This window comes from Heterocephalus glaber, unplaced genomic scaffold (genome assembly GCF_053883595.1).
Source record: "Heterocephalus glaber isolate CG9 unplaced genomic scaffold, H.glaber_assembly_v1.0 deba00000594, whole genome shotgun sequence".
In the NCBI taxonomy this organism is placed as follows: Eukaryota; Metazoa; Chordata; class Mammalia; order Rodentia; family Bathyergidae; genus Heterocephalus; species Heterocephalus glaber.
The window spans coordinates 26,235,076-26,307,164 of record NW_028258151.1 but is presented as its reverse complement, the minus strand read 5'-3'; the positions used below and the strand labels follow the sequence as shown (position 1 = coordinate 26,307,164).

At 34.5% G+C, this 72,089-nt stretch overlaps 1 pseudogene; it reads right to left on the bottom strand.

Moving 5' to 3' along the window:
• Positions 1-55,652: 55,652 nt before the first annotated feature.
• LOC101701143 (ADP-ribosylation factor 6-like) lies at positions 55,653-57,370 on the bottom strand (annotated as a pseudogene).
• Positions 57,371-72,089: the final 14,719 nt, after the last annotated feature.

The window sequence follows — 72,089 nt, the reverse complement described above, 5'->3', positions numbered from 1 at the left end:
GTAATTTATCTAGAAAGACTATTTCCAAGAAAAGTCATATTCGCAATTACAGGGCTTAGTTGTTAAGGACTTGCCTGCATTTTTTTCTGGAACACCATTCAACCTATAATATGATTCCTCCATATGTGGTTGTATGCTGGAATTTCCACAGGATTCATACTGTTACCAAGAATTGAGCCTGTGAAATTGCAACTAGATTTGGTTATTCTAGGAGACTAGTTTATGAGAATTCTAAAAGCTTTCTGCTAGTGGAACAGATTTTTTCCTTGATGCATGAACATCTGCCCATGTCTCATAAAATAATTTGTACTCTTACAAATGGAAAATGAACATGAACTCAGACAGGTGGCTTTTCCTGTGAGAAAATATTCAGCACTTTTAAAATTTCACTTTGAGACCCTAGTGATGTTGAAGGATATCACAGACTGTGATTAAATTGACATATTGTCTTAGAACAGCACTCTATATGCCACTTATGAGTTGTAAGGCGATCCATTATTACGTGTTTTCCTTTCTTTTATATTTCAGGTTATCAGTCTTCTACATCCAGGAGTCATCTATTTCCATTACAGCACAACTCAATTTCTCTTGATCTTATAATTGTATCCCACTATTCCATATACCTGAGTAAATGAGTTTATCAATGACTAACCATTAACACTTTTCCATTCTCTATGTTTCTTGGTAGCATTAATTGTTTTAAATGATATTTACTCCTCACTTCTCTTCAGTGAAGGCAAGAAGGTGATAGATATGGGATTGACTTACAAATCTCCATCTCTTAGAAGCACAAAATCATTCTTAAAAATATTTTTCAATGGGGGCCGGGGATTTAGCTCAGTAGTTCCGCCGCCTGCCTCGCAAGCAGAAGGACCGCCAGAGTTCTAGCCCCTGTACCAAAAAAAAAAAAAAATACTTTCAATGGGCCAGGATAGCTCAGTGGCACCGCACCTGACTGGCAAGCACAAAGTCCTAAGTTCAATGTCTGGTACCAGAAGAAAAAAAGTGAGAAAAATTCTTTTTTCAGTGAATAAGTGATTGGATGAGACAAAAAATGAATATAAAAAACACAAAATAAAACAAAATTTAATTGACAAATATTTATTGTTTGCCAAGTGTATACAGTACTTGTGGGAAATGTAATAAAGTTTAGTATTTGTGGAAAATAAAACATGCGATGATCTCAGAGTCAGAAGAACTAGAGTTTCATATGAATCATCATCATGATATTTAAGTGTTCTTAATTGTAAAATAATGGATTTGTAGCAGATCTTCTAGAATTACTATTAGCTTTTTTCATATTATGGTCAGATATTTACAAAAATGTTGGAAATAGAATCACATAGAATATATTCATTTTACTAGAATCAGAGTATGTGTTTGGTTATGATTTTCAAAATGGTATTCTGTTCTCATTGATATTTAAGTTCATTTGACTCTCTCTTATCTCTTCAAAAACATTTTTGGAGAGGCCAAATTTGGTCCTTCTGTTGTTAAAGGATAAATGCTGGATCCTCTGGAAAGTCTATTGTACCTGGCAACCCAGGAGAGTTGTATCAGATATCTTTACCTTGTTCTGAATTATGAACACCAGATGTCTTTACATACACAATACGATACTCAGTATATTTTGCATATTTGTACACATTATCCCCACTTAATTGAGTTGCAATTTACATATATAGTAATTTTTGTTTATTTTGGAATTAGCTTTAATTACTGATTATACTTTTGAATAAAACTAAGGATCCATTTCTAAGATTTGCTTGTAAGAAGCTGTTCAGGATTAACTGATTATGCTACTGAAAGAAATCAAGGGAGAAACAAAAACTAAAAATACAGTATATATCAAAATTGAAGCCAGAATCCTTTTCCTGCAGGTCTTTCTGGATGACTATCAGGTACTAATTTGAATTTTAGTAGCTAGAAATATTATTAGTGAATATTATTGTCTTACTTTAGATAATAAACAGGCTCTAGATAATTAAATCTTTCAAATGGAATTTAACAACAACAACAACAAAAGTCAGGGAATGATATTCTTCCTAGATACTAAAAGAAGTATAAATGGAATATATTCTTGTAACCAAAATTTACAAATAGTAGAATGAAGATTGTATTTAGGCAATAATTGTCCAGACCTTACTTCTATGGCATGAGAAAAATACAATGCAGGAAAAAATACAGTATTGAAGGTCTTAGATAAAGAAGAGATGAATATTGACAAAATATCCAGAAATAAAATATACGGGAAAGGTTACCAATGTTCAGAGCCTTGAAAAATGTGAAAAATCAACAGACAAAAATGATAAGTGGTGAAATCCTACTGTGACTATAGTATGATAGATGGGGTATGTATTGAAAAATAAAACAAAAAGGTAGATTGGATGAAAAAATAGATGGCCATGAATGCCCCACTGAGCTTGAGAAAATTACTTTCAGGGCATTTTGGAAGTTAAGTTGGTTATGGCTGCAAAAAACTAATGGTTTGTCATATTTGAAATAGAAAAGAGGACAAATTTAAGAGAAAATTACAGAATTAAAATCAGCAAGAAATAAAATTTGCAGTTGTACATCTTGTCAAACACATTTGCATAATAATACATTGCACTCTATTATTATTTCAAATAATGTTTTTCATCACTAAGTGCTTAATAAGCACTCATTAAGATTAATAAGTTAGACAAAAATGATATGCAAATCACAAGTTTTCAGGTGCAGTGCATAAATATAATTTTCCCTACTGTGTAAGTGTTCTTGATGCTTTCTGAACCTTTTGTACTTAGGTGAAGCTGTAATTTTTTCTCATTGTTACAGTTTTTCTATTGTATGATAGTTTCCAAAGACAACTGCCATTTCTTAAAGAATCTCTTTGAGTTCAAAAACTGAAAGAGTATTTGTGATGATTCTTCTGTTTTTCTATTTGTTGTTCTACCTTTTGGGTCATCATTGCGAATATCAACAGCATCACTACAGTTGACTATTTTCTCTTGACAGTGTGTCAGGGTTGATGAATGGGCCCTTCTTGGTGTGGAAGGAAAATATTTTGAAACTATATATAACTTTATAAAATCATCACCTGGTACAACAATAACTAAAATAGGAAATAAGGATTATTACATCAAAACATTTAAAAACAAATACTTTTAGTTTTTCTTTCTTAGGCCATATTTTATTCATTTTTAATCCTTTGTCATTGCTTAGTGAGAAGTACATAGCATCACGTTAACCCTAGAAATTTCTTGTTGTTGATATATTGAAAATAGCTCACGAAGAATTATTAATATATTATTAGTTATGTATTATTAGTTATATAATACATTATGTATTAGTTATTCTGAGACAGAAGATATTTACTCCTCCCCTTTCTCCCTTCCCATTTCTGTTGATTAAACACTTCCCCACAAATGACAAGAAGAAAAACAATACCTAAAATAAGCCCATGTCAAAGCAGTTGATAATGTAGTTTATAATGCATGTTTTGGTAAAAAATGATTTATAAAACATAGTTTAAGGTTAAGATTAAAATGAGGTCTCCTACCTATTTCCTTACTCTAGAATTGAAAAGATCCAACAACTCAAAGCTGACCTGACCCATTCAGTTATAGGCATAAGAGCCTGGGGACAGCCAGAACGTAACAAGTTTCCCTCTGTGGGGAAGTCTTATCTTGTCTCTTTAATACAAAGAAACATGAAATTCAAAAGAATTTGAAAGGCAGTGAACAGAACTCCTGCTGTACCAGAACACAGATCAAAGTATTAGAAGCCGAGTTTTTACGCTAACAGAACCACACATCTAGAGTCTAGTAAAAGAGAATACTACACTTGTCCTGCACAAAACAATGATTTACTTTTCCCTGGATCTATAGTGAGGAGTAGCAGCTCCCTTCTCGGGTTTGCTTCCCATATGATGAGATGCTGAAAGCATCACCTTTTATTGGCTAAAACATGAAAAGTATATATTTATCTTCATGTAATTAAATGGCACCTGATGTATTTTCCACAAATTTCTCATACTTCTACACATCTGGGTATTAACAACTGATTTGTGTAATTCTTCAGACAGTGCCATGAAAGTGCTTGGGAAAGGTGAAGAAGGTGGTCTGCTCTGGAGCAAGTTTACCTAAATTCCAGGAAAGTAGAGATGATAGAAAAATATCCCCCATCACTGGAGACATTCCAAGAGTATGATGATAGAGATATCTCCTTTTTCTCTCCATTGCAGATTGACTAAGATTCCACACAAAAGACCATCTCTCTCTGGGAAGATTTGCCAACAACCCTTGCATAAGAGTCGAACTTTTAAGATGAGAGTTCTCCTCCAGTAATGCACCCCACCCACATGTATAAGCAGTATGTCACATTCATTATTTTGTCCTTTAGAAATTTGTTGAGGAAAAGGGGTCAAGATAATACCCTGGTTAGTACACTTGCTCTAACTAATAAACTATCATTTGCCTCTGACCCAGAGACTTCAAATATTTTTGTAGTAACAATGAACGTATGACAGGCTAGCATGTTAGCTTGTGAGTAATTCTACTTACCCTGTGTAGAACTCCTAACATGACAGTGTAACAGATTTCTCTAACAATTTGCAACAATACTTTTCTGGAAAAAAAAAAGGAAACTAATGTCTACCCTTGCTTAATCTTCACAATGACTGAACAAATTACAAACATAAGGTGGGGAAGTTTTCTAGTCTTCTCTGCATTTTCTACAGTTCCAAGCACAATGTCTGAAGCAGACGCCCAATAAATATTTGTTACACGGATTCATATGAACATTTAAATTTATTTTTAGAGATGGTGATTTGTGTTCAGAGAGAAACAAACACTTTTCCTCGAGCCATTAAAAGACCTGGAATTGATATCCAATCCAAAGAGTGCATAGCCCTTGTGGGTTTCCATAGTTAGGTTTTTAATGCTGTGTCATCTGATTCTGATATTCATCCATTTTATGGAAAATTCTTTCACTTCATCAAATCAAATAACTATGTACTGAGCTATAACAAGAACAAATAATAAAATATAAAATAAAATTTTCTCTATTTTTTTCATACCCTGCACACAGAAATTATAGTATCTTTCACATTTCCATTTTGAATTTATTTGTATTTTACTCTAATTACCTGTCAGTATCTGGTTATTCAAAATGTAGAAACATTCCTTTAACCCATGCAGTACATGCAAATCATGTTTTTATTTTACATTAATTAAACACGATCTTCTTATGGCACTAATTTCCTTAGAGCACTAAGTACTTTTTTGAAGAAATACTCAGCACTTATGTGTAGCATAATTTAAATAATTTTCAAATCACAATCAATTATAAAATTCATCCACAATTTTTTCATTAAAAAAGATTCACACTAACCAGTTAGGCTCATATTTTCATGAAAAAGACTAAAAATCTAATTGTTTAAATTGGAAATGAAGTTAAAGCAGCTTGAATTTTATCTATTTCTGGGCCAATTACCAAGGACCCATTAGTGAAAGAAACAAGGTATGAATGGTATTGTCTAATCTCCTTCAGAACTTTATTATAACTGGATCTCTTAGTAATTAAGAGAAGTGATATTTGATAGGAGAATAATACTTCTATATAGAACGCTCTTAGCTGGTGTCACTGATTTAGGATTGTTTATAAAAAACAAACCTGAGAAGCTATACACTTATAGTTTATATATTTTAATAAATGTTATTTCATAGTTTATATTAACAATTTAAAAGCCCTCCACTATGTGAGGGTATGTGTCTGATACTAATAAAAGAAATAAGGTAGAGCTACCTTTAATGTCTGAGACATTTTCCTATTTTTCCTGTGCCTGGAGATTATTTACGTTCTTGAATTTACTAGTAAAGGTTGGTACTGGGTAAAATCTCTGATTTGTGTAATTCTTATTTGGCCATCTGAGCTTTTGTGTTAGTTCATGAGTCTGAATTTATTTTTTTTCATTTACAATTTAGACGATGAAGAATTAAATGATAAATATATCATTTAGTAAAGTATGTTTTCTAATTGCATGTTTTTTTCTAAACTTGAAGGAAATAGCTCATTTACTTAAACTAAATATTAAAGATTATTTCAAATTATAGTCCCCTGCATATACTACTGCTTGATTTCAATATTTGTCCTCTTTTACCATTAATCCATAAATATCTCAAACATTTCTACACCACAGTGACTCTTCAGACCTTCTATTTACAGGCATCCACCAAGCCATTTAGGCTGACAGAGCTACTCAGTGGCAAGAAAGTCCTCTACTGTCACTTCTCCACCCCAACTGTCTCTTTGGAAGTTTTAAAAATTGATTTATTTCTCAATTTAGGTTTCTTTTTCTCAAAACGAGGCCCAGTAATCCCTTCTATTATTAAGATGTAATTTATGCAGTGATGCATAGAAGACAGGCTTTGTAAGTGAATGCGGGTGGTGTCTGCAGTGAAGAAACCCTCAAAAATGTAAATTGTTTCCAAATGAGAAGCGCCATGAAGGCAGGGACTGTTTTGCTTTCACTGGAATAAGCTAACAATATACAATGCCTGGATATATATTCCATCTGATGAATGTGATTGAGGTTTGCATACTATTTAATAAATTTTTAACAAACATATTGATTACTTTATCATTGAGACATATCAAAGATTTAAATAAGATATGGAATTTCCAGATTTTTCAGTGTAATATTCATAGATCTTGCATTTATAGATTGGCTTGGGACAAATTTTTAGTCATCAGAAAAATGCTTGCATATTGAGTGTCTATATTAATTAAAATGAAATGGAAGATCTGTTTTCATTTGTGCATCACTTAAATATAATCATTTCATGTGGCTTTATTCCATATGGGTATCCAGGGAGCTATAATAAATAGAAGAAACTGTGTGGTGTTCAGTCTTTTCGATAGACTAAATAAATAGAAAAGTAAACATCACTAAATAAATGGCTATAATCTGATATGGCAGATAAAATGTTATACAAAAGTCCAAGAAAAACAGGTTTGACTAAATTTAAATCTCACAATATAGTTGGTTGGATAATTCATTTCCAAGAGCCCACTGTAACATAATCCGGCTACAGCCATCTGTATTGTAAGATAAGTTGATATCCCAGTTTATTCTTGAAACACCATGGCAGCGTCAGTAAACTTGTCAGAGTGATTTTCCTGTGGTCACACATTTATTTAGCCAAACAAAAGGCAATGCTTGAGGTAGGTGGCAGATGTTGTCAGTTATAGTATACAACATCATCCAAAGCATCCTTCCTGTGGTTGCAATTGAGAAGGAGTGGCAGTATGGAAAGAAGCTAAGTGACTTAAGTTATACAAGGACAAACTTTTTGTTCCTTACATTCTCTTGCAATTCCCATTATATCACTTGCCCATTTTTTTCCCTCAATATTAGTAATACTCTATTGCTGTCCATTTGGAGTAGTGCTTAGTAGCGTATAATTCCAACAAACGTAATCCTGGGGTTTTACAAAGAACTTACCTGAATATGACTGAATACATGGGAAAGATGGTCTTCACTGTCTCATCAATTATTCCCTCTCCCAATAATAAAAAGAAAATTCTGCTGTTAAATGAGTATCTCTGGGGAATAGCTTTCTAACTTTGTAGCAAGCTCTTGATTACATCTGGTATCATAAGCCACTTACTGTCTTTTCATTTCATTCATTTCTCAACTCACTATTCCTATCTTCAGTTTGGGATATTTTTGCTTCTGAAAACTTGAGGCAAATAATGCCAGTTAATTCATACAATGCCCAAACCATAATGCTTTCTTTTCTTTCTTTCTTTTTTTTTTTTTTTTTGGTCTGAATATTTACACTTAGGAAGCAAAAAAGTTTATTTTACAGCAAGGAGCAGCTAGATGATGAAATTCTGTCTAATAAAACATAATCAGAGATATGATGGGGTTGGATAATTCTACCATATTTTTTGATCTGGAATTCCAAACATAACCATACTACAGCAGCTATTTTGTGGTCATGAAGAAAAGAAAAGCAGAAACTCAAGAGTCCTAGATCCATTGTCAATAGATATCTGCTTCAGGTTCTTTGTATTAAGAGGAAAAACAAAACCCTTATTTTTCAAATGAATGAAACGAATGTACATTTCTGTTATTTTCAATAGCAAGGTTTCCTAAATAATACAAAATTCTAGCTGGGTAGGAGAATCAAATTGGTGGTAAGCTCTTCATGTTTTCAACAAATACCTATTGTGTTTTTATTCATTTTTAATGAGGTTTGGTGAAGGGAAAAGATCCTTTTCTATTAATAAATTTGAAGAAACTATATTTACCTAATATACTCCTGTGCCACAGTGAATATATTCCTCCTTTCTGAGTGCTGCCTTCCAGAGCAGCTGACTTCTTGTCCTTGGCATTCAAACAAACATCAATCTATCTGCCTGTAGTAGAATGATTCTGACAACCTGAAGTACTGACACCATTATATATCAAGTTAACAAGAGCAACTATTATGTGTTATTTCAGGGTGAAAAGGCCTCCATTTATATTAAGTATGTACAAAGTGCTACTTCTGTTCAATGTCAGTTCCTTCCCAATTCCCAAAGAACTATTTCTTATTTTCTCTTCACCATGTTGCTATTTCCCAGGGGTCTAGATTCTGGATCTCTGAGAGATTGAATTTTGCTGCTAATTCCACCATTTTGGTTCCCTGGACCCATTTATTTTTGTATTACAATCCAAGAAATGGGCAGAAAGAAAATATGAATAATAGAACTACAGATTTTAAAATGTAAAAAATAGTTTGAAAATATTTTTGTCAATTTTTCTTACTTTATAAAGACACTAATGGCAAGATTATCAGATATGTTAAATCATGTTATTTATTCAATTTTCTTCTAAGATTTATTTAGAGAACTCGGGATTTTTTTTCCTTAAAAAGAATAAAAATGAAAACTTAAACTTAACTAGACATTTTCGCACTAAATCATCAGTTGTTTGATATTAAAATTTACAATTGCCCTTTTACTTAAACATTAATTAGATGTAATAGTTGACTAAAATTTAGAGAGCTTAGAATATAAAAGGAAAGTTGCATGTATACACATATATATATTTAAAACTTTTTACATTTACATTAATAGAAATACATTGTACTGGTAATAAGTTGGGTGAGCTTGTTTGTTATTTTTTCCATCTTTGGAAAACAAATATTCTCAAAGGAACTGTGTGATATCTATCTACAATAATTTTGTACACCTTTAACCTGTGCCTATCACTGAGTAAATACCCACTAGACAGCTAATGTATAAGAATCATTTTCCTTACTTTGTCTCATTTACAATTTTCATGTTAAGTTTTTTAAATTTCTAGATTCGCTTTTATAACAAAGTTTGAAGTAGCTTGCAAACTTCCATACTCACTTCTAAGAAAGTCATGATCTTACTATTCAGAAATATGTAATATGTTCACTGTAATATGTTATGAACAATTTAGATGTTCCAAACACTTTTCCAAGGAAAGGTAGGTTAAGAGAAATTAAATTTAGAACTCTTGGGACCCAGCTATGAAATGTGAATTTAAGGATTTTTCTGAAACAATATTTCACTTAACCATTTATTAACTTCATTCACTATTATTTTTGTCAAAATAAAGAATTTAAATGTTGCTTCAAAAATTAAACAGAGCATTTGATACATTTTTTCGAAGGCCAATCTGTTAGGAAGAAATTCTGATGATAAAGAATTGATAAGCAATGCACTTCCTATGCTTGCTCCCATCATTATTAAATAAAATCTAGCAACAGCAGGGTTTGATAGCTACAAGGAAATATGAAATGAAGAAAGGAATAATTAGTGAAGATAGAGCAGGTCATACCAGAATAAAAACCTCCCATTTTCATGGGCTGAAATACAACAAATATTTATATTAATGTTTATATTACATATGTGTAATATGTGTTATTTTATATGCAGTATATGCTATATAATATAGAATTATAAGTATCTGATGATTTTATTTGTATAGTTCAAAAGGTAACATGTGTAATTATGATATAGACTATAAATATATATAATTTCACTATATATTGTATATGCAGTAATATCTTGGTTCATAAATACTATTGTTGGTGAACAATTCAGTTATCAAACAAAAGTCTTCAAAAAAAATTTGGTTTCATCTGCAAACTCCACACCAAGTAACATACACCACCATGGTTAACTCCCCTGCACAATCAGGAATGCAGCCAGCTTTCCCAGAATCATAGAATGAATTAAATGGCTCATGAAGAGAGGTACTGGTACCTCAGGTCACGAACTTAAATCTGTTCAGCACCCCAGTACACAAACACAATTCATTCCACCATTCTGAGGAACATGAGTGCATTCATGTTCATGCAGGAAATATGGCCATGGTCATGTTTGTCACCCAATGTGGAGTTCCTAAAGAAAAATTTATGAAATTCATAAAGCAAAATTTTTCCAGGTGCTTCTGTTTGCAAACTGAATTGTTCACAAACAGAAGTGTTCATAAACTGAGGTATTACCGTATTATCATCAGTGGGCACAAAGAGAACCAGGCTGGAAAGCTTAAATTTTTGTGAGCTATATTACACACTATAAAAATTTTGGGAAGGCAATAGTGAAATAGAAGAATAATATAATACCACAAATGTTAAATTGTGTGTGTGGACTGGAGACAGTTTATTTTAGTGGACTCATTCTGGAGGAGTATTTGATGTGGATAAGATGATTATTGTAAGAAAGATGGTGTGGACCAAAGCGGCATGGCTGCAGACAGGTCCAGCTAGAGCCCCACCCTGACCACAGAGACTTGGGACCATGGGCCCCAGTGAAAGAACCACCTGGAAAAGAGCTGTACAGGCCCATGAGTAACAGCCAGATGCCTGCCCCGATACCATTGCTAAGTGTGGACGTAGACCCTAGCTAGAAGCACACCTAAACACCAGGGCATGGGGTACACATTCCTCAGCCAAAGGCCATCCCTGAAAACAGCAGCATAGGGGAAGCCCTAGGCAGAAGCATGCCTAGATACAATCCCAAGTGTGCACAGGCCCAGCCAGAACCCTGGTCTGACAACAGGACAGCCCAGGGAGGGATCTGTAAGGCCACCACTCTAAACCCAGGAATTTGTGTAGTGGTGTGCAGCAGAGAAAAGGCCACTTGGTGGCTTCCTGAGAATTGAAGGCCACTGGGTGAGCAAAATGTTGTCTCAACAAAGGCATAGCAGGCTGCATCTGTTGAAATGAAAAGACACATGAAGAAGTCTCAAAACAAGACTTACAGATCACCTAAGACAAGCCCAAACAGCAATGAGATGGAACAATCTAATACTCAACCATCTGGACTCCCTGAACTGGCAAAGAAAGAAGATCTTGGAAAAAATAATATCAGAAATAATTTCTCAGATAACAACAGAGATTGTGTCCATACTGCAAGACATAATTAATAAATCTAGAGCAGACACAGATAAAAAATAAAGGAGCTGAGGAACATGATGGAATCCCTACATAGGAAACAAATGGAATCCATAAAACAGATACAAACAGATTTCCAGGAGAGTAAAACGTCATTGAAAGTTTATGAAGCACAATGAGCCAATGTGAGGACAGAATTTCAGATATAGAAGACAGGATTGCAATTAGTAATCAGGAAAAGAAAAGAATTCTTTTAAAAAAGGGACCATGAGAAATCAATCCAGCAGCTGCTAGATGATGCAAAGAATAACATAAGACTAACTGGAGTCAATGAAGAAACAAGACACAGTGCAAACACTAAAAACTATTCACAGAAGTAATGGCAAAAACCTCCCCAAGCAGGGGAAGAGAACATGACATACAGATAAACGAGGCACATAGGACTCCAACTAGCCATGATAAAAAAAAAAAAAACTACACATAGGCATATACTAGTTAAGATTTCAGAAACCCAACAGACGAACAAAATTCTACAAGCAGTTAGACAAAAGAAAAAAATCATATACCAAGGAAAGCCCATCAGAATCATAGCAGAGTTCTCAACACAAACCCTTAAGGCAAGAAAAGCTTGGAGTAAAGTATTTCAAGCACTAAAGGAAAACAACCTCCAACCCAGATTGATGTACCCTGTAAAATTACCTTTCAAAATTGATGGAGAAATAAGATATTTTCATTACAAAGAGCACCTGAAGAACCTTATGAATAGCAAACCAGCACTCCAAAATTTTTAAACAGTACCCTAGGAAAAGACAATGAGGATCACAACTACAGGAAGCTCAGCAGAATGAATCCATCAGTATGACAAGAAATTAAATGCAAAGTGGGATAATCCAACAAAAAGAAAAAGTTATGACAAGGATAAATCAGTACATATCAGTTTTAACCATCAATGTTAATGGTCTCAATTCACCAACCAAAATAAATAGACTGGCAAAATAGGTCAAGAAGCAAGATCCAACAATATGCTGCATGTAAGGAACACACTTAATTCAAAAAGAATGTCATAGACTGAAAGTTAAAGTGTGGAAAACACTACTCCATGCAAGAGGAACACCCCCTCCCAAAAGCAGGAACAGCTATCCTATTGGCAGATCAAATGGATTTCAAAGCAACACTGATTAAGAGGGCCAAGAAGGACACTACATCTTTGTAAAGGGAAAAATCCAAGAGGAAGAAATGACAATCTTAAATATATATGCACCACATACTAGTGCACCAAAATTATACAAAACAAGTAATAACAGACATGAAAAATCAAATAAGCACTAAAACAATAGTAGTGGGGGAACCTCAGTACACCACTGTCAAATACAGATAGGTCGATTAGACAAAATAAACAGCAAAATATTAGGCCTCAATCAAACTCTTGAACAAATGAACCTAACAGATGTTTGTAGAGTGTTCCACACCACAAAATGAGAATACATGTGTTTTTCAGCTGCACATGGGTCATTCTTCAAAATAGACCACATACTTACTCAAAGAACATGTTTAAGTAAGGGCAAAGAAACTGAACTTATCCCTGTACATTATGAGACCATATTGTGATGAAATCAGAAATCAACAGCAAAAGAAACCACAAGAATTTCATAAACATATGGAAATTGAACATCATACTTATGAATAACCAAAGGGTCACAGAGGAAATTAAAGAAGAAATCAGTTTCTATAATTAAACGACAATGTCAATACAACATATGAGAATCTATGGGACACAATGAAAGCAGTCTTATGAGGGAAATTCATAACAGTGAATACTCACATTAGGAAAACAGAGCAAGCTCAAATAAAGAACCTGACCCTGAACATCTAACTTCTAGAAAAACAAGAGCAGGACAAACTCAAAGCTCACACAAGGGAGGAAATTATAAAGATCAGAGCAGAAATCAATGCAATGGAGACTAAGAGAAGGATACAAAAAAATCAATGAAGGAAAGAGTTGGTTCTTCAAAAGAATAAACAAAATTGACAAATCCTTAGCCAACCTTATCAAAAAAAAAGGAAAGAAAAGACCCAAGTCCATGCAATTAGGAATGAAAAGAGTGAAATCACAACAGACCCAGCAGAAATCGAGAGGATCATCATACTTACTTCAAGAACCTTTATGCCAATAAGATGGAAAACACAGAAGAAATGGACAGATTCATGGATATGTATGAATTACCAAAGTTGAACGCAAAAGATATAAAAATTCTAAACGACCCAGTATCAATCAATGAAATTGAAAATGTAATTAAAAACTTACCAAGTAAGAAAGGCCTGAGCCCTGGTGGCTTCACTGCTGAATTCTACAAGACATTTAGAGAAGAACTACTGCCACTACAGTGTATACTCTTCAATAAAACTGATAGGGAAGCAATACTCCCAAATTCATTCCTGGAAGCAAGCATCACCTTGATCCCTAAAGCAGAGAAAGACCCATCCAAAAAAAGAGAACAACAGGCCAATCTCACTAATGAACTTAGATGCAAAAATCCTGAACAAGATACTGGCAAATAGAATGCAGAAGATCATCAAGATGATCATACACCCTGACCAAGTAGGATTCATCCCAGACATGAAGGGTTAGTTCAACGTTCAAAAATCAGTAAGTGTAATACACTATATTAATAGAGTCATGGACAAAAACAATATGATCATCTCAATAGATGCAGTAAAAGCTTTCCACAAAATGCAACACGCATTCATGATAAAAACCCTACAAAAACTGGAATAGATGGGTCTCTATCTCAACTTGATGAAAACCATCTATGAAAAACCAACAGCCAATATCATACTAAATGATCAAAAACTGAAATCCCTCACAATAAATTCAGGAAAAAGACAAAGATGTCCACTATACTACTTCTGTTCAATATAATTTTGGAAACATTAGCCACAGCAATTAGACAAGAGAAAGAAATAAAAAGAATAAAGATAGGAAATGAACAAGTCAAATTATCATTATTTGCAGATAACATGATACTTACCCTATATAGAAGACCCCAAGAACTTCACCAAGTTATCTAGGCTTAATAACCAAATTCAGTAGAGTAGCTAGAGACAAGGTCAACTGAAAAAATAAATTGCCTTTCTGTACATGAACAAGAGATTCAATGAAAGAGGAACAATATCATCCCCCCCCAAAAATGAAATACCTAGAAATCAACCTAATGAAAGAAATCAAAGTCTACTCTGAAAACTATAGCACTCTGAAAAAAGAGATCAAGAGGATATCAGAAAATAAAAAGATGTCCCTTGCCTCTGGGTAGGAAGAACCAATACGGTGAAAATGGCCATACTTCCAAAACTGCTATATAGATTCAATGAAATCCCAACTGAAATCTCAGCATCATACTTCACAGACCTGGAGAAAATAATTCAAAAATTGTTTTGGAACAAAAAGGGACCTAGAATAGCAAAAGCAATTTTAGCCAAAAAAGATAAGGTAGGGGGTATCACAATCCTCAACTAGAAACTACACTAAAAAGCTACTGTGATAAAAACAACATGGTACTGGCAAAGAAAAAGACCTGAGGACCAGTGGAACAGATAAGAAGATGCAGAAACAACTCCAGACACACTCAGCAATCTCATCTTTGACAAAGGAAAGACAGCCTCTTTAATAAATGGTGCTGGAGAAACTGAGTTTCACCTTGCCAAAAACTAAAACTACACCTATATCTCTCAACATGCACTAAACTAAAATGGAAATGGATTAAAAACCTAAATATTAAAACAGAAACCATAAGCCAGCTGGAAGAGAGGTTAGGTAGAATTCTTGAAGACAATGGCATAGGAAAAGATTTCATGAACAAAACTTCAGTTGCCCATGAACTAGCACAAACAATCAACAAGTGGGATCTCTTCTTACTAAAAAGCTTTGGCATAGCAAGAGAAACCACCAGCATTGTGAAAAGACAACCTACAATGTGGAAAAAAATTTTCACCTGCTGTTCCTCAGAAAAAGGTCTACCATCTTGAATCTATAAAGAACTTAAAAAAATCAGACCTCCCAAATTTAAAGACCCAATCCAAAAATGGGCATCTGAAATGAACAGACATTTCTCACACAAAGGAGTAGAAATAGCAAATAAATGTATGAAAATATATTCAACATCACTGGTCATTCGAGAGATGTAAATGAAAACAATGCTGACATTCCACCTCACCCCAGAAGGAATGGCTATCAAGAAATCAACCAATAACAAATGTTGGCGGAGGTATGGGAAGAAAGGAAACCTTTTCAATTGTTGGTGGGAGTGCACACTGGTGCAACCACTGTGGAAATCAGTATGGAGATACTTCAAAGAACTGGGACTAGAGGTCCCATAAGACCCCGCTATTCCACTGTTGGGGATCTTCCCTGAAGAATTAAAAGAATCATACCACAGTAATATATGTGCACCCATGTTCATAGCAGCACAATTTGTAATAGCTAAAACTTGGAAGCATACCAAGTGTCCATCAACTGGAGACTGGATAAAGAAAATGTGGGGGTTTTTTATAAAATGGAGTACTACTCAGCCATAAAAATGAGAAATTAGAGACATTTATAGCTAAATGGATGCACATTGAGGCGATACTCTTTAAGTGAAATAAATAGGACACACATTTGTAAATATCAAATAGTTTCTCTAGTGTGAGAAACTGAGAGAGCAAATAAGGACTAAAAGGTACAAGAGATAGTGTGAAATAGGGCGAAAACTGGCCAAGGGTAAGGGGAAGTGGGAGGGATAAGGGAAAGGAAAGAAAGGAATGGAATTAATATGAGAAAATGAAAAAATGGAAACAAAGTGTTTTTAAATAGGGAGGGATGCAGGGGTTGAAGGGAGGCCAGGGGAAGGGGGAAAATGGATAGTTAAATAACTTTATGTTTCAAACAATTTAAAAAATGACTACTGTAGCTGGCACATTGAAAGGCATATCGCTGTTGTATGCTTTCTGTGGTGTGAGGTTCTCAGTCAAACACAAACTGCCTCTTAAGCTAATGACTAAATGGAAGATAGCTAGTATTTCCCCACTTTACAGATGAGTAAAATAAGAGCCAGCAAGTATAAGTAACTTAGCTAAAGCTCTTCATTTATTCAATTATTGAACTTAGTGTTTGATCCCAAATTTTCTTTGCCTGTAAGCTCTAATTTTCAATGCTGGTTTATTTCCTGGAGCTGCTGTGACAAAATACAGCAAAATGAATGTCTTAACACAATTTATTGTCTCACAGTTGTGTGAGTCTGAAGTCCAAAATCAGATTTTGGCAGAGCCATACTGTCCCTGCAGACTTGAGGGTGGTTGTCATGTGATGGTGGTAATCTTTGTTTCTTCATGCTTCTGGTTTTATTTGGAATTCCTTGGCTGAGGATCACACCTCTCTGCTCCACATGCACATTATCTTCTGCTTAGTGTTAACCCCACCACTACCACCTTTCTCTTTTATATGGATGCATGTGACTTTGGTTAGGGTCAACTGGACAATGTGGAAAACCAGATATTCAAGAGCTTTAATTTAATCGTGTTTTTGTGATGTAAAGTAATATTTACTCTTCTGTCATACAGAGCAAAACTTGGAGGTTCTAGAGACTACCATCTTCACACATCTGTGAATCTACCTTTCAGCTCACTAGTCATAGTACCCTGAAAACCTGATAAAACTTGATAAATGGAGGATATAACTAAGGGGTAGAATCCTTGTCTGGGAAGCACAATACAGAGCAATGAGAGAGAAAGAACATTTCTTTGCGATGAAACTCTTTTATCTCACGTCGTATATGAAAAGTAATTCCCAGTAAATTAAACATTTAAATGTGAAAGACAAAATTCTTTTATATAATTATTTATTTTAATATACATATTTATTGGTACACTTTAGGTATAAAATACATTTACATTTATCATTGGGTGTTTGTACCAGAACATGATGCATCTTAGTTTTTATTTTTTCTCCCATTACCTGTGTACCCTTCACCCCCTCCACCCTTCCCTGTTAACACAGTTTGATTCCATTTTTTTCCTCATAACTTTTTCTTTCCCTTCTTCCCTTTCCCCTTTCCCTTCCACCATCCCCAAACCCTTGGACCTTTTCTTATTTCAAATTATCAATTATTCATTTTAATCATTTTCATCCTTATTTACACTTTCAATTTCTCACACTAGAGAAACTATTTGGTATTTATACATGTGTGTCCTATTTATTTCACTTAAGAGTATGGCCTCAATATGCATTCATTTAGCTATAAATGTCTCTAGTTTCTCATTCTTTATGGCTGAGTAGTACTCCATTTTATAAAAAAAACCCACATCTTCTTTATCCAGTTTCCAGTCGATGGGCACTTGGGCTGTTTCCAAGCTTTAGCTATTACAAACTGTGCCGCTATAAACATAGGTGAACATATACCGCTGTGGTATGATACTTTTAATTCTTTGGGGAAGATTCCCAGTAGAGGAATAGCTGGGTCAAATGGGACCTGTAGTCCTAGGTCTTTGAGGTATCTCCATACTGATTTCCACAGTGGTTACACCAATCTACATTCCCACCAACAATGGAGAAGGGTTCCTTTCTCTCCACACCTCCAGCAGCATTTGTTATTGGTTGATTTCTTGATAGCAGCCATTCTTTGTGGGGTGAGGTGGAATCTCAGTGTTGTTTCCATCTGCATCTCTCGAATGACCAGTGATGTTGAACATTTTTTTGTATATTTATTTGCTGTTTTTACTTCTTTGCCTGAGAAATGTCTGTTCATTTTGGATGCCCATTTTTGAACTGGGTCTTTGAATTTGTTAGGTCTGATTTTTTTCAGTTCTTTATATATTCTTGATAGTAGATCTTTGGCTGAGTTTTTTGAGTCTTCTATGTAAAGTATCATATTATCAGCAAATAATGACAGTTTAACTCCTTCCTTTCCTATCTTTATTCCTTTTATTTCTTTCTTTATTCTAATTACTGTGGCTATTTCCAGAGCTATATTTAATGCGACTGGTGATAGTGGGCATCCTTGTCTTGTTCCTGATTTTAGCAAGAATGATTTCAGTTTTTGACAATTTAGTATGATGTTGGCTGTTGCTTTTTCATAGATGGCTTTAATGAGGTTGAGATAAAGCCCTTCTATTACAATTTTCTGTAGGGTTTTTATCATGAATGGGTGTTGGATTTTGTCAAATGCCTTTTCTGCATCTATTGAGATGATCATGTAGTTTTTGTCCTTGACTCTGTTAATATAGTGTATTACACTTATTGATTTACGGATGTGGAACCATCCTTGCATCTCTGGGATAAATCCAACTTGGTCAGGGTGTATGATCTTCTTGATGACCCTCTGTATTCTGTTTGCCAGTATCTCCTTACGGATTTTTGTATCTATGTTCATTAGGGAGATTGGTCTGTAGTTCTCTTTTGGGGTTGGGTCTTTCCCCGGTTTTGGAATCACAGTAACATTTGCTTGCAGAAATGAATGTGGAAGCCTTGCTTCCCTTTCAATTTCCTTGATGAGTTTGAAGAGTAATGGCAATAGTTCTTCCTTAAATGTCTTGTAGAATTCAGCAGTAAAGCCATCAGGACCTGGGCTTTTCTTTGTTGCTAAGTTTTTATTACATTTTCAATTTCACTCCTTGTAATTGGGGTGTTTAGAATTTCTATATCTTCTTCATTTAATTTTGACAATTTGTATGTATCTAGGAATCTCTCCATTTCTTCTGTGTTTTCCATTTTATTAGAGTACAGTTTCTTAAACTAGGTATTGATGATTCTCTGGATTTCTGCTGGGTTTGTTGTGGCTTCACTTTTTTCATTCTTAATTGCATGTATTTGAGCCTTTTCTTTCCTTTTTTTTTGATAAGGTTGGCTAAAGGTTTATCGATTTTATTTATTCTTTCAAAAAAACAAATTTTTGATTCATTGATTTTTTTGGTATCATTCTTAGTCTCCATTGCATTGATTTCTGCGCTGATCTTTATAATTTCCTTTCTTGTATGAGCTTTGAGTTTGTTATGCTCTTCTTTTTCTAGGAGCTTGAGGCTCTGCATTAAGTTATTAAACTGAGTTCTCTCTGTTGTCCTAATATGGGCATTCACTGCTATGAATTTCCCACATAGAACTGCTTTCATTGTGTCCCATAGATTCCTGTATGTTGTACTGGCATTTTTATTTACTTGTAGAAACTGTCTAATTTCTTCTTTAATTTCCTCTGTGACCCATTGGTTGTTCAGGAGGGTGTTGCTCAATTTCCATGTTTGTGGGTGTTTTGTAGTTTCTTATGTTATTGATCTCCAATTGTATTGCACTATGGTCTGATAATATACAGGGAATAACTTCAATTCTTTTACATTTACTTAGATATGTCCTATGAGCTAGCATGTAATTTATTTTGGAAAATGACCCATGTGCAGCTGAAAAGAATGTGCATTCTGATTTTGTGGGGTGGAACACTCTGTAAACATGTATTAAGTCCATTTGTTCAATAGCTTCGTTTAGTTCTAAAATTTCATTGTTAATTTTTTTCTAGTTGATCTGTCTATTTGTGATAGAGGGGTGCTGAGGTCCCCCACTACAATTGTATTAGTGCTTATTTAGATTTTCATATCCATTAATATTTGTTTTGTATAGTTGGGGGCATTTGTATTTGGTGCATATATATTTAGGATTGTCATCTCTTCCTCTTGGATTGGTCCTTTCACAAGGATGTACTGACCATCTTTGTCTCTCTTAATTAGTTTTGGTTTGAAATCTCCTTTGTCTTCAAATAAGATTGCTATGCCTTCTTTTTTCGGGGTTCCTGTTGGGTGGAGAATTGTTTTCCATCCTTTTACTTTCAGTTTATGGATTTCCTTTTGAGTTAGGTGTGTTTCTTGTATAGAGCATATTGCTGGGTTTTGCTTCTTAATCCATTCTGCCAGTCTATTTCTTTTGATTGGTGAATTGAGGCCATGAACATTGATAGTTATAATTGACAGATATTGACTCATCCTTGTCATGATGTTTTACTCTTGTTGGGTCTTTTATTTCTTATTTTCCCCCTTTTGCTTTAGTGTCTTACCTTGCATGGTGCCTTCTCTCTGCTGGGCCTCATGGAGTTGTGACCTTCATTGTTGTTTTCTAGGATATTGCTTAAAATTGTTTGGAGAGCTGGTTTGGTGTTGACGAAATTTCTCAGGTGTTCTTTGTCATGAAAGTATCTAATTTCCCCATTGATTTTGAAAGATAATTTTGCCAGATACAACAGTCTAGGTTGGAATTTATTTTCTTTTAGGACTTGAAATACTTCACTCCAGGCTCTCCTTGATTTGAGGGTTTCTGTTGAGAAGTCAGCTGTGATTCTGATGGGCTTTCCTTTGTAGGTGATTTGTTTCTTTTCTCTAACTGCCTGTAGAATTTTGTTCTTCTGTTGGGTTTCTGGGATCTTGACTATTATATGTCTAGGTGTAGATTTTTTTTTTGGTCGTGGCTGGATGGAGTTCTACATGCCTCACTTATCTGTATGTCCAAATCCCTACCTCTGTCTGGGAAGTTATTTACTATTACTTCTGTGAACAATTTTTTTTTATGTCTGTTGTACTTTTTCCTGTTTTTTCTTGGACTCCTATGAGTCTTATGTTATTCTTCTTTGCATCATCTAGAAGCTGTTAGATTGATTTCTCATGGTCCTTTACTTTCTTTAAGGAATCTCTGTTTTCATGGTCCTTAACCGCAATCCTGTCTTCTATATCTGATATTCTGTCTTCAGATTCTCTTAGCCTGCTCTGCATGCTTTCAATGGAGTTTTTAATCTCCTGAATATCTTTTTTGAATCTGTTTCATGGATTCCATTTTTCTCTTATGTTGAGCAATCATGTTTTCCATTTCTTTCTTATGCTGGGTGTTCGTTGCTTCCAGCATGTTTCTCATCTCATCTATTTTCTTATCTGTTTCTGCTCTAGAGCTTCTAATCATGTCTTTCACTCTGCTCACCATGTCTGTATTTATCTGGGAGATTATTTCTGTTTTGAAATCTTCTAGCGCATCATGCATCTGCTTTGTTACTTCCTGTGCTATCAGTTCAGGGTGTCTAAGTGGTTGCTTGTCAGACTTTTCCACCTCATTTCCCCCAGAATTCCCTTTCTGTGGCTTGGAAGCCTGAGTTTGTTCCTTGCTTAAGTGTCTTCTCATTTTTGATTTTGGTACTGTCCTTGATTTAATTCCTGGGTTGATATTTCAAGATTGCTTAATGTAGGTATCTTTGTTGCTTGTGTTTAAAACCCTAGTGGAATGATTGCTTTACAGAGGTGGAAAGACAAAATTCTTTTAGAAGACAAGAAAATATTTTAATTGCACTAAATAGGAAAACATCTTTAAAATAAGAATGATAGAAGGCATAGATATCTCTGAATTTAATAACACTGTTCACCAAAAGTTTCTATAAAGAGAACCAAAAAAGAGGTCCTAAATATGAAAAAAGATTAATATTCTTCATATATAAAAAAATTCCAACACTTCAGTAGAAAACTACCAAACTATATGGAAAGTGGACATTTTACAGAAAAAAAGGTTTTGTCAATAGTCATAAAAAAATTGATTGACTTTGTTAGTAATCTAGGAAAATCATTTAAAAATCAAAATTTCTTGTTATTCTACTTTTTATCCAACAGGTTGACATAAAGTTTTAAAAACATACAAAAGTATCTATCTTTGACAAATATGTAGAATAAAAGGAACTTGTACACATTCTTCTGACTGAAAAATCTTAATACTATAAGAAACAGCAATTCCATTCCTAAGTGATAAAATCTAGAAAAACTCATAAAACTGCCCACAATAGGCATGTGTAAAAATGTTAACAGTAGCAGTCTTTGTAGTAGCAAAACCATGGATCCAATATCTAATTGAAATAGAAAAGGCCTATAGCTCATGGTCTATTCAAATGATAGCAAATGTAGCATGGCAGGATGAATTATAAGGCACAATACTGAGGGGAAAAAATAAGTATCAGAAATTCCCTGTGTAAATGCATATTACATATTACATAAATACATATAACTGTATTTCCTTTTTTTTTTTTCTTTTTTTTTGGTACTGGGGGATCAAACTCGGGACCTTGCACTTACAAGGCAGGTGATGCAACCACTGAGCTAAAGCCCTGGCCCCTATACTCTATTTCTAAGAGGCCAAAAGCAGTCAACTACATGTCTTTTTAAGGGTACACATGTAGGTATTTTGAAGGCAATAAAGAAAACCATGGGAACAATGAGTGAAGCTTTTTGAATACTGACTACCTCTGACAGGGACACAAGGAGATATGATAAGGTATTTGATTTGACAGGTATCAGCACAAGGTATTTGATTTTTTTATGTTTTATTTAAAGATATTTAACATACAAAGAAGGTACACAAATACAGATTACATTACGATGAGCAAGGCAGTATTCTACATGACAAAAATCAAAACAATTTATAAAGCAAATGTACCACCACTGAACTAGTACAGTACTTGATATTTAATTGAGGCTGCATATACATAAAATGATCTGACCACAGGTTTATGCAAAATAAATTATTTCCCCAAACACCAAAATGACAGCCATTCTGACTATAAACTGCCTTATTCCTCTGGTAAATATTTTGAGAGAATGTCTATATCATATGAAAAGAACTAGCATGACACTGAAAGACTGCAAAAAATGGAACAATATTAAAAACTTCTTTGTAATGTAATTCTGCATAAAATATACAAGTAAATCTCACTATTTAAAAAAATTAAAAACAAAAGACCACCCTGAATAAAGGTTAAAACTTCATAAAAGACAAATGCTCACCATTTTTACATCATTGGTAGAAAGCTGCTAAGACTTTGTTGAGAACAGGGACTATATCTAATGAAGTCATTCATTTGAATGAATGTTCATAAATGAATGTTCAAAAATGTTCATAAGGTTGTAACTGGCTACTTACACCATCTTAAAACATTTTACCATGAACATAGATCTTACTGGTTTTGAAAATGAGATCCAAAGGCCCAAGAGACTTCTAACGTGGGCCCAGCAATATACATTATAAATAACTCCCTACGTGATTCTGAAATGCCATATGGGAAAGAGCAACACTTAAAAGAAACATCACGTATACAAAAATATTTCTGACATGTCAGAATTCTCTACAAGTTTGTGATGTCAATACTGCTTTTTGTTTTAAAGCAAGTTCCAGGCATTAACAGAAATATAAATACCTTTCAAATAAACATCTGAATGTACATAAACATTTTCTTTTGAGGTTTTCATTATTTTCAAATTTAGTTATTTAAAGAAAAGATAATATATGAGCACAAGCTTTGGAAAAGTTACATTTCCAATGAAATGGGGCTATCAAAAAAAGATAGAGATAATTTATTAAATGTCTACAAATTTTAAATCATTCTAAATTTAAAACTTAGATAGCTTACCTAAAATTAAAATTTACTAAGACTGTAACATTGTAACTTATTTAGATGATCACAGTTACTTTAGAAGTCCTTAGCAAAAAAAAAAAAGGTACTAAAATAAACAGAAGAATGCTGCATCTTGAAACAGTTTAAATAAATTGCTAACTACTAATTATAATAGTCAGTAGCACTATGCTTCTAAAATGATGCTCTTAAAATGAATTCTACTATCTATTTCATGTGTTACCCTACTAAAGAAAAAACTTAAAAATTTCAAACTATAATTTACGTGTTTTCTACAGGCATATTTAAAATTGTTATTATATTTTGGATTTCCTTAACAAGTACATAAACTGGGGCCTAAAAGTATAGGTAATGTGCTTTGGAGAAAAACAAGGATAGTTAAGACATTCTACTTAAAAGACAAATTATTTTTCTGTATGGTAAAAAGCAAGAAAAAATATTAGGCATTCTGTCTCCAATCAACAAATGGAATGTGTTTACATGGTTGGTTAACAAGCAATTGCCTCATTTTATTTAAGTCAAATGACAAAAAGCAACTCTATCAACAAAAAAATCTCAATATTCTTTATTATAGATTGTAAGAATCAAGTATTACATCTAAATATAACTTTAAAACAATAAAGTAAAATTAGCCTCTAGACAATTATGAAATGGTTAATTCTATCCAGGCTGGTAACAAGTTTTTCCAAGCATTAAATGGCAACAGAAGGAGTATGCACACTTGAAAAAATGAGGATCAGACCGATTCTTCTTCATACATGGATAGGCGATTGATATACTCAAAATCTGAAAATTCATATCCATCAATCTTCCTCACAGTGTCATTATCAACTGGGGTGGGCCAAACAGGCTCATTAATAAATTGAGGATCAAAGTTGTCCAACCCGAATCCCCCCGAAATAGTTGGTTTAAAGGATGGTATGACATACTTTCGCTCCATCATGTCCCAGTCCACATTTCAAAAGAATGGATGCTTCTGAACATCAGCAAAGCCCCTTTGAGGATGACTCCCCAATCTTTCCTTTGGGTTTTTATTTAGAAAACTCTCCAGGACACTTGCAGCTTTTACAGACAGACAATGAGGTACGAAAATGTCTCTCAGAAAATTACTTGCAAGAGACAATCAACTGAGATTTCATAAGGGTTATCAAGGCTTTCATCAAGATAGAATGAAGACTCTCCAATCATCATCTCATACATCATCACTCCGAGACTCCACCAGTCCACAGTGAAACCATAATCTTCTCCTCTTAATAACTTCTGGAGCCAGGTAATTAGGAGTGCCACAGAAAGTGCTGGTTGTATCTCCTGGTTGTAAGCCTTCCTTACACACACAGTAATTGGTAAGTTTAATGTGCCCTTCTCAGTACAGTAATAAGTTGTCTAATTTCAAATTTCTGTAAAGTATCCCTCACTGATGAAGACAGTTGAATGCTAAACTGAATTCTACAGAGTAAAACCTGGCATGTTCTTCAGGAAGGATTCTTTGTTGTTGCATATGAAACATCAGATCTCCGCCATTTACATAGTCTAGAACAAAGAACAATCTGCTTTCTGTCTGGAAGAAAGAAAGCAGTCCAACAAGAAAAGGACAGTTGGATGCCTGTTCCAAAACGTGCTTCTCTGTCTGTAACCAATCGATGTTGACATGCTCTTTTTTCACTGCTTTCATTGCATACATACGATCTGATTTTTTCAGTTGGACTAACAATACTTTCCCATAACTTCCTCTGCCAATCACAGGAAGCAAATCAAAGTCCTGAAGACCTACACCAGATGAAGCTTTGCTACTTTCCCTGTTGTTCACTATCTCATTCTCTTCATCAACTTGTTCTAAAGCCTCATGAGTTGAAAGGTTATGTTGGATCTCTGTGTGTGCAGGGTCTGATGCCACAGATGACGGATCCACTGGCACAATGTTCTGATGGTAAGGAATGCTGCCCACATTCAATTGTGACAAGTTTGTGGCACTTCTTGTGAACCAAGAGTTTACAGTTGGTGCACTTATATACCTGGCAGCCCAGTCCCCCTGCATGGTCTGTGCAGACAGCACAGTGAGCTCACCTGCTGAAGCATTTGGCCTGAAAAGCATGGCCATTCACATAATACAGCTTTCTCGAGCACCCTGCAGCTCTGTGGTGGATGGATTTCTCTCCTCCTGGACAAGGCACTTTAGGATGTTCTGGTATATGAGGCAATGAATGAATTAAGAGCTCAGAATCTTTCTTTAGCTCAGAAAGCCTAATGGCTTCTTCTAAGTACAGCTGAGGTGACACAGAATGTGGGTCTCCTTCCTCCTCTACCCAGGGTGTGGTGAAAAGCTGTTTATTGTCCAAACACCACACATCTGGATCTTTATCACAGGGGCCCTCAGAGGGAATGGAATTCTCAAGAGACCTTGTCATGATGTCTCTTCCCAAAGTCTGGGCAGATCGGGTAGTGGTGTGGGTGGTGGAGGTGCCTTGGAAGAAGGGACCATAGATGGGTTGGCTGCCCAGGGAAACAGGCAGGCAGGGCTTAGAAAACAAGAGTGGCCTGACTGACTGCAGGGACCACACTGACTGGAATTCTGCAAGGCTCTCTGTGAAGGTGTCTCCAGTAGTGGCGGCCAGGCCTGGGTGGATGTACACCAGCCTTCTCAGTGTCTCTTGGGGGCTGCTGGCTGTGTGTTTGGTCTCCCTCCCTGGACTTTGACTCTCTAGGTTTTTTGTGCCCGAGTCTGGGGAGACCTGCCGAGAGCTACTGGGTGTTTCTAGGCATGGTTGATACTTGCCCTGGGCTCTTCCCAGTTTCTGTGCCATTGGTGTTTGGGCTTAGGGAGGCTTCACTGGGGTACATTGATTTTGGTAGGTCACTAGTGCTCACTCCCAGGGAGACCGTCCCTGGGGTGTCTGTGACAGTCATGTGGCTGCTGCAGTGTGGCCTGCAGTGTCTGGATGGTGTCAGCTGTCTTCTTAATCTTTCACAGATACTTTCTCTGCTGGGGTCCTGAGGCTGCAGCCTCTCAAAGAGGAGAAGCAGCTCAGCATGTTCGCTGTTGACCGTCTCTGGACAAGTGAGCTCAGGAGATGGCTGTTAGTAGATTGTGATGCCCTTTCACGAGGGTTCCAAGTTCTGTTTGGAGATGTTGCCAAGGAAGTAAGGTCATGTCACCAAGTAAGTGAGGTCATGTCTTGGGGTTCCACAACTGGAGTCTCTTCTTTAAGAAGACTCTATGGCCCATCTTTTTCTTTATACTAAATAAAGTAGTGGCCACTTATTCGTATCTATCTAAATATCTATGTACCTTTTTTATCTAATATATCATCTATTCAACTGCTGAGTTTACTTTTGCAATATTTGGCCTTGATCCTTGGGTCTTCACGTGGAACTATGTCCTCCCATATTTTTTTTCAGATACCCACTAGGTCATGGTGATTATAATGATTGATAATATATTTGGGAAAATTTCTGAATGAGAAAATTTTATGTTCCTACCATGAAAAAATGAGAATGAGGTTATATATATTTTAATTAAGTCGACTTAACCAATCCACAATGTATACATATTCTAAAATATGTTGTATATGGTAAACATATATATATATAATTTGTATTTTTCAAATAAATAAATCAATAAACAGGAAAACAAGAATCAAAATTAGAAGATGTTATTCCACACCAGATGTGCAACAGGTGCTGTTTCTTTACCTGTATTAGCTTTATCCAAGAGTATCATCAAATTTTTTACATTATGTTTCTAAGACTATCACTGTAAATTTGGAGGAAATTTCAAGCTTTCTAACACACAAATTAGAAGTTTATAAAGACAGGAGTTGGGCTGGTTCATTTCCAAATTATCTATTTATTAGCTATTAAACATCAGGTAATTTATTTAACCTCTCTGTTCCTCAGTTTCTTTACCTTCAAACTACAGATGGAAAAAATACCTTTCTCATAGTTATACTATAAAATACTGATCAGTACAGCAATGCCTCAGTTCATGAATGCATCTGTTCATGAACAATTCAGTTTGCAAACAGCAGGATTCATTCTGCAAAATTTTGCTTCCATCCACAAACTCTGCCTTGATTGAGGAACATGACTGTTACCATCTTCCCTGCACTAACATGAATGTGGCCATCTTCTCCAGAATCATGGAACAAATTAAGTTCGTGAACTGAGGTACCACTCTTATTATTATCATTTAATAATTAAATGTATCTTAAAGATCCTAATTTTACTCTTGAAAGATTTGTTCAAATACTCCATCCTACCAGGCATTACACAAATCATGTTCAAGTTTTATAAACATCTAAGAGCCCACCGAGATCTTCTGCCTCTTGCCCATGAGTCCATAATTTATTTCTAGTTTCATGCTTTTCTTTTTTACAGCTCTTATCTAGATCAGAAGCTAGCAAATTATAATCAGTGGTCAAAAACTAACCCAATGGCTGTTTGAGGAAATAAACTTTTGTTAAAATATAAAATAAAATTTATAAAAGCATTGGGAATTATTCTTAATTTTTTAAAATTTGTCAACCATATCTTTAGTAACATAATTGTATTTCCTCTTTACTTCTCTTGATATGGTGAAAATAAGTACTGATTTCAAATTTGAATTCAATTCCCCCAAGGCACCGACTTAGGAGTTATAATCTGAATCAAGACAATATTCTGCTAACTGGTCTGTCAGTTTCCAAGCTATTTCTAAACTCTGTAAAATGTTGCAGAGTGATCTTTTGGAAATAAAAATGTATCTCATTGATCCTCTGTTTAAAATTCCTCATTACCTTTTCATGTCTCTAGTAAAGATTTAGTCTTTATAGCCCAGAGTTGAAGATCCCAAATTATATGACTTTTGCTTTTTGTTTTCTCCATTATCCAAACCCAAATTCCTTAAATGCTCTTAGTGGTAGATTGCTAGACTGATATACCCAGTTTTCCCTACTTTTGTTTGCCAATATGGTTGTTAATGCAGTCCCACACTGACTTTGTATTTAGTCATCCAACTTTCTTCAGCCCATGGACAATATCTTCTTCCTGGGAAGGAAGAACCAATATAGTGAAAATGGCCATACTTCCAAAACTACTATATAGATTTAATACAATGCCAATTGAAATTCCAACAGTATACTTCACAGAACTAGAGAAAACAATCCAAAAATTTATTTGGAAACAGGAGAGACTTAGAATAGCAGAAGCAATTCTAGGGAACAGAGACATGGCTGGGGGGGGGGGTATCACAATCCCCAACTTGAAACTATACTACAAAGCTATTGTGATTAAAAACAGCATGGTACTGGCAAAGAAAGAAATCTGATCATCACTGGAAGTGATTAGAAGACTCAGAAACATCTTCAGACACACCCAGCCACCTCATCTTCAATAAAGGAGCCAAATATCCTCAGTGAAGGAAAGATAGTCTTTTAAATAAATGGTACTGGAAAAATTGGGTTTCAACTTGCCAAAAATTAAAAGTAGATCTATACCTCTCAATAAACTAAAATGGAAATGGATTAAAGATCTAAATATTAAAACAGAAACCCTAAGCCAGCTGGAAGAGAGGTTAGGTAGAACTCTTGAAGACATTGGCATAGGAAAAGATTTCATGAACAAAACCTCAGTTGCCCATGAAGTAGCACAAACAATCAACAAGTGGGATCTCTTCTCATTACAAAGCTTCTGCACAGCAAGAGAAATCACCAACACTGTGAAGAGACAACCTACAGTGTGGGAAAAAAATCTTTACCAGCTGTTCCTTGGACAAAGATCTACTCTCTAGACTAAATAATTTAAAAAATCAGACATACCAAATTTAAAGACTCAATCCAAAAATGGGCAGCTGAATTGAACAGACATTTGTCAAAGAAGTAGAAACAGTAAATAAACATGAAAAAATGTTCAACATCACTGGTCATTCAAGAGATTCATTCATTCAAATGAAAACAATGCTCAGATTCCACCTCACCCCAGAAAGAATTGCAGCTATCATGAAATCATCCAATAACAAATGGTGGTGGAGCTGTGGGGAAAAAGGAACCCTGTTCTACTGCTGGTGGGAGTGCAGACTGGTGCAATCGCTGCAGAAATCAGCGTGGAGATACCTCAAAGATCCAGGATTGGAAGTCCCATTTGATCCAGCTATTCCCCTGCTGGGTATCTTCCCAAAAGAATTAAAAGAATCATACCACAGCAATCCATATATGAGCACTTATCTTCATAGAGGCACAGTATGTAATACCTAAAACTTGGAAACAGCCCAATTGCCCATCAACTGGAGACTAGATAAAGAAAACGTGGGTTTTTTTTTTTTTTTTAAGAAAATCAAGTACTACTCAGGCATAAAGAATGAGAAATTAGAGACATTCATAGCTAAATGAATGCAGATCGAGGCAATACTCTTAAGTGAAATAAATAGGACACACATGTAAATACTGAATAGTTTCTCTGGTGTGAGAAACTAAAAGTGTAAATAAGGATCAAAATGTATAACAGACAATGTGAAATAGGAAGAAAAGGGGCAAAGGGGAAGGGGAAGTGAGAGGGGTAGGAAAAAGGAAAGAAGGGGATGGAATTAACATGAGAAAAGGAAAAATGGAAAGAAAACCTTTGTGAATAGGGGTGGAGCTGTTGAAAGGAGGGCAGGGGAATGGGAAAAAATAAGAATCAAGATGTATTATGTAAAGGTACAAATCTCCAATGATGAATGTCATACCTAACATGTACCAATAAAATTAATTTTTTAAAAAGATCATTGTAAGAAAATGAATAATAATCTGCATTTTTTGCTGTGTATTCACATTATTTTTCTTCCAAGTAGTCATTACAGTGCTATAGATTTTACTCCAGATTCATTAATCATAAGAAGACATTAAAATATTTAATTTGTGTATTTTTTGTAATTCTTTATAGGTCAGTGTGTTATGTAGTCCATCTCATTGTGAAATAGCTGCTGAAAAAGAAATACATAATTTACACTCCTGCACCTGTAGATGAAATTGATCATTTCAGCACAAATTCTATCTTACTTAAAACCCAAAATATTTTTTTCCTTTATCAACATACTTATTACTTTATTTCCTGCAAAGTAGCTCCATTTTATGTAGTGATTAAAATACTAGATTAGGAGGCAGTTCAGTTCATCTTTGGCTAATGTATATTGTCTCTAGATCTGTTCTGCAAGTAACCAGTAATTATCTCTCATTAGTCTTACACTGTACTTTATTTTATCATTGATATGGTTCTGACCCTATTACTTATTTCCTTCCATATAAATGTTTATAGATTGGATAGGAATATGAACATATTCTTTTTAGAGGAATAATTTGGCATTATCATTCTACAAACAACACTAAGTAATACTTACTATCTCCGGAGACAAAAAAGAGTAAAAGATAGCAGAGTCGGGCATTTAGCTCAGTGGCACTGTACCTGACTCACAAGCACAAGGTCCTGAGTTTATTGACCGGTACCAAAAACTAACAACAAAATGAAAAAGATAGGAATACTCCAGATCTACTACCCAGCACCATGTAGTCTATTCTAAGAATTCTCATACTGTGATTTCTTCCACGTTTGCCAATTATAATAAGTATGATAAATAGTGAGTGTTTTAAAAAGCACAATAGTAGTAGTGGTGGTGGTGGTGGTGGTGGTGATAGTGGTAGTAGTAGTAATGATACACAAAAGCTGTAGTTGTAAAATGTATTAGAGAAAAGCTGTAGTGGTAAAATGTACTATGTAGAACCAGAGAGGTATCTAGCCTAGGTCTGAATTGACTGCCAATTATCAGCTATGTAACCATGGACACATTCAATGATTTTCTCATGACTGAGTTTTTCCATTTGTAAAATGATTATAAAAATGGACTCAACCTCGCTGCATTGTCATGAGGGTCAACGAAATCAAGGTAAAGTGCTTAAGAACACACCTAGTGTATACTAATGCTATGCATTGGAAGCTGTCATTATAGCTCACATTTATTGTGTGCTTAATATGTTCCTAAGATCTTCACATGGTTATGTCATTGCACTCTGAGTATAGCTATGAAATGTATTCTGATTTTACTTTCACTGTACAGAAAGAGAAACAGGAGACAGAGTGACCAAATTATTTCTTCATGGTGGTACAGGTAATGATTGTTGGAACCCAGGTTTTCATACAGATGATGATTTGGAGACCACTCACTTAACTGCCATAGTTTGTGCTCCCGATGCAGGATGTCAGGGACAAGTGGAGCCATAAAACTGAATTGGCTTTTACATGAGAAAAGAACCTACTCGTAGGAACTCAGTACATATCTGGTAGAATTTTATATTCAATGCTCTATTGAACATTAAACTATGAGTGCAGAAACACTACAAGTTCTGGAAGTTGATTATGATAACTCAGTAAAACAAGTGAAGATTCTGGAGATGTTAACCACATTTGTTAGCTAGCAAAATGTTTAAAATACAATTTATGTGTTCATAGTTTTTAGAGTCAAGGACCCAGACACTGTTTAGTCAAAGAATCTTGAACAATCTGAGCAAAGTTATAGACATTCAGAAGACATACATATATGTACAGTTATGAATACAATTTTAGGTATTTGTGAGCTCATCCATATGCCGCAGTTGAAGAAATCCTGACTAATCCAGACATGGTGGCACACGCTGTCATCCCAGCCCTCTGGGGGGCTGTGACAGGCATTTTGCAAATATAACCCTAGCCTGAATAACTTAGGGACTTAGTGAGACCATGTCATAAAAAAAGAAGGCAGGAGGCTGAAAATGTAGTTCAGCGGCAAGGACCTGGGTTCAATCCTTGGTGCCAAAACAAACAAATGTACTTGATTATTACACGAATAAAAATATTATCTAGCACCTTTGCTGTACTTATCCAAAACCTCAATGTCTCAACACAGACATTAAAAATGTATCTGCGTGCAAATTTGTTAGACTCGTGTTTCAGATCTTAGGCCTGAATAGGTGGTTTAAACATTTACTACTTTCAAAAACAAACAAAAATAAAAATCTCTCATTTTCCTAAACCATAGCCACATCTTACAACTTGCACAATTCTGAAGACAAAATATGCTCACTTGGTGACACTGTTTCTGTTTTCATAAATTATTGTTTTACAGAGTAATTGAGGGAAGCAACTTATTTTCTATGATTTTGGAAAAACTAGCAAGGCTCCCTGCTCCCAATTGGGTTTATTTTGGGAACTCAGTACTCTCTAAAGAAGTGCACTACATTATCCTGCATATTACTGTCCTCAGGGCCTGCTGCCTTCTGATGCACATCCTTATTTCATTTTAACAACAAGTAAGATTTTGTAAATTCCAAAGGGTCTCAGGATCATAGCATTTCAGAAATGCAGCATGGTGCATCTCTTCTCTGTAATAGGCAAGGTCTTTCAAATATTCTAAACAAAGTATATCACCTTGCCTTGGACATTTTAAGAAGGTAGATGAATTTCTCCTAGGAAATCAGTGATTTGTCATATTTTGCCGAAAATATATTTATCCAATACAAGGCCATATCCCACAATTCCAGTTATTCTGGGTGAGAATGAAGATCTAAGGACTGTGAGAATATTTTCTTTGTAAAAATTAATTTAGGTCTAACTTGTTCATGGTTTATCACTGCCTAAATCTAAAATTTTGCCTACCAGAACATGAATGTTTATCATATATATGTAATATATATATATATATATATATATTTGTACTGTAGTGATATAATAAGAATTATAGATTTTCTCTTTCCTATCAAATAACTGCTAAAATCCTTGGGATCGCTAGAGTGCTTTTTGCCAATGAGGTGATTGGTGGTTGGAGCCTGCCCAAGGGCTTCAGAACTGGAACTGGATATCCGAAAGAGCAAGGCATTGATTAGGGACCTGGGACTTTTGGACATATATGACACAAAGAGAAGGGGAAGGGAGTGAAAGTTGAGTTCATTACCAATGGGCAATGATCTAATTATTTATGCCAGTGTAATAAGGCCTCCATCAAATCCCAGAGAGACTGGGGTCATACTGTTTCCAAAAGTTGAACACTTGGGGGTGCCTAGAGGGTAGTGTGCCAGAAATGTCCCCCTCTCTTCCCTCAAAACCCACCATCTTCTCAATCTGCTATTCATCTTTATCTTTTACAATAGCTTTTGTAATATACTAATTCATGTGAGAAAGAGTGTCTCTGAGTTCTGGGGCTACCTTAGCAAAATAACTGAATCCAGGGTATGGGGATATTTATAGCCTTTCAATCAGAAATATAGGTACCAAACTACTACTTCCCATTGGCATGTGAAGTGGCAATCAATCATATGGAGTTGAGTCCTGCACTAGTGAAATCTGATAGTCTTCCCAAGTAGATGGTATCAGAATCTAATTATATAGGACACCCATTGGGTATCAAGGGGAAAATTGCTTGGTACATGAGAGGAAATTTCCACATAGGTGGCTACAGAAGTATTCTGTTCTGTGATGAGTGAATGAGAGTAGGAAAAACACTTTAGTTTTCTTTTGTCTCTATGACTTATTTATTTTTCAGTGGAGTATTTGCATTCATGAAAATAAAATATAAAGATTTATCTTTCATTTTTCCTACATGTTTATTATGAAAATTGGGAATGTAAATGTGAATTATTTATTTTTTTATTTTTTGGTACTAGGGATAAAACTTGGGACCTTGTGCTCACAAGGCAGGCAGGGGAATCACTGAGCTAAATCCCCGGCCCATGAATTATTTATTTGTAACTAAAATTATTGTGCTCCCTTTAAATGTAAGGCAAAATAACTTCTTTGAATCTGACCACCAAAAAATGACACATTCACAGGAAATGATGACTATAGAAGGGAAAAATGTACTAACTTTAAGAGTTATATAGAAACAATGAGGTGACAGATCACACTTACTTAAATTTATATGAGTGACAATTTTGGGTTGACTCACATGAACTGTTTTAGAGCTTATGTGTCATGGCATTCGCACATGAAGGCAAATTCATTAATGTACATGCACACACACACACACGACTGCAGTTTGCCCTTCTACAGAAACAAAATAGTAACTATCACAGCTTTTTCTCTTATGCATGGATGTAAAATACCCTAAATAGATTTTGTTATCACTTCACATGTTTTTCTTAAAAATGCCATTAACTTAAAAAACAAACTTTGGATTCTACATTATGCCTGTTATAAGATTAAATTTATGAGGAAATGCATAAGATTATTAGTTATTTGTCACTGTACACTCTTGTTCAAGAGATGGTATTTATTTTAAAGGAAGCATGTTAAATTGGGAGCTCTGCAATATTTGTTTTTTCTATGAAGTAACTGGCCAAATACCAAGACTGACACAGAATTCTTAAGTTTTAGTATTGATTTAAATAAAAGATTATCATTTTAAAAATAATTTATAATTAAAAATAAGGAAGAATCATCAATTTGAATAAATTGAGTCACATGTCATCTAGTGTAACTATGACTTTCTAAAAATAATCAAATGCTAAAATTTTTGGAAATATCAACTAGATGGATCAGTTGTACAGTTAGTGATATTTATTCTATGTTGGTTATCATTGTATTTATTAAAGGGGTAGGCATGCAACAACAATGAAGGCAAAAAGTGGCTTCTCTTTTAAATGACAGCAGCTCTCAAATGAAAGTGTTTTCATGTCCCTTCAATTTACCAATGGAAAACATTGCATAAGTTTATTTATATGCACAATAATATATAATTATGCTATTTTGTACACTAAACTTTATGGTCCTTTGAAGACTACATTTTAGCTAAAATTTTTTAGTAATCTTAGGGCAAATTGGATAATCAATTGTTTTAGATTTGACAATTTGTAAAAAGTGAAAATGAATTGTGTTGACCAGCAGTCCCTTGGGTTTGACACCATAGGGTGAAATCCCACTCTAGCATTTATAACTCATACAGCTGCTATGGTTTGGATCTAGAATGTGCCCCAAGAGCCTTATGTGTTCAGAAGTGGGGCTTTTGGAGGTGGCTGGATCATGGCAGCACAATAGTGGACTTTTTGGTAGAAGGTAAGTCCTGATTGCAGGTGGGTCACTGGGGGTGTGACTTGGAAGTCTTATCTCATTCCCTGGCATCCTCCTTTCTTTTCTGCCTTCTGGCCACTGTGATCGGAGCAGCTTTACTCCACAATAGGCCTTTCACCATGCCATTTCTCCATTGGAATTGGCCAATCATGAACTGAAACTTTTGATGCTGTGAACCAAAATAAACCTCTCCTCATTTAAGTTGCGGGTGTTGGGTATTTCGTTCCAGCAATGAGGAAAGTGAGTGACTAAGATGGATTTTGGTACAGAAGTAGGGTCATTCCTGTGACCATATTTGGTCATGTGGTGCAGAAGTCTTTGTGACTAGTTTGTGGGATGAGTTTGGAAAAGTCTGGAGATGCCAACTAGGAAACACTTAGAATGATACAAATGGAGCTTGATAGAATATTCTCATCAGAGTTTAAAAGACCAGAATGCTGATTGAAATGCAGATGGTGAAGGCCAGTTTCAGGAGGTTTCTGTTGAGAAGGACTCCACTGGCATTTGAACATGAGATTATATGTATTGTGCTCTGGAAGGTAATTTGTCATGGTTTTGTGCATGTCCTGAGACTCTGTGAGACACTGAGATTATGAGTAATGGAATAATTTATGTGCTGGAGGAAATTTCAAAGCAGCCCAATGTCCAGACATAGGTACTTTTGTCAACTTTTAGTGAGATCTGAACTGAGAAAGAAGAACAAAAATCCCTCCAAAAAGTTGTCAATTTTACCAGAAAGGATATGCCTACAAAGTTGAAAGAAAGGAGAACTAAAAAAAATTACATTAAAAAGAAGCAAAATACTTTGCATCAAAATAATATGAAAGATAATTTGAAGGCATATCAGAAATTCCCAAGACCCTGACCATCACAGGTTCAAAGGCACAAAAGTGAAAAATTTTGCTTTGAGAAGAGAGCCCCAGGGTACCTTGCTGGAGAATGGCTTCCTAGAAAATTAGTTCCTTTGAAATTGGTTCACAGTGCTCAGCCATCCAGGCACTTAGAGGCCTCTGCATCACTGATCCAAAGGGGCCTATTAATGTATAAGTTGGTGGCTTTGATATGATCCACATGGTACTGGTTTAACAGACATACAGAATACAAGAATGTTGGGATCGGGAAAGTTTCACTCAAATTTCAGGTTTGGAAGGCCAGGGAAGAGTGTCTCTAAAAAAATCAATTAATGAAGATGTAAGAGCGAAGTGGAAAGTGAGGTGATCCCAGATTGTTAGAAAAGCCAGGAATGTGGGAAATCTGAGGAAAGCTGTGGGCAGTGGGAAGAGTTAACCCAAGAGAGTGGCTAAGAAGGTGACAACCACCAATGCTGTAGGAGCAGGGCTGCCCAAGCCCTTGGGAATTCACCTATTGCTCTAATTTTCCCAGTGTGCTATACATGGAGTTATAGGTTTTAATATTTGCCCTGCTGGAGTTTGGTCTTGCTTTGGTCCAATTCTCCTTTCTTTTCTCTGATTCCTTCCTTCTTTAGTGGAACTGTCTGCTCTGTGCCATTGTATGTTGGAAGAGTTTAACTTACTTTTTGATTTTTACAGTAACTTATAACTAAGAATTTGCCTTGAATCTTAGAGGAGACTTCAGACAGACTTTTCATCAGTGCTGGAACTGTTAAAACTTTAACAACTCTTAAAGATAAATTAAATACATTTTGCATGAGATGGACTTGAGATTTTGGGACCTGGGGAAGAATGTTATGATTTGGATCTAGAATGTTCCCCCAAGAGCCTCATGTGTTCAGACTATGGCTTCTGGAAGGTAATTCAATCACTGTGGTACTATAATTGATTTGCTGTTTGGAAGCTGGGCCTGGTTGAAGGTGGGTCACTAGGGGTGTAACATGGAGGGATCTACCTCCCTGGTTTCTCCCTTCTCTTCCTTCTCTTTCTGGTTTCTTGATACCATAACAGGAGTATCTTCTCTCCATGGAAACCCCTTCCACCATGCTGCTTCTATATTTGAGCCTGGCCAATCATGGGCTGAAACTTTTGAAACTGTGAGCCAAATAACCCTCTCCTCCTCTTAAGTTGAGAGTGTCAGGTATTGGGTCCCAATAATGAGGAAAGTTATTAAGGCAATTACTTTGGGCAAGTTAACATCTCAGAGTCTATTTCTGAATATGTACATCTGAAGTGGTAACAACATGTATCCAATAAATTTGTGATAAGATATAAATGAGAGACTAAAAAGATCAAGAAGAGTAGTTGTCACATAGTAAATATTTAGTAAATTTGGTCATTGTTGTCAAATATGTCAACATTGGGACTGTCTTTTTCCATTGAAGGACAGCCAGTAATCTGCTGGTCTGTGCTAAACATTATAATTTATTTAACCTTACTAATGTGTAATAAAATTTTGATCAATAATGTATTTGATCTCATTGTTTTCAATGGAACTAATATAGCAGTATAGATTAAGGGCACAAACTCTGGAACCTGATTCTCTAGATAAGCCATAGCTCTGCTAATTACTAACTCTGTGACCTGGGATAAATTACCAGCTCAGGTGTCTCAGTTTTTTCAACACTACCATCTATCATCTTCAGTCTTTACAGAGATTAGAAATGTTACTGTTTGAATAACCTTAGTGTACTGTCTGACATTTAGTAAGTGTAACTTAAGTGTTCAATAAATAAATACAAAGAAATTCATTATTTCTAGGTCTTTTTATATTAAGTATCTTTATGGTTACCATATATTCAATACATTTATTCAAGTGCATATTGCCAGTGCATAAACAAGAATAGGAACATATTGCACTGCTAGCCCAAATCATATGCTCTTGTGAATACCAGAGGAATTATGAGGTTCAAATATAGAATCAGAAGGACTAACCTGGTTCTATTGACTGCTTGGCTTGGCACTGACATCACATAGGATTCTTTAAGACTATATTCACCATAAGGAAGCCCATTATGTTCCTGTGGCTCAAAGAGTAGAATTACTTATTTATATAAGAAATTAAGGAAATAAGGGGGAAAGAGTTTATTTTCTTTCTTTCAATGTACCCTCATCAAAAAGACTAAACTTTCAAATAATCAGCAAATATTGGCTAAGAAGGTATTCAGACTGAGAGAACTGCATCTTCAGAATAGCTTTTTTTCTAAAAATGTATGTCTCAGGCTACAGAGACCTTAATGCTGACAATTTTGACTCAGTATGTTTTAGTGGCTTTTAATTCCCTTACTTAAAAAAGAAATCTTAGATATTTTATAATTTATTGTTTTTATTTTCTTGGTAGGCTATGTAACTTCTGGCCTCATATTATTTGCATTACCCTTCATTTAATTCTCCATATAAAATATTCTCAATTAAAATCATAGTTAAATAAAAGAAAATGAGTAATATTTTTTATTTTAGAAAAATAACTATATATGCATATATATTTTATATTTATGTTACAGTATTTAAGAAAAATTGTATGTATTTTATAATTCATGATTGTCTAATATATCTCAATGCAATGAACTAGTCTTCTATGATCTTTCTAAGATTTTATTTTTGTGTTACTCCAAACCCCTAAAAAACTCTTTAAACCTCAGTAAGTTTTCAAGCATCATTAATTTTATGAAAAACAAATTGCTAAGTGAGCATTAAAGTTACTTTTGGCTGAAAATAATATCCGAAGTTCTACTGACATTGACCTGACTTTAAAAAATGAAACAGTTCCTTTAGAGGGTTTCTTCTGGTTGTCTACCTCATGTACTTGTTCAAGTACTTTTAAATGAAAAAACTGATCAAGTTATTTCAATTATAGGTGAACATTATGAAAAGAATTTTCCAATAAAATTGAAAAGTTTAATGAAAGATTATTAAATACATTTGAAAGTGGTGGAAAATGTACATTTTCATACACATATATAATTGATGTAAATAATGCAATCCAGTGAATAATTCATTGTGTGAATATTTACTGAACACAAAATATGTGATGACTATGATATGTTTTGAAAATAAACAGTACCATTTGTTCTCAAGAAAAATCAAAGCTTGATATTAATTCCTGCCAGTAATTCTCTATTGAAATAAAATGGGGGAAAGTTGCTTCAAATTTTTCCCAACTATTTCAAAGTTAAAGAACTTTTTATAAAGCGTCCTTTTTGCCTTGTTCATTAAAATGAGGTTGAACCATCCAAATAATAATGTGTTCAGAACTTCTAAAACATGTCCTGTAAAATGTATCCGTGTACTTTGCTCCTGCGTGGGTTTTCTGCTCCTCTTTGCTATAATATTTAGGCTGCATGAGGTCAGGGATATTTGCTGTGTTTATAAATATATTTTATTTTTGAATGCTAGCTGGTACATAAATGACAGTCCAACAAATGAGTGATTAAATGAAACACTCTTTGTGTTTTTATCTATTCAGCTTCATGCTTTTCTGGATCACCTTTCTCTTATTATTGTTGTTTGTTTTATTTGTCTTATTAGTGATGAAGTTTAATGACTGGGAGCACCTTTGTAGAGCCAGGCCTGCAGAACTGGAATTGCAATCTTGTTACTGACTGGCTGTGAGAAAAATTACAGTTACTGTGGGAAAAATCTATTATGCTTTCTGTATTGTTTTCTTATCTAAAAAAAAAGGGGGCTAATAATGGTATAAATTCTGGGAGTATGTTGTTAGAATTAAACAGATAACATATGCAAATATATTTTAAAAATAATCACCAGCATATTGTGTACACCCAATACCTGCAACTATTATTATTCTAGCCTAACATTAGATAAGTGAATTAATAATATGAGAATTAACTTAAATTCACTTTTATTTGTTATATACCTTATCATTTTCTGTTCTTAGAACAATATCTTAAAGTACATGAACTTACCTTGAGCTTTTTAAATTAAGAATGACTTTGGTATTTTAAAGTTTTGAATCAAAATATGCATAAAGCATCTGCTTACCAGATTTGAATTGAGCAGATTCCATGATGAGGTAGAGGAGAAAATATGATGCAGAAGTTGAAAGGAACTAGATTATGAAAACATAGTTGACACTTGATTACCATAAATCTCAGGAAGGTACAATGAATGGATAACATATTTATGAAGGGATTTAAAAAATTTATTGTACCTTTTTATAATAAATAGATCAATGGCAAAGTTTTTGGCTGTTAGTGAAGAGCTGATGGGTAAAATCAAGAAATTTTGTGAAGACAGCTTTCCCTCTTTCTGATATGGTTTGGACAGCAAAGCTTCACCAATTTGGAAACCTTTACAGGCTGCAACTGATACACAAAAATATTTATTAAAACAAAAGCTAATGTCTTAATGATCCCAAAGCAAAAAACATTTAAGTTTCATCAAAAAATAAATTTTAGCTTTGGAAAAATCAATATCCACTGCCACAAATATTCTAAGATGGCAAAATGTCAGGTGTGAATGGGAAGGAATAATGGATATAAAATATTTCTTAAGAAGAAAAAGAGCTTAACCCCATAACTGGCTTATGAGGAGAATTAGAATGAAAACAGTAATATTCCTAATGTAAATTGCAAGACGATGAAATATTTGGAGGAGTCATTAAACTAGTTTCATCTTAGGAACATTTATTTTTTTTTGTTTCCTTATGATGTATAAGGAATGATTGGAAAATGAGATCTGTTTAATTAAAATTTTATTATAGGAAAAGATACATTTTAATCTTTCCTCAGAATACTGCCATCAGTTCAAACTCACATATCCCATCCTACTTGGCACTTTCCAAAGAAGATCTGGAAGTCCTCATTTGTGACTTATTGTGCTGTTGTATTCTGAATCTATTCAAAATGTTCACTTTTCATGGTTATTTGGACTTTGCAAAGACCAAGAAGTTTCATGGTTCTATATTCAGTGGGTAAAGTGGGTGGGACATTCCACAGTTTTATTTGACATAAACTGCTGTAAATATTTTGAATCAATTCAGGACATCAAGGCACAATGAAAAAAACTATTAAGAAGGAGAACTTCCAGAGCTGCTTCAGAAAGGGGCAAGAACAATAGGATAAATTGTGTTCAAAGCTAGGGGGAGTATTTAAGAGGGAAAATTGGGAAAGTTTACTTTAATAAATATTTTATTAATTATACATTCACCGTATGTTGTGACCATATCTCAAGTAGTATTGGGAGGTTTTTAACTGGCATAGTACATTAATGTGTTATTATATTTAGCATCCCTAAAGAGAAGCTTTGTTTTTTACTAACTAGAAGCTTTTTAAAATTGGACATATTGCCAGAACTAACAAAAAATTTAAATCTATGCAACTAATTTTAGTGCCAGAATCTTCCTTCATTTAGTAATTGTCTCTGAGTCAACACCATATATTTTCTTCTATAAGTCAGTTTTACTGAGGCTTAACATTTGACACTACTAAATTAAAGTGATACATGAGTCACTTCAAAATGGAAAAAGCCAATCTCTGAACTCTATTTTCAATAAGTAGAGCTTATAACCCCTTAGCAAAATGAAGAAGCTTTTTTTGTTTTATTGGCTTTTGACAAAGTTGAACATACAAATGTGAATTTGCTGATGCAGCAGAATTTTTCAGTTTAGTAGTTCTAGCATATTAGCTGGCACTTGCTAAAATAAACACACAAGATCTAGCATTCTGTTTTGAAATTAAATATGCCCTGTAACTTTCAGTGAAATGCTAAGAGATATATTAGTAAGTGCAGATGTTCTTTCAGAAAAATTTTATCTAGCTAAGTGGCTATGTAGTAGTTCTATGCTCTCATGATTCCTTCTTATGAAGATATCTCTTGTATAAACAGACACTAATTTTTTCCTACCTAAGTCATTCAATATCACTATAACTTGATATGCACATCCACAGAAAGAATTTGGTTAGGAGAGCTAAATCTTGTTGAGTAGGTATTCAAATAATGTTTACAAGAAAGATATTTTATTTTTGTACTATGATGTTAAGGGGAAGAGTAACAAACAAAATTCTTTGCACAGTGCAGTGATTTTAAATGTGGCATCAATTTTTAAATGCTTTTCCAACAAAAAAGAACATCTGAGTACTCACATCTTTGAATATGGATGAATTTGTGGCAGCTTCATCCAATGGAATGTAGATGAAGGGATGCTTCTAGACTTCTGAGACCACACTGGAAAAAGCTGCGCTTCTGAGAACTATATAAACATTTAAACTATTCTGAGACTTCTCTGAGAATCTACATAAAGGCAGTCTTTTGGCAGTTCCAGCTTACCCCTGCCCTCCACACAAGCAGGTGAGTGGAGAATCTGTCTTGGGAATGGATCCTCTATCCAAGTTGTTCCAGTTCTCTGCTATTTGTGTCCTTATCTCTAGCTGAGGACCTAGACCCAGTGGAACACACATACAAAAGTAGATCCCATGTCCTTTCTGAATTTCTAAATAAAGAAACTCTTACACATATAAAATGGCTGCCTGACATGTTGATGGTGGGCTGTAGCTAGGGCACATCAGCTTTTAGGAGATGAACACTGCATATTCATGAATTTTCAGGTATTTCATAAGAGCCATTTAAAAACACAATTAATTAATATATTAATTAAAATTATATTAAAATCAAAGCTATTACATAACTGTATCCTAAATATTTTACTACTTCGAAAGTAGGGATTATTCCCTGAAAATACTATTTTCCATAATTCTTACCAAATTTGTGATCTTGCTATTTAAGTAGTTAACTTAGTCTACTTTTATTGTTATAAGCAATTAATTATTGCTATTAAAATAATTCCTTATTGTGAGTAAACAATTATGTGATGCATGATAATTTTTCAATGGATCATCAGTAAACTATGTACTTCTGAGATGAGAAAGTTTCAGATATGGAGAGAAGTTTTAAGAGGTAGCAAATAGAAAAGAACGATTGTTTTTCTTCTGAAGATTGAAAATTAACTGATACCTTGTTGAATCAGTAATGTACACTAGTATTTAGTTATTGCTTGAAAGAGCACATGCAAATTATTTTGATAAATGTTCTTCAATCTGTACATTAGTTCCATCCATTTACAAATCCACATAACTCTTGTAAATGGCCTCATAACCCTCATGAAAAAATACTTTGCCAAACTAAAGCCCATGTGAAATCTAATTTTACCTAAGCTTCTTATGAAATTAATTTTAATGCCTAATCATACAGTCTTCATGCTGACAAAATCCATACTGAAGTTAATGAGACAGGTGTCTCCAAGGAATATCTGAGATTTTCATTCTACTCAAAACGGTAGTAGTTTAAAGCTCTGAGATTTAATAATTTCCCCTTCACCAATCCTTATAAGAAAATTACATAAGTTACATGAAAGTTCACTCTGTGTGTTGTACATTCTACGAGTTTTGACAAGTATATAATGACTTTTGTCCACAACTATAGTAACACACAGAGTAATTTCCCTGTCCTAAAAATATTCTGAACTGTACGTATTTATCTATCTCTTCCTGCTAGCCTTTGGCAACCATTCATCTTTTTTATGGTATCCACACTTTCACCTTTTATAGAATGTCATATAGTTAGAATCATATATTATGTAGCCCTTTAAAATTCACTTGTTTCATTTATTAATATCATTATAAGTTCCATCCATGTAATTTTATAACTGAACAGCTCATTTCATTTAACAATGAATAAGATTCCACTATCTGGATATACCAGATTTTTTCAAATCACGTAGAAAAGACATCTTGTTTTTGTCCAAGTTTTAGCAATTAAAATAAAAGGTGTTATAAAAACATTGCAAAAATTTTTGTGTGGACATAAGTTTTCAACTGCTTTTGGCAAATACTAAAGACTGTGATTGCTTTCTGTATCATATGAAGAAATTGCCATACTGCCCAACAGTGTTTACCACTGGTGCAATCCCATTAGCAATGAATGAGTATTTCTATTGCTAGAAAGGGTTTTTGACTAAATATGTTTGGCTTAGGTGGACTAATAAGGACTAGATTTTCCCATAATTTCCACCTGAACAAATAAAATCGAATAAACATAAGAAATAATGATTTTATAATATTGGACATAAGGTAACATAGATTCTCACCTGGTAGAATGGATATTAATTAGGTAGACCCATCAAAGAGATTTGCCTAGTAAGGAAAAAGAGACCTCAAAAAGTGCTGTTCTGGCATTTGTCTAAAAAGATTAGAAGAACTACCCTGTTCAACTAACTCAATAACATTCCATAACAAAGATTGAATATTTATGGAAAAAAATAACCAAACATATCCAGCACTTAACGTGGTAAAATTCACAAACAATGGCATCCATTAAATCTGAGCAGTCATGTAAAGAAGGAATTCATAATAAGGAGGAAAAAATAATCAATTAAAACTTACAAAGAAATGAAACAGAAGTTATAATAGTAGATACACATTAACTGGTTATTATAATAGTATTCCATATTGTTAAAAACTTAGGGGAAAGATTATACCTATTAAATTAACAGAAGATATGTTCTAAAATAAGACACAAACTGAATTTCTAGAGATAAGAAAAACACAATGTCTGTGATGAAATGAACAAGGAATGGAAATATGATATTGAACACTAGAAAAGAAACACTGGCCTACATTTACAAAAATAAATAAATGTTCAACTGAAAACCTTGTCTACACAAAATCCAGATTAGATAGTTCCATAGTTTAATTCTGTCATTTAGGTAAGAAGTAACACTAATGCTATGTAAGCTCCTCCTGAAAACTGAAAGAGGGACAACTGTTCCCTCCAGTTTTAATCAGTATCACATTACACCTATCTCAGATGACAAAGATATTATAGGATATTTACATTCCAATATCCTACATAAACATAGATGCAAAAATTAAGATCAGAATTTTTAATAAATAGAATTTTCTTAGTTACTTTTCTATCGTTGCTGAATACCTGACATCCAAAGTTAAGTAAGATGTTCCATGAGAAAGAGCACTTAAAGAAAATCATGACCACCCTACCAGCATTCCAGAAAATATTCAATACTAGACAGACTCAGTGATGCAAACATCATTAAAGAGCCCCAAAGGGGGGAAAACATGTTTAAATGGGAGTGTGGTTAAACAAAACAGATAAAAGACAGAAGTTACAAACAGAAAAATAATGCACTGACAAAATTCAACAAATAATTTTCAGTAATAACTCTCAAGGTAAATGGACTTATCTACCCAGTCAAAAGACACACACACTGACAGACTGGATCAAAAAAATAAAACCAAACCATATGTTGCATGTAGAAGCCACTCTTCTTCCAGAAAGAAACACAAGGAGCCAAAGGCTAAGGATGGAAAAAGACACCCTATAGGAGTATGAAAGCCAGTAGGAGTGGCTGTATCTTGTTTTCAGATAGAGTGGATTTTAAGGCAAACTGATGAGAAGAGACAAAAGAGGTCACTACATGCTGTTAAAAGGAACAATGAAGCAAGAAGAGACTGTAGTTTTAAATATGTATGCACCAAACCTAATGTTCCCAATTTCTTAAAACTAAGGGGAAAAAAGGTCAGACAAACATTAACATAATCACATTGGGGGAATACAATATCCAATTCTCATAAATAGGCTGACTAGACAAAAAAGTCAATAAAAATATATTACAGTCCAACTATTAAACAAATAGGCTTAACAGTTATATCCATATGGTTTCATTCAACATCAGAATGCACATTTTTTAGCAGCACCTGAGACTCTTCCAAAATAAGCCCTATATTAGCTACAAAACATGCTTAAATAAATACAAAAGAATTCACGTAATCGTCTGCATATTATCAGATCATAGTGGGAGCAAAATAGAAATCAATGGTCCAAGAAACCACAAAAAATATCCAAAGCCATGAAAATTTACACAATACTCTCTTGAATAATAGTGGGTCATAGATGAAATAAAGGAAGACAGTTAAAAAGTTCCTAGAATCAAGTAACATAGCACAGTGTCCCAAAGCCTATGGGACACAATGAAAGCTGTTCTAAAATGGAAATTTATAGCTGTTAATGCACACGATAGAAAAATAGAGCAAGCCCAAATAAATAACATAATGTGTATATCAAGGTCCTAGAGAGATAAGAATAATATAAATCCAAAACTGTAGAAGGAAAGAAATTATAAATATCACAGAGAAATTAATGAAATTAAATTAAAAAGTACAACACACCAACAAATCAAAGAATTGGTTATTTGAAAGCATAAAGCCAATTGGCAAAAATGAAAGATTTATATTAATGCAACTAGAAATAAAAATAAGGCAAATCACACTGGACACAAGCGAAATCCCGAGTATTGTAAGAATGCACTTCAAAAACTTATGTTTCAAAAAGTGGTGCTGGGGTTTTAGCTCAGTGGTTCTGCCACCTGCCTTGCAAGCGCAAGGACCTGAGTTCAATCCCCTGTACCAAAAAAAAAAAAAAAAAAAGTGGAGAATCTAGAAGAAATGAATAAATGTCTAGACACATATGGATTACCAAAACTAAATTTAGAAGATATAAAAACCCTGCATAGACCAATAATAGGCAATGAATTCAACATCTGCCAACAAAGAGGAGTCTAAGACTTGATGGAATCGCCACTGAATTTTACAAGAACTTCAGGGAAGAACGAACACCAATATTCCTCAAGCTCTCCCACGAAACTGAAAGCAAACACTGTCAAACAAGACACTTGCAAAAAACAAAAAAGCAGTAAGTCGTTAAAACATCACACATCATGACCAAATAAGCTTCATCCCAGGGATGCAAGAATGGTCCAACACAGGTAAAATCAACAACTCAGTTGAGTTTCAGTCACATAGGAGTAAGAAGTTCTGCTGTGCTATATTGCAGAGAAGAGTGAGTACAGAGAGCGATAATGTATTATTTATTTCAAAAAGATAAAGCACTTTGAAATGATAAAAATATAAAGAAATGACATGAATAAATTGTAAGTGACTGAGAATACTGACATTACCCGTTTAGTGACTTACCTGTTTAACGACTGCTTGGACTCACCACCCACAGCTGGGACTGACGACCTGCATTTGGACTTCCGCGCCAGTGAGGCCTTATGGCAGCTTTTCTGCAGTACAGTACTGTAATTTCTGCTGGTTGTACTGTACAGCATAGTACTGTAGTTTTATGTTCCATTATACATTACTGTACTGCATGTAAGAGTTATGCAGATAAAAGCAAAGTCATCAAGGGCTGGGGATTTAGCTCAGTGGTTCCGCTGCCTGCCTGGCAAGCAGAGGGACCTGAGTTCAATCCCCAGTACCAAAAAAAAAAAAAAAAAAAGGCAAAGTCATCAAATTGCAATTTCCTTTACATGTTTTTTCCTGAATATTTTTATATACTATATACAATTCCTCACTGAGTGACCAATTCATTTGACAACACAGTGGCAAGAACTGAACTCAGTTGTTAAACGAGGTACATTTGTGTCTTATACCAATTAAAATGTTCATTTGTTAAGTAAATTTTCAAAATTTTCCAAATTTATTATTACCCAAAACAAAAACTTAAAAATTATTTATACTTTCCTTAAGGCAAACAATATATGGTTTAAGATTTCTATGTAGTCTTTTAAAATAGGATTTAAAAAATTTTGTTAATACTTACAGGCCATGTTTAATAAACTCAAACACGGGAGACATTATTCCATAATTTGGTTGTGTTCCTTTTATCATTGTAATTTTCCACACTTTAGTTTACAAAATGGGAGCATAAATTTATGGGAAATTAACTTTGAAAGTGAATAAAATCAAAGATAAAAATGCTTGCCTACCTCTGGTAGACTGTTACCAAACTTTCACATCATTACTATTTATTTTAGGAAAAAATATTAGAAAACTTACAATTAGAGATAATTATAGTTCTTATATTTCAAATGCAAATTAAAACTTTGCAAATCACTTAATTTAACTATCTTTGGTACATTCATATCTCCATCCTGGGGGTGTGTGAATTAGTATCCTATTACTGCTATACTACATTGCCACCACCTTAGTGACTTAAAACAGCACCCACTCACTTTTTACAGCTCTGGAGGTCTCAAGATGTCACCAGAACTGAATTTCTTTTAGAGGACCCAGGAAAGAATGCGCTTTCTTGTCTTTTCCTGTGGTTTGTGACCACTTCCGGCATCTTTGAAGCCAGCAGGATAATCAGTTTTCCAACCACTTTCTCTGCTTTAATCATCACACTACCTTTTTATCTGTAATTTTGTTCCCTAGACTTCTTTCTTATAAAGAGCTCTGTGATTACATTGGGTTAATCTAGCTAATCCAGGAAAATCTGGCCATTTCAAAATCCATAATTTAATTCCATTTTAAAGTCCTTGTTACTATTTAAGATAACATGTTCACAGTTTCCAAAAATTAGGTTGGGTTCAGGGCGGTTATTCAGTAGGTAAAAATAAACACTTGCTCATATTCACTACAAAATGTTGAACTCCCTGGACAATAAAACAATAGTTTTAATTATGTTTCATATCATAGAATATTCAGCACTGTAAGGATATTGGACATGTATTCATTTCTAAACACAAAACACTGAGGTGCCTCAACATGGTACTTCCCAACTATTAAATCATAGTCTCATGTCTTCCACTCATTCCTTGATCTTATTCACAACTCTTACTGACTACTATATAGGATGCTGTTCATCTGTTTTCTTTTACAAAAGGAAAAGAGAAAAGAACCTTTTCTCACAAGTGGACAAGTAATAGTTTGGAAAGATTTAGAATTACTTTTGGAATAAGTTCTTTTGCAGGTACCTGGATAAGAAACTTATCTTATCACTGATTCTGGCAAAGTAAGTAATATACAAGCAGCTTGAAACAGAAAATAATAACAGCAACGTATTCACTTTCATCTTTCGACCATCCTGTCTATACCACCTCCTGGGAAATTTCTCAGTCCTTCTTTCATTCTTTGAAGTTTGTAATTGCTATGGAAACTGCAAAGAATTTTCTTATCGAAAACAAAAACTATTGAAAATAGTTTATTTCAGTGATTGAAGAAAATGTGGTTTTCAGAAATTTTCAGAGGAATTTCTTTTCATAAACATCTAAAGAAAGATCTACATTAATATATAATATTTATAAAAGATTTTATAGATACTTAGTGCATAGTTTTACTAAGTAGCTACTGCATAAAACAAATAGCACATTTTGAATATTAGATTCTTTGTTAAAAGAAGTGAAATCAATTATTTTCATTTAAAAAATAGAAAATTTTGCATTCCTCTACATTCATAATATTAAAATTCGTGTCATTTATGTGTACTGTGTAATTTCTTCTTCCAGATAACATGTGTACTACAGATATAATCATATAACATCATAAGAACAAAAATATTTCTTTGTTTCTAGTTACATATTGTACATATTTTCTTGAAACCATTACCTTTTAAATTCAAAGAGTTTAAAATAAAGACTGATCTATAAATCAACCATTTCTATATTTTAATGCACAGATTTTGACAGAATTTCTATATGTTACAGAATGGAATGTTTGTAATATTTGTAGTTACTATTAATTTATTATAACATTAAGAATTTAATTTGTTATGTTAATATTTAGAATGCACATGTTTTCCAAAGTACCTAAGGTCTAAGATCAGATTTTCATTCTAACACAATGAGCGAGGTAGTTGGTACAGCCTTTTATAACCTTTAGTCAAGAAAACTAAAGTTCAATTGTTTTTCTTACAAGTTGTAGGTATCAAGAGAAGGCTATCTAACACAGTGGTTAAAAAGAGATCATTGTTATCTATGAGAGATGTGATTAATAGCATTTTTCAGTCTCTAGCGAATCTCTTGGCCTCAGTTTTCTCATCCATAAACTAGAACTGAGGATACTTTCTATCTTTAGCTGCCACTCATTAGTACAAGAAAAATAACCATAGATAGAAAAAACACATTGAGATGTAAAACAAAAAAAATGTTGGTACTATTTCCCACACACATCAAAAAAAAAACCCTTTCAAATTTGTGAATATGTATTTTGGCTTATAAAGTATATATTAAGCATATATACATTAATTTTTAAAATTTTATGAATTGTTAAATAAATCATGACTAAACTAATTAAAATGCATTGCAGCTATATTACATTGCACAACTTCCCACAGGCATTTTTCTTCTTTACTTGCTGATCAACAAGACATCTTAAGACATGGATTCCTGATTAATGATCTTGTTAATAAACTAATCTAAATGCATGCTTCTGGGCATCTCTTAAAGAAAATAAGATTTTGAGAAAGCTAGCAGAAGAGAAACACAGTTTTTTAATAATGCATACATTTGTTCACTCCTATCTCCCTGCCTTTTGCTTGCAATGATATGTTTTGATAGCTGTAAATAGCAGGGATTTGTGGATGAAAGACACTGCCTACCTGAAGGTATTTTACCACTCGATTTGACATACCATTAAATCACCCCAATGGCAAAAATCAGTAAAAACTGCTTAACCTTCAGCTGTGAAATGTAATAATTATATAGTGGTTTTACTAGAGATGATAAACATTTTGCAAAATTGTGATTGCTTTAATAATTTTTAGTGATAACACAGCTCCATTGGAACACATATGGTTGATGTTAAAGTAGATGTTGTGAAGAAACATTTGTCAAAGTGTCACATTTGTCAAAGTATACTTGCCTTATGTTGTGAGTGTTACAAAGAGTCAGACAATTTTCATTTTGTGTTTTGTTTCATAATCTTTAGAGTTTTAACTGATTCTTTGCTCCTTGGAACAGACAATGATAGTTTTCATTACATAAAATCTGGGTAAAGAATAAGACATTTTGTTTATATGAGCTCTACAATTATATCAAAACCGTGTTGTTTTCAGAAAATATATAATAATTACATAATGGTGGCCAGTATGGATACTTAAGATCTTGCATTAGGATAGGATTTTCAGGTGTTGTCCAAAAACCAGTTCATCTCATGAACTCATTTTAACATAAAAAGAATTATTTGTTTGCCATAATCAGTGGTTGTGTCCATTGATTTTTTGGTGGGGAATAAAGTTCTAAAAAAGTTAAGCCATTTTTTTTTTCAGAAACAAAATACATGTTAGTGCCAATGCTATGACTAGATCCACCCTCTTTGTACTCATTATGCAATTAATTCTTACTCACTGTATTAGTTAACTAATGCTGTAGAACAAATTACCGCAAAATTAGTGGCTTAAAACAACGCTCACTTTGGTCTCTGTTTTGGTGGGTCAGCATTCCAGATATAGCTTAGCTGAGCCCTTTGACTCAGAATCTCCCACACTTGCAATCAAGGTATCAGCTGAGGCTTCTGTCTCATCTCAAGTCTTGACTGAGGAATAGTCTACTTCTAAATTCATGTAGCTTATGGTCATAAATCAGCTTTTGTGGACTGTGTGACCAAAGACCTCAGTTTCTTTCTGGCCATTGGGTGGGCACCACTTTCGGTTCTTTGACACATGAACGTCTCCATTCAGCAGCTCAAAATGTGGCACTTTGCTTTGGCAAAGCTGGCATGTAAGATATAAACTTAAGTACTTTAACCTTGCACGTGACATCTTACTACCTTTGTTGTATTCTCTTGGGAAAAGCAAGTTACATATTTTGCCACCACTCAAGGGGAAGGAATAAGCAAGTTCTTGAGTACCAGAAGTTGGAGATAACTGATGATCACATTTAGAACCTGTATAATATTATCTCTTTATTAAAGCTCTGGAAAACGGCACAACTCCCTCACCTAATCTAGAGGCATCATCTTGAATTTTTACTGCCTACATAAATCAACCTTTCAGGAACACAAGGAAAATTAAAAACAAGGCTTCTGATCATTCCCAGTGATATATCCATCCACTGAAATAATATTCTAGACCTTTTCATTATGCCTAATTCAACAACCTTTCCTCCTCCATGAACTTAGGTATCCTCTTCTTTTTAATCAAGTTTTAGCACTCTGCAGTATTTTCACAGAACTGTTTATGGCTATCTCATAGTAAAACAATTACTATGTTGAGTTCTTTCATACAAAGACTTTTAATTTTGTCAGCATTTTACTTACCATGGTTTAATTTTCAATTTATTTGAACATTCTTATTTTTACTAATATTTCTTGTGCTTTAGATTATGATATCTAAAATGATACTATTATATACATTTGCTATAGCGGTCACTATCCATAGGGCTTTCTATAGATAAAGATTCATTGATATTGTTGGCTAAATTGATGAAAAAATAACTCAGAGTACTAAAATTCACTATTGATCTTCTACTCCATCTTCTTCGTTCTTATTCATGTGAAAGACCTTGAAATAAATCTTGCAAACTCAATATGTGAACTTTCTTATTATCACCAATTCTGACTTCTTTCTGTTGCAATAAACTGTATTTCTCACTAGCAAGAATTTTTCTCCTTGTTCCAAATAAAAAGATGTCACTCAGAAGAACTATCCTAAATTTTTGAAGACTTCCATTAAGAAACTATTTTTTTATATATTTAAGTGTTATTTGTGTTGTCATGATTAAATTACTATAAGACAAAACATGTTTTCCTTAAAATAAAATATATTCAGTTACATTTTGCATAAATAAATTTACTATTTGCTAATTCTACATTTATTAGAAAGAAAAAATTTATGCAGAGTGGTTGACATGGAAACAAGAAAAAATAGGAATTTAAACTTAAAGCTTCCCTGGTTACCAGGTTAAAAGATTGTAAGAGTGATGGAAGAAACCAGAATTTATCAGAAAGTAGCACTTTCAATTTCATTGAGTTAGATGCAGTTTAAATATTCAGCAGGCTAAGTAACATCATCCATTCTACACATGGGCAAAAATGATAAAAATATAAAGAATGAAGAAAACTAAACATATTGAAAGGTAAAGAATTTGTTGCTTGGGGCCAGGGATTTAGCTCAGTGGTTGCAGCGCCTGCTGTGCAAGCACAAGGTCCCCAGCTAGATCCCTGGTACCAAATACAAAGGAAAACAAAACAAAAAAACAACAAAGACAAGAATCTGTTTCTCAATGACAATCCCTGGAGATAAATATTTTAAGACTTTCCTTAAATATTGAAATTCTTAATTTGCAGGTTAGAATCCAAAGAGTGACTGGAAGAATTTAGGACAACTTTCTCCAAAAATTTGATATCAATTATTCAGTGTATCTACATAAAATTATTTTATGTCAGCTGAGTTCCTTTAATTTATTAACTTATGATGTGAACTAATGAAACCTTAAAATCATCCCTGGCATATAAACAAAATTGTTAAAACTTTTATATTACATTCTAAAATCCCACCCTACCTTTCCACCTATTCATCAGACAGGTGATACACTCCGATTTAACCAGCATTCAAAGAGGGAAGAATTAAAATATGAATCATGTATATCATAAACCTTGCCTTTAAAATCTTTGTTCAACTTTTTCAGTGCTTTCTGTGGCAACAGAAAATAATAAGCAGTGAAACTAGGACTTTATTTGGGATACTGAGAGCTCAAACAATAGTACCCTAGGACCCAAACAGGAATTCTGACTTGGGCATTGCACATCAGGGGTTCCTGCTTTTTCAAATAACTTCCCTATCATTTGCTAAGTCCTCCTCCCCAGCCTGAGATGAGACGGAGTTGATGCTGATATTTAAGCTACATGATTCAATGCCAGAGCACAAGTATGAGAGCCTCAGTCAATAGTATTTCACCCCTTGAACAGTCTCCCCAACTTGCTAAATCCCCATCCCCACATGTGCAGTTGCCTAGATTCTCTAACAACCTCCAGGTCCAGAACTTGGAAAATGAATCATTTCCTCTGACTTATTTTGTATTTGTGTGTTTGTGTGAGACTGCACAAAATCAGGGTGTCAGAAGTTGCATTAATGCTGATTTTAGGAGAGTTTAATTTATGCTAGACACAAGACAAGTTCATCACCCTAGGCCACAAACTACCCAGTGCATTTTAGGTTTGAATTGTATGAGTAAGCCTAGGAATCCTCCCTTGATGGTCAGTCCATTCTCATCTGTCCATGCTGCAATCACCTTACTACCTTGATCTACATTCTGCAAGGGTGACAGGAATAGCTGGATGAAGACATCACTCTCTGTGCCTCTGCCATTGGGCAGAAGAGAGGTATCACATTCCTGAGGACTCTAGAATGTGTGCTGGACATTCACCTAGTGACAGCTGTGCTATTAAACATGGAAGATTTTAAGGAGATCTCAATGGTGTTCTCTCTTTACCTCCAACTCAAACATCATCTCCTGAGGACTCCATTTTAGGTCAAACCATATGAGCGAGGAATATTTACAAAAATATTACTGCTCATTTTGCTCTGCTCTTAGCCTTCCACCTTTCTTTTCCCCAGAGGGTGGTGTGTATAGAAGACTGAAAAATCTAGAACGCAGTGTTTAAAACCCAAAATATTCCACAAATATATAGGTACAGTATGTGATAGATTTCTTTTTAAATTTGCAACAGCTGAATTTAGCACGGTCCACTAGAATCCCTAACTTGTTTTATGTAGCTAGATATTCTCTTGCATATTATTTTAATTCCCTAGTCATTTCTTTCATTATTTTAAAGTTAGTCAATGACTACCCTAAGGATTACAATTAATATTTGAATTTATAAGAAACTGGTTCCAAATGATGTCTAACTTAATGTTTACTGTAGAAAAAAGTTTGTTCCTATATAGTCACTCCCTCTTCCTTTGTGCTATTGTCTTATAAATTACATCATAAAATTACATCATTATCTATTACCTGCACATAAACAGGTTTAGCAGTGGTCTTTAAAATCGAAAATTGAGAAATAATATTTTATATATTTTTTACTTACCATGTCTCTTTATTTCTCATGTGGCTTCCAATTACTGTTCAATGTCCTTTCATTTGACAATGAATGATTTCCATTAGTGTCTTTTGTATGGCAGTTCTCATGGCAGCAGACTCATTCAGGTTTTGTTTATCTTCAAATGTCTTTTTTATCTTCATTAAGCAATAAGTTTTAGTTTATCAGATGAAACAGACTTGCAACATAGTTTGTATGGATGCAAAATAACCATCTTCAGCAAGTGACAAGAAACTCGGCCAAAAGGGAAGAAACATACACTGAGAAAAAAAAGGGGGAGGTTCTAGAAATTAAAAATCAAAGCATTACAAAGGACTTTATCAAGAAATGCTATCTCCCCCACCCCAGTTGTTGGAGGGCCACAAGAGCATGAAGCACTGTGTTCATGTCAAATGTCAGATCAGAGCATCCTAATGCAACCCCACCCCCCCAAAAAAACAACCCTGCCACTCCAACCATAGAACCCTAAATCTAGAGTTCAAATTCAAAAGAAGAGAAAATGGTAATTGAAGGAGGTGATAAAAGCGGTGATAATACTATGAAGGTGTTGTAATTTCTCTCCTTGGGGGTGGGGGATGGGTGGAGAACGCTCTTTAGGATTTGCAGTTAGAGGCTAACCCTGTGAGGTCCTCTTGAAGTCCATCCCTGGAGTCAACACAGGAAGGTCACACAAACCAGTTCCTGTGCAGAATCCCCATCAGGACCAGTTTCTCCTGGATCTCCAGCGGGTTCGTGGCATCTGGCAGGTCCTGCTTGTTGGCAAAGTCGAGGATAATGGCGTCCCTCACCTCCTGGTCATTGATAATGTGGTGCAGCTCCTGGCGGGCCGCCTCCATGTGGTCTTGGTGGGCGCAGTCCACTAGAAAGATAAGGGTCCAGCAGTAGTAAAGCCTCCAGAGCTGAAGGGGCTAGTCCTGGATGCCTGTTACAGGCCAAAGCTGGTTGAGGAAATGGGCGGGAAACGACCTGTCAATTACAAGATCCCAGGGCAACTCCAGGACCCGTATGTAGCACTTCTCGCGAGCTCCCGTGAAGGAGTGGACAGCATAAAACAGCGGCCCTCGCGGAAAACCACTGTCTGGGTGAGTTCACACCGTAGCTCTTGCTACGTTTTTGAGGCTCCACGAGTACTTTTAGTTTTGCTTTTCACCCTCTTTTTTCTTTGTTTTTGCTCCGCATATCTAGTTTTGCCCCCATACCCTTTCATTCCGCCTTTTTCAAATTAACTCTTTAGCACCGTTTTTGCCTTGTCTCGTCCATTTCTTCGTTCCAGCCAAGAAGAACCTGGAACACTTTTGACTGGCGAGCCAATTTTACAGGAACTTCCCTGTAACACCCCCACATCCCATGTGTTGAACTCTTTGTTAGTCACACTCTCTGTGTGGAAACCCACTGTGGGGATGGTGGTCACTGATGGGCCCAGGTTCACCTTGTACAGGATGGTTGTCTTGCAGGCTGCGTCCAGGCCCAACATGAAGATCCACATGTCCTTGTTACTGAAGAATTTGGATAACACATTCTCTATTGCATCATTTTTTTTTTTTGAGAGATTTGATCTACCTGTGTTGTTCAGATGGGCACCAAACTCTAGGTTCAAGAGATGCTCCTGCCTTACTCTCGTGACTAACTGGAACTATAGACAGGTCACTCGACCTAGATTTTACTTCGTAGCCGGTTAAGAGTGTTTCTGGATATAGTATCTTCAGTGACATTCTTTGTTCTTTTCAGCACTTTGAATAGGTTATCCCATATCCTTCAGATCTCTGTTTTCTCATAAGACATCATAGGTTAATCTTACTAAGGGTAACTTGTTCATAATGCCTTTTCCCTGCTTTCCAAAGTCCTTAACTTTGGCTTTCCTCAATTTGATTATGATGTAACTAAGTGTGGTAATCTTTGAGTTTCTACTAATTGGAGCTTGTTTAGCTTCTTCAATATTTAACTTCACGTCTTTCATAAAATTTGGAAAGTTTTCAACCATTCTATTTTAAATATGTCAACTTTTTTCTGTGTCTTCTCTTGATGGGATTCCCATTATGAACATGTCAGGACACAGATCTTTGATGTTCTGGTCATGTTTCTTTATTATTAATTTTTTTCTTTCTGCTTCACAGACAGAATCATCTCATTTGACCCATTTTTAAGATCATTGATTCTAATTGTGAGAAATTACAATTTGTAGTGGAAATTCTAATCATATTTTAAATAAGCAAATATTTAAGATAATAATTTCAAATTTAGTTAATAATTAGAGTTAATAACACACTGCCTCCCAAAAGTGCACTAAATCATTGTTTACCAGGCAGACATTACCCACTTTGCTAACTGGGGACTTTGTGAAAGTCTGTCAACAGACAGTGAATTTTTAGTTTCTCTTTCCTTTCAGCTATCCATCTCTGTCTCTGGAACAGTTATGCTCCTTTTCTCCAGTTAGTACTCTATCAGGCTAAAATTATCTCATTGCTCAATTATTATAACTATTACACTAATCAGGAAAAACTATGTTAAAATGGAAGAGAAATCCTTAAATCACAGCTTTCTTTTTCATATTCACAAAGTCTAATTTGACATGTTGCTTTTAAATGCATTGTAGTTAAGTTTTCTGGAACACATTTCCAGGATGAACATGATTTAAAACAATGCAAAGGGGCCAGGGATTTAGCTCAGTGGTTCCGGCACCTGCCTCGAAAGTGCAAGGTCCTGAGTTTGATCCCCAGTACAAAAAAAAAAAAAATGCAAAGATGCCGGAGACACAACAACTTTTAATAATCTCAGCTTGCAGATGGCATATTATACTTCTACTTAAAGTTTTTGAGCAGAGCAAGTCAAATAGCCATAACCTGTCTGCAGGAGAGTAGACTATCAGTATTTATGTATAAACAGTTGTAAGTATACTCTTTGAACATAGTCTTGTGTCCTCACTCTAGCCCAAATAATATTTCTTCTTAATGAATATTTAGACCTTTCTGGTTTATTTATTTATTTATTTAAGTGCCCTACATGTGCTAAAAATGGAGATATACCTTTATGAAACTGACTTGTCCTCCAAACGGCTGAAAGAAAAGGATAGGCCATAGATATTTAATTGGCAATTTTATTACATTATTCTTAGTGCAAGAGAGTTCAACTATTTATCTCCAGGAAATATAAAACAATATGATTTAAAAGTATGTATTCTATTCCATATAATTGCATGAAGAATCACAAAGAGAGAGCAAGAGAAAAACAGATAGCAAAAGACAGCAGGAGTGAGAGTAGAGAGTGAGCAAGGAAATGCAAAGGGCCAAAGACAAAAGTAGATCAATACTCTGGCTACCAGTTCTCATTTTAGGGCTATCATTTATGCAACATCTTCTTCAGAGCAGCACTTGACTGAGCAGAACTTCACACCTGCAGCATTAGAAAGGACAATGATTTCCTCCCCTGAAAATATCCTTTCCATGTCACACTTGCTTTTCCCTGTCCTTAGTCAAAATCTTAACCTGGCTGATTAGATAAAAAGTGGCACCAGATGCAGTCAAAAGCAATTGCATGGATTTTTCCCTCTTTTCAGAGATCTAGAAGTAAAATTCATTAATCCTTACTGGCCTCTTGAGTTATCATCACTGAAAATCGTCATGTAAAGTCAAAGCTTGTCTCTAGTGATGTGTCTGTGAGTACATGGAAGAGAAAGGTGTGCTCTATAAAGAACAGAAATAAACAGAGCAGAACCAATTTAGAGGAAATACCATGTGTCACCTGAATGGTAAAGAGGATGAAGATTTTAACTACACTGATGCCTGAGATGTTTCCCATACTTTCCTTTAGCACTGTACAAAGTCAAGATGCTCCCCTTGGCCTAAAGTTCTGTGAGAAACCATTGTAGCTTTTCTAAGATTTCTCCTTTTATGTTGAACTAATCCAAGTCATTTTTCTGGATATTTGACCAATGATAAATTAGTTTCCGTTTCTGATGAGAGAATCAAGAGCCTTCTGATTCAATCTTGTAGAATTCCAGTTCATTCTATGTCTTTCCATCATCAGCCATGGTGATTTTGGCTCCTTCCAGACATGGCATCAAGGTGTCTTACCTGAATGTGAATCTCTGTCCCATCCTCACCTGGGCAAGAGCCACAGCCATCGGCAGGGAAACGTGGTCATTTCTGCATGCAACAGTGTGTTCAGCATCCAACCTCCAAGAAAGGTAGGAAACTAACCTAAAAAGTGTGGGGTTTATCTTGCTGTGTATAGTCTGAATGTTTTCCTTGGCTACTGCTGTCCATATTCTCCTGGATTTTAATAGCCAGTACCTTGTTTCCTGTCCTCTGAGTATTTTTTAAAATATAGATAACAGAAAACACTTGCCATGAACTAATATAAACTCCTCTCATGTATCAGTTCATTTAAACATTTTTAAAAGCTTACAGACTTTTAGTAAATTGCTTATTCTTATACTACTCAGGGCAGGCTTCAAATCTCAATGATCTAGATTAAAATCATTCTCTTAATCACTTTCTACCAATATTCTCGAACAAGGCAGCTAGTGTCCTGACTTTGAGGACTATACTAGGCCCAGACTCAAAACAATAGAATTCTTTCAATTTTAATATTTGCACTGACACCAAGATTTCTACAATCCTCCTGAAAAATAAATATTAAAGACTGATACCTAACTAAAATTCTAAAGGCTCTGGAACTGTTCTGTAGTATCACAGGTCAGGTGCATATTTAGAGCTGAGGAGCATCAGCATACACAGCTCATTGTTTTGCTCTTTTGCTTATAGAAAATATTATGTTCCAATTCTGCGTGTTTTATTTGCTATTGATACAACCTTGGACAAGGACTTTTGGCTTTGTATGTCTCACATTTCACCAGTGAAAAGAAGAAAAAAGAATCTTACTAATCAGTTTCAGTTCAAATTAATTCACATTATATATATATATATATATATATCATGATTCTCAAAAATACAGGTTGCTTTTTCATGTACTCTGCACTCTTGAGTATGAAATGTAAGTGAAAATAATCAAAAAATCTTTTCCACATTACATTTCATATCTGAAAAACTGTTAGGAAAAAGTAGTATTGGTTATTGCTTGTATTAATATCTTTAGACTACAATGCAAGTTAATTATCAGATCCAATAAAAAGTCCATTTTAGTTCGATATTTCTTTTGAATGTTTATCTTTTAAAAGTGAAAATATATCATTAAATTCTACTACAGCCTGGTTCCTCCTCACCTTTGAACTTGGAATCTGAAGTTTCTTCTAGAGATATGGACTCTGGAAAGGGCAGCTTTATTACTCGTCTCGGTAAGCAAGGATTAGGGAGATAATCAAAGGTCACACTTAAAGCTGTGCTGAATTACTTCTTCCAGATTTCAAACACACAGGCAAACAAGTTTTTACCTGTGTGTCTGAGGAATCAGGCTTCCTGCAAGAAAGATTGCCCCGTCTGCTTTTTTACTTCATATCTCATCAATTGCAATTGAAAGAGAGGAAGTCTGCCTTTTGCTGGCATGAAAATCTTTTGCTGTTTTTAAACAGGCTCTGCCTTTCCTTTGTCTTACTCATCAGATGAGCCGCATTGCCCCTGAGTTCTATGAAATAGGTTGGAATATTGACTCAAGAATCCTGAGTACCTTGAGCCAGCAGCTAAAATCCGCCAGGTTGGGCCCTGATTTGCATTTATTTACCCATCTTGTGACTTATTAGGTGCAAGTGACAGCTTGGCAGGAACTAATAAATCACTTTCTGCTTTTTTTCTTAAAACCTCTAAACTTAGCTCTGTATAGTCCCTAAATGACTATCATAACGTAATTAGATACAAATCTGATCTCCATATATGTCTTGACACCATTTCAAAAACTTCACAGAAAATCAAAATCAGCAGGACATTATGGTCTTTTTTCTCCCCTGTGGTTTTCCCTTCAAAGTAGGAGATCTGTATAGATAGCCCTCCTTAGAAAACCATTATTGCACTTCAGTAAGTAGCACTGGACTTCTCAGGGAAGGCTGCCTTGAAGGGAGGTGTCCACAGGTGCAGTCAGTACTATAAAAGACTTCCAATGAGTTTAGCAACTTCAAAGCAGCAAAATTCTGTTGTCCAATTTTATTTGTCTCTGAATCTGACTAAACAGGTTGCTATTCATTACAGAGCTCCCTCGCAGGTACTTACAAAGTCACAGTTCTTTGTATTAATCTAGACAAGAGGCCATTATGAACTGTTGCTTTAGTTTTGGGTGAAAACACAATGAACTTGGCTGGATGAAAAGTATGCTTTCAGGTGGCCCTTTCTTCCTCTTTGAAACATGAAATCCTTTTATTTCCTTTGGGATTTTTGAGTGGTAGAAGGATGAAGAAGATGGGTAGCCTGTTGATTTTTTTTTGACATAAATACATTGTCAAATTTTGAAAAAGTGGGGAGAATTTCGGTCTTGGGAAAGTGAAAATATGAGTTATTAAAATTGCCAAACCAAAAAGCTGTAGGAAAAATAATAATATTCTTTTTTTTCTAAAATTTTATTTATTATGCAATCACAGATGGAGTATTAATAGTTTTAGAGACTATTTTGCACACATTATTTCATTCAATTATTTCACTGCTAGTAGGTATTATATTCTCTTTCAATAAATGTGGACAGTAAAGCTCAGAGAAGTGAAAGGAATTGGCAGACTTCACACAACTAATTAGTATTTGCAACCAGATTTGACATTGGGTCTCTTGGGGTAGTAGATCTGTGATCAACTCTAGGACCTCTGTATACCATGTCCTGAATTTGGGCATACACCCAAAAGGAGGGACACACTGATGCATAAGCTCCATAGGAACCGTACCAGAAAGAATAACTCTCTTTGCTCTGATTCATTCCCAAGGTCTACGTAAATGTCCGGCTGGCAGTAGATGCTCACTAATTGTTTGCTGAAGAATGCACACATTAATACCTAAGAATATTGTAAAGCAGAAAATAATTGCAAAGGATGTTTAATTCCTGCTTTTTCATTTCTACTCATTTATTTTCTTAACTTTCCATTAATTGAGAGGAATATCTTAGTGATTATTGTAGAATATTGTGACTATAATTAAGGATGTATATTCCAAAATTGATAGAAGAGTGGATTTTAAATATTTTCATGCCATAAAATTAGCAAATTAGATGATGGATATATTAATTAACTTGATCGAATTATTCCATCCTATATACATACAGGAAAATATTATGTTGTAACACATAAATGTAGATCACTCTTATTTGTCTACTAAAAACAAACTTAAAAAAGAAAAAGAAACATGTGTTTCTCAATCTTTATTACTAATAGTACAATTTTTGATTTTTTCAATTTTCTTATAAAACCAACAATAAGTATTTTGACTTTTCATCAACTTTTAAAGAATGTTGTTATAGGTAACAGATGCGTATAACAGAGGTAAAAATTAGTTTGTAACAAAACTAACTAGTGCTTACTAATATTTTCAGTCCAATATAGAATTTGTCCCCAATATCATATTTCTTTATTTCACAGAAGAGGAATTGGGAAGAGGATTGGGGAGGATGAGTTAGAACGAAGGTGATGACTGTGGTGAGTGGAGCTGTTTGGGCTGTTTCTCTTTTTTATGAGTGGACTCCATTTGATGAATTGCTGTTATTTTTTCCTACCTGGTATGTCATCTTTTTGGTGATGTCAGATGAGAGAACTAAAGAGTTTTAACTCAAATGGAAAACCCCAAATTGGGCAGAGGTCGATAATGATGCTGATCTGAGCCTTCTTAAAGGCTGGGCCTTATACTGAAACCAAACTTAACTCCTTCCTTTATTAGGCAAGTTTGGAGTGTGAAGAAGAGGGCTTAGCATCAGCAAATGGATGGAACACTAGTTTATATAGACTGTACATCCTTATAAAAACATTCAAGATAACAAGCTATACGTTTCTTTATTTCTGTATATACATATATTATATATATATATATATATATATTATGTCCCTTAGGAGTCTCAATAAATTCCAGACTCTACTTTGTAAAAAGCAGAAAATGTTGTGTCCTAAAAAGAAAACGTGATAGCAAGCTAAGAAGGAGAACAAAGAGAAACATAGCTTCTGGGCAAAATCTACACGTCGTAGTAATGAAATATAACATAAAGATTACTTATTATTTACACCCTGTATCATTGGCGCAGTGCTGTGAGGAGGAAGTTTTAGGAACTGTGCTGTAATTGTGTTGCAGCTTAGTGGAGAGAAAAGTAAGAAGAAACAACATGCACTCCAGGCAGGCTTAAGTTGTTTGTGTCGATACAGATCACGATACAAAATGGATATCTCCTCCAAAAATTTTTGAATGTCAGCTCATACATAGAGCATTCTAAATAGATAAATATATTATCTCAATTTTTTTCTTTAGAAATTTCAAAAGGTTAATGGTATCTTCCTTTCAGAATAAACAAATAGAAATTAATCTCAGTATTTTAGGATATGTTTGTGATATGTAATAATTACATTTATCTTGGGGAATTGGTACATATATATCTCAATTCATGATCATATTTACCCCCTCTCTCCCCAATATTTTAACCACAACATAGCTTGAACAATCTGATACAATTATAGAGTTAGTATTTATAAGAATTAAGTTGGTTGAAGGAAGAAAAGTAGGCATTAACATATGAAAATAAACATAATTTTTTTTCTAAAAAGTAAAGAGCTTTAACATACGCAGTGCTGGATAAGGAAATAATGTGCTTTTACTGAAATGTGTGTATAAAATCAGTGTGTATCATTCCATTTTTCCGTCATTAATGGAAATTATTAGGAAATACTTTTTTTCAGTTCAGTTTGTGGTTTGTTTCGCACTAAGCGTTTAGAAGGAAGATGATACAAAGAAAAAAGTCAATAAATGTACCTGCATCAATGAAATAAATTAACTAACTTCATAACTAACCCAGATCAAAAATGCGGTCCGGGCCGGGGATTTAGCTCAGTGGTTCTGCCGCCTGCCTTGCAAGCCCAAGGACCCAAGTTTGATCCCCGGTACCAAAAAAAAAAAAAAAAAAAAATGCGGTCAGGTGATCCAAGCTGTCTTCAAAGATAATTGTCAAGAAAGTAGAATGAGTTAAAACACCATGGTGCTAATATATATTTCATGATTTGCACCAATTTGCAATAATCAGTCTATATTCATTAATATTTTATAACATGATAGAAATGGCTACATTTTTAAGAAAGGAATTTAGTGACTCAGGAGTGATTTTTGCATCAGTCAGCTCTTGCATTTTGCTAAGATCATGAAATCAGGTTCTAGAATTATTGAGTAGGGCAAAATGAGCTGAATATCAAGTAATAGGTTTTCAGCGTTAGTGCAAAGGAAAATAGAAGCTATCTATTCCAGGCAGTTTCACAGCACAGAGAAGTGAATTCTAACACATTAGACAATGGAATCCTTTCTCCGGGTTTCTGAGGACAAAACAGGGGAAGTTCCCTTGAAAAAGATAGAGTTCAGCTAAAATTGCCTTCAAATTGACATTTCCATGCATAATCAGGGGAGAAATCATCTATATGCTTTGCTGTATTTCTAAACCCAACCTCAGTGAGGTGCAAGATAAACAGAAGTCTTGAAATTTTGTATTTGAAGTTTGCAAAAGCTAGTATAGCAAATCAAACTTATTTTTAATTTTTATGGATATTAATATTTATATATAATATGAATACATATCAGATCACTTATAATCAACGTCAGTTGCACAATAAGGGCAGTAACATCCTTTACAAATTTTGTTATAGTCATGTTACTTTTAACTAGAAGTAATTCAAGACACAGGCATTTTCAATATGAAAATTAATTTCAGTGCATAGATTTTAAGTATGCTGTACTTGATAGTACACTTGCATGTCATAGTCCTCCAATGTTTAATGAATTCACCATATAGCATATATAAGGAATATAGTCATTTTAATTATTATACAAAATCTGTGATATCCTTCTGTAGTACAAATATATAATACTATAATGATCCTATACTTGGATAAATAAATTTATATACATAGATAGAGTGGATCCTTGACTTACGAACTTGATTGGTTCTCAAGAGCTGGTTGTAACTCGAGTTGGTTGTAAGTCAGTACAGCTGAGAGCTGGATGTTTACATGGGTGCACACTATAGATGACCAGAGGCAGATGAATCTTTCAATTTAATTAACCCAAGTTGTTCATATGTCAGGCCAGTTGTAACTTGAGGATCCACTGTATTTATATGATTTATAGTGAAGACAAAGAAATCATCCAGTGAGAGTTTGAATTTTAGCTCTGCAGTTTCTTAGACAATCAAATCTTCAAATTAACCAAATTGACTCTGTTATGTCCTTTTTAAGCCCCTTACTACTGCATCATGATATTGCTACAAAGATAACATGAGGAAATATAATTAAAGAAACCAATAATACCTATCATATAATTTGTGATCAACAATATCAATATCATATTCCTTTCTATTTATTATTGTATGAACTATTCATTGCCCATATGAAGTTTGACATTACAACAAATTTCTGAATTTTTTCCATGAATGTTTTACCATATGTTTAAGCACAAATGTTAGTTCTTACCTGGATCAGTATTTCAAAATGATGATTTTCAAATTGCATCCTGCCTTTAATTCATCTAAACTGGCATTCTCTAGTAAGGTTGTGAGTCATCATCTAAAATGAAATGGCTACTCAGAAGTTTAATTCTTGCCATAAAACTAAGATTAATATTATTTATCAATTTTGAAAATGAGTGTTTTGTTAAACCATAAATAATTACAACTATATTTCTTTTAGCTTTCACCTTTACTGCTATTATTTTGCTATTTTCCATTTATTTAATAGATCTCTGTCACACATGTTGTATGACACTCAAAGAATTATACATTTGTAGTACAGTTTCTTCAAGTTAATTTCTGTTCTTTGACTTAATGCCTTATTTCTTGAAAGATTCTAGTACTTAGACATAAAATGACATCAACATTCAACAATATTCCCTACAAGGAAGAATGGAATGATTCTATCTTGACTTAGCAGGAAGTAATCTATATGTATTGTAATAAAGTAAATGTGAACATTTTCCTCAAAATTATAACTTCATTACAGAATGAGGGGAGAAAAAGTAGAAAAGTAATATAAAAAAATCTAACATCAAAATATGAAATCTGTACAAATTATATATGACATATAAAGTATGTTTTTTATAAAGGAAACTTTGAATTTAGCATATTACTATTATTAAAACTACACAAATTATTCCAGTCAAAAGAACTGCGATTGTTTAATAATTTAAATTCTTTGGTTATCTACCAATAGACTATCCTACAATTCAGGATAATTTAATTTTTAATTATTAGAATATACTACTTTCATTTAATTGCTCCATACTAATTTCATTTCATAAAATTACAATAAATGATTATGTATATTATAAAATATAGACCTTCACTTTCTCTAAACAATGAAAGCCAAAACATACAAAAAGTCACCTAAGAGTTTTTTTAATGATGACCCACTTTGAAAAATAACTCAACATGTTTGTGGAAGGGGTTGCTGAGTTCTGTTAGCTCTTACTCACTATCCATTATTACACACCAGGAAGTTGATTCTTACAAGTTAGCTTTTTAATAAACATGTGAAAACATATCTATATCTATATATAGAGATATAGATATGTATTTTTTAGAGTGGACCAAATTTGTAACCAGAACATCACATTTTTCTTCTGTGACAGAAACTCTGTAACTGAACAGTCTGTTAAAGGTGGAGAAAAATATTAAAGCTCTTTAATTTCTGGGAAAAATAAACTACTTCTCATCTTCTGTACCTTCAAGTGCTAACTATGCTTTATTACCCCATAGGGTCTACTTCACTGGGAAAGGCTAACACTGTTGAAGAAGCTGCTCCCTCAGTATTTAGAATTTATTTATGAATAGATAGTTTATAGTACTTGAGCTAAATTCCTATCAATTATACTCATTGTTATATTCCCATCCCCTGTGTATATCGATGATCCTAGAACTAAATGGAACATAATTCATATTTACGTTTGCATAGCACTAATAATCTCTCCCTAGTGCAGGAGGGATTGTGCAGACATGCAGTTGCATTCTCAACGGTCTTTAGAGCACATAATGTAACAGTCAATGTGGCTAAGCCCCCAAACAGCGATCTATGCTCCTGTTTTCTCGGAGCTCAAGTTTTCTCAGGAGACACAGGCACAAATAACCATAACCCCAGTCAGATGTGACAGGCACCTGACAGGAACATAAACAAGAGCTGTGGTGATATTGGGGGAAAAAAAGAAAACGGTTACTCTAGAGAATAGAAAATTAAGAAATTTTACTGAAGGTTTCCAGGTGAGACTTCCCAGAGGTAGCATTTGGACTTAGCCTTAAATGATACGTAAAATCACCCTGACAGGTGAGCAGTGACTACATTTCGAAACTTTTAAATTGTATTTGCCATTGCCATATAAGACATGAATTCGGAGTTCTGGGAAGCCTTGCATACCCCAATTTATAATAAGGTATTATTTCAGTTGTTGTTCTATCAGCAAAAGGTTTTAATTTCTTGCTACTATTCCTTTACCAGATCTGCATAGACTTGCATATCAAACCACCTTTTTATCTTGCTTTCCTATTTCTTGTGTATGTTTCTCATCTATGCGATTCACATAATCCATGTAATCCAAACAGTATCACTTTCCTCACCTGTGACATTACTTCCTATTTTGTACACAAACAATACCTGCTTTATGGATTTTTAAATAAGTCTTTGTAAATAATAACAAATGTATTTTTAAATCGTAAGTGAATGTAATTTATGATGCTACCGACTTTCCTATGTAATTAATATCAGCCTCTTCTCACCTTACTTTTGGAAGTGTCAGTAAATGGCTGTGATGACTCTTTGCAGTAATGAACATGTGGTACGTCTAATAGTACCAACATTTTACAAAATTATTTTACCAAAAAGGAGCATTGTAGAAATTTTGCCCCACCCTAACTACCACCATGAGGATAGACTAACTGCTTCTAAAGTACAGATCATATGGTATACTTTGCTTTCAGCTTAATCTAACCAGTCATGGCAAAAACCATGGCATAATCAGCTCTTTAAATGTGCTTGGTTTGTTAATTGATCAAAAGCAGGCTTCCTTTTAATTGTTTAATAGGAAACCAAATGAGGCTGGCTTTCACTCCTCTAGGTATACCCTCGGTGTAGGAAAAGATTTTATGAACAAAACCTCAGTTGCCTGTGAACTAGCACAAACAATCAACAAGTGGGATCTCTTCTTATTAAAAGGCTTCTGCACAGCAAGAGAAACCACCAGCAGTGTGAAGAGACAACCCACAATGTAGGAAAAAAATCTTCACCTGCTCTTCCTCAGACAAAGGTCTACTATCTCGAATCTATAAAGAACTTAAAAAGATCAGACCTCCCAAATTTAAAGACCCAACCTGAAAATGGGCATCTGAAATGAACAGACATTTCTCAGACAAAGAAGTAAAAGCAGCAAATAAACATATGAAAAAAGGTTCAACATCACTGGTCATTCAAGAGATGCAAATGAAAACAATGCTGAGATTCCACTTCACTCCAGAAAGAATGGCTGCTATCATGAAATCAACCAATAACAAATGCTGGCGGGGCTGTGGGGAAAGAGGAACCCTGCTCCACTGCTGGTGGGAGTGTAGACTGGTGCAAGCACTGTGGAAATCAGTATGGAGATACCTCAAAGAACTAAGATTGGAAGTCCCATTTGACCCCACTATTCCACTGCTGGGGATCTTCCCCAAAGAATTAAAAGAATCATACCACAGTGATATATGTTCACCCATGTTCATAGCAGCATAGTTTGTGATAGCTAAAACTTGGAAACAGCCCAAATGCCCATCAACTGGAGAGTGGATAAAGAAAATATGTTTTTTTTATATAACGGAGTACTACTCAGCCATAAAAAATGAGAAATTAGAGACATTTATAACTAAGTGGATGCACATTGAGACAATACTCTTAACTGAAATAAATAGGACACACATGTATAAATACCAAATAGTTTCTCTGGTGTGAGAAACTGAAAGTGTAAATAAGGACTAAAATGTATAATAGGTATTGTGAAATAAGAAGAAAAGGGGCAAAGGGGAAGGAAGTGTGAGGGATAGGGGAAAGGATAGAAGGGAATGGGATTAATATGAGAAAATGGAAAAATAGGAACAAAATCTTTGTAAATAGAGAGGACTGGAGGGGTTGAAGGGAGGGCTGGGCAAGGGTAAAAAATAAGAACCAAGAGAGACTATGTAAAGGTGCAAATTTCCAATGATGAATGTCATTATATTGTATACCTAAAATGTACCAATGATTAGAATGAATAATCGATAATGTAAAATAGGAAGAAAAGGTCCAAAGGGGTAGGGGTAGTGGGAGGGGCCAGGGAAAGGAAAGAAGGGAAAGGGAAAATGCTGAGATATGGAAAAAATGGAAATAAAGTCTTTATAAATAGGGAAGGGTGGAGGGGGTGAAGGGAGGGCTAGGAATGGGGAAAAAATAAGAACCAAGATGCATCATGTAAAGATACAAGTTCCCAATGAGAAATGTAATTGTGTTGTATAGCTACAATGTACCAATAAAAGAATTTAATAAAAACAAAGAATCCTCCTTGCTCTGCATGTTCCATAGCTAGGAGATGCTGTGTTTAGTTGAGACTAAGTAAATGTTATAACTTAATTGAAAAGAAAGAACTTCCAGAGCTTGCTTTCTCTCTGTGATAATAGCAATTTCTGAGATGGTTGCTGCTCTGTAATCCTAGATAAATGCTGAGCTAACTAGCCATGGGCAAATGGCTTTAAAAAAATAAACCTTTGTTTTGACAGTTTTGTAATTATTTTCTTGCCACTAACTACATTATCCTGACAATATATGCATTGACATGAAGAAGATATTTGGACTTTAAATCTTGAGAGCTGCATCAACATCAGGGCTTTATGGGACAAGAGAAAACAGATGGGCTGTTCATTTCCTTCAGTTCAATTTCAGGTGCCCTGGGTTGTGCCCCTAATATCACTTCCTTGACTTAACTCTTGCTTTGACATGATCCAGACTTTAAATTCAGACTCATATTAGTTCAGTCTGGTGTTGATTTGTTCACGTAATATTGGACATAACTGCAGGTCTGTTATTTTGTTTGTTTTCTTGAGTTACAGACAAAATTATAATTCAAGATTTATGCTATGAGTGTGACTGTGTGAATGTGGAATTGTGTGTGTCTGTCTGTAATTATTTTTTCCTCTTTTATGCCTGAGACAACATCCACCTATTACCCAAATCCACAAAGGCAAATTTTCCCTGCCACTCCATTGTCTACCCAAACATGTTGATGAATATTTGTTGCCATTCATCACCCTACTTGAGCTGTTGTTTTCCTGGTAGAATTGAGAGAACAGTGAAATGTTGCCTACGTTTACTTCTCTGCTCAAAATTTGAAAATGAAGGAGAGATTACAAAAGCCACAGTCTTCAAGAGAAAAGAAGGGACAAAATTTGCATTTAGAAGTAAAGGTGATTTTCTGTTTCTGAACTACTGCATTCATTCTGTAATTTTAAAATTATTTTTAACCGACTCATAGTAATTGCATATATTTATGGCATAGAATGTGACATTTAAATGCATGTACAAAAGATGTAATGATCAGATAAGAGTAATTGGAAAGCTCATCACCTGAAATACTTCTCATTTCTTTATGTTGAGCACATTCATTATCCTCTTGATTAGATGATTTGAAATGTATCATTAATTATTGTCAATCTTAGTTATCTTACTTTGATATGGAACATTAGAAGTAGTTATTCTTATACAAATGAATGCCTATACCCACTAACCATCTTCATTCTATCCTACTCTTCCCTAAATTCATCCTAGGCTCTGGTCACCACTATTCTAATGTCCTCTCCTGTGAGATTAATTTCTTAGTTTCCATGTATAGTGAGAATATCTAGTATTCATGTTCCTATGCCTGACTTATTGCACGTAACATAGTGCCCTCAAGTTCTATCTATTTTGTAATAATGACAGAATTTTATTCTTTTTATGGCTAAATAATATATATTTATATTATCCATTAATCCATCTATAGACCACCCTAGGTTGATTCCATATATCTTAGCTATTGTAAATGGGGCTATAATAAATATGCTAGTGTAGATGTCTTTCAACATGCTGATTTCATATCTTTTGAATATATATCCAGTAGTTGGATTATTGAACCATATGGTGGTTTTATTTCTGGTTTTTTGGGGAATCTACAGACATTTTCATAATAGCTCTACTACTTTACATTCTCACTATGTATAAGAGTTCCCCTCCCTTTTCTCCCCTTATCAACTTTTTAAAAATCTTTTCATTAATAGCCATTTTAAGAAGAATTGATGTCATTG